Raw genomic sequence first — 72,089 nt, 5'->3', positions numbered from 1 at the left:
CTCTTACGGGCTATTTAGGTTAAGGTTATGATGTGAATCTTTTTATGACTTGAAATTTTTCAGGGACATCAGGGACCATGTCAATGAGTCCCTGTTCAAATTTGGTAATTTTTCGACCATCCGAGAATATTTGGCGAATTTATTACCGAATTGAGACGTTTATTTGGGAAAAATAGCTAAAATACTTCAAAAATTATGAAATTTTTCTGAAAACTCAGATTTGATGTATTTTGATCACATATGAATTTTGGGATCGTTTGGAGAAGTTTAAAGGTGTTTTGTTTATTTGCGTTCGTGTGAATTTTTACAGCCGAATTTGGGCCGAAAAGAATATTGCACGAGCTTTTTACATTCTGGATTTGATATAGTTTGATTTGGGACATGATTTGAGCATTCAGGAATTTTTGTGGAAATTGTTTGGGATAAACGGACGATTTTCAGGCGAATTATAGCTGATAAAATGAATTTTTATAAATTAATAAATCAGTAAATAAATTCCAGAAATATTTTTATAAAATTCTACATATTTTAATTGATAAGTGGTTAAATTTTCAGAATTTAATGATTAACGGTTAATTAATTATGCTAATCTGAATATTAAACAAATTCAGTTTTTATAACTACCGGCAAGTTCGCGACTAGTGAACCTGCGGGAAAATCAAAACACCAAGAGTGATCAAAAATCATATGTTTGGACTAATTAAGTGAAAATGAACTTTTCTATAAGAAACCTGGACAATCCGGGTGGATTGTGCGCGTTTCTTCTCAAATCAAACTGAATAAACGGAAACGGGCCCCATGGCTAATCCGGGACCCCAGTATGTGATCTTTCTTTATAACTTAATCATGTTATTAACCAATACATTTACCCAAGCTTATTTTCCCATAACTGCTTTCTGAACGCGTAAACGAGCAACTTGGCCCAGCTGGGAAAACGGGAGTCTGAGCCAAGTTCGGTTTTAAGTATTAGACATTGAACAACATCACAACCTAAGCCTATTGCCACTTTCAGGGCATTCCAGCTACACCCAGATTAGTTATACAGCCCAGTTTAGTATTGAGATTATAATAATATTAAAATATTAATATTATTATAATATTGATTATAGGAACTACTGATAGCAGACCGAACAAACCACGAGCTGATACAATACTGAATATCTACTAAACCGTGAGTTTCATGACCCCACTTTTAAACTGTTTTACGAACTTTTGGGGTGAAAAGCATGTTTGATTGCATATACATACCTGAAACATGTACTGATATGAATTATCTAAGTGCTAACACACGAAAGTCCCCACGATCACAGTGATTAACTTCGAGCCGGTGGCTTGTGAATAGTACTATTGGTTTGACAAACCCAAACGGAATCGGCCTGGTTGCCGTGTCACATAGCGCCGTTTGCACATGACCATATTTATACAAACAGGCTATGTAGTGTTAGACATAGCTACCGGGGCATGTGGTGGGCGGAAAGGGGCCACAGTGGTTGATTAAGCGTGGGAAATGGAGGCACGCAGCACGAACAGTCCAGGCTTCACTGTAGCTTAGCATAATTACATCACATTCATCATTTACATACATACATACATACATACTTATTTCATGATTACAAGTGTTGACTTGTGAATACTCATTACTACTTTCTTGAAACTCGTGAAACTCACCAACTCTAGTAGTTAACCTGTTTTAAACTGCTTTTCAGGTGTACCTAAATTGGAATGATTTGATGACCTGTTACTTGCCTGAGGTGTGTGGTTGATGCTACGTGAATAGAAGCAAGGGCGATAGTAGTAAGAATGTATAGTTAACGAACTAGTTTTGTTTGTATCGCCTAGACTGTAAAACAATGATAGAACGAAGAAATGTAATATAATGTAAATTAGTTTGTAATGTTTCTTTATAAACAATGTGTTGATACCAGGTGTCTGTTACATTCCCGTTTTACGCTTCCGCAATGTGCTAGTCGGGGTGTGACAGAAGTTGGTATCAGAGCCATTGGTTATAAAGGATTAGGTTATCCCTTAGGGTACCTAAAATATAACCGTAGGCTCGATTAACTCTGGGAAAATAATTAAATAATAAATTAATATTATATACTGATGAATGTCGGGATGAACTTATAGGGCAAGTGAGTTATTGTGGTCCGGAAAATAATAACAGACTTGCTTGTACGAGGGAATTCGAGGAGAAGTCGCGGAATGTGTGGTTAGGTAAAAGTGGCAACATATGTGTATAAAAGGTAATGGGAAAGTATATATATATGTAACCGTCATACGTGTTTATGTGGAACAAGGTGTATGAATACGTGTACGTACGATACTGTTGGTGACGGTACATTTTACTATGAATATTATATTCATTTATATTCAGTATTGATTTAAATAATAATAATAATTAAAATTTTACTAAAACTAATATTATATTATAATATAATTAAGATTAAATTTGGTTTAATTAATTAATCTCCTCGACAATAGTTAGCGATAGCAATAGATATTATTCTTATAACTAACCTTTGTGCAGAGTCATGTCAAGGAACAACGACTACGTACCGGAAGAAGAACCGGTAATATCTGTAGAGGAGGATCCCGAGGAAGAATCAGAGGAGGATCCAGAAGAGGAGGACCCAGAAGAGGAGCCGGAGGAGGAAGAGAAAGAGGTGGAGGAAGAAGTTATTTGTAGAGAGCTACCCAGGAATGTGCCTGATCTATCTGGTTACAGATGCGATAGTTATCCACCCAGGTCACCACGCAGGGATCAAGACGAAGTTAACAGACAGTATCGTTCACCTGCTAGAGTAGCCAGATTACCCACTCCACCTACACACCTGTCGCCGACGACTTCAGCTACTGCACGAGTCCGGCATACTGCTCGTATTCGAGTAACCCCGATTGACCCTACCTCGATTCCATTCAGATCTACCCATGACCGGGGAGTACCTTCACGCCCTAGGGTAGATACTTCATCTTCTCGTTCACTGAGTATACCTTCCCCTCGTCCTGACCTCCCAAACGCAGGAAACAACTCTTGGATGGCTGTCCTGACTGACCGTGTGATAGACCACTCGATAGCCATAGCTAACATTAACCAGGAGAGGAGGGACATGACCCAGTACTTATCGACGTTACATCAGATAGTAGTGAACTTGCAGCAGTCAGATGCCTACCACCACTGTTGTTTGGATAGGGTGACAGTTCGGCTGTGGAACTGTTATTGGGTGATTACGGTGCTGTTATTTATATGTTTGTGGTTAGTCTATCGTCTGTATGGATAGATGCAGAATATTACAATTATGTGTACATGATCTTTTGATACCCCATGTATGTATATAGTAGTATGTTATGTTAATATGGGGCACAATTTTGTACACTATTACAAGCACTGACCCTTATAGGGTTAAGTCTAACAGTCACGTAGTGATAGATTTTGATATATACATGCAAGCACTGGCCTTTATCAGGCTAAGTCTATGTACCTTTTATTATCAATGTACAGAACAATTTGTGAAATGTTAGTATGTTATCTGGTTTACCTGTACAACATTTATTGTGATTACTATTACATAGTGCCATAGACTGGAATTAGTACTAATTGGTTTATATTTGTTTATCATTATAGAATGGCCCCAAAGAAAGCAAACCCTTGACTGAGGCAGAAATAACCGAGATGATTGCTCGGCAAATGCAGGCAGTAATTCTGTTTATTGTAACACAAGTAACTGCCGGCGTAAACGCAAATATGCAAACAAACCAACAACAAAACAATAATGCTCCCTCAACCAACAATGAAACAGTTACAAATAACAATCCCCCACCTAATAAAAATACCCCTACCAATGCAAATAATCCCCCACCGAACCCGAGCAATGAAAATAACAACCCTATTCCCCCTCGAAGGGAATATTCAATCAAAAACTTTATGGCCTGTAAACCGATTGATTTCAAGGGCACTGAAGGGCCAAACGGATTAATCAAGTGGATTGAGAAAACTGAATCTGTTCTCAATATTAGTAACTGTCCACCGGAAAACATAGTCAAGTATGTTGCTTCTACTTTCACTGATCACACATTAATGTGGTGGAACACTACGGTACAGATAAAAGGTCAAGATACGGTGAATCGCATGACATGGGCTGAACTCAAAACACTGATGTTGGAACATTTCTGCCCAAGGAACGAAATTCAAAGATTAGAACACGAACTCTGGAGTTTGGAGATGAAAGGAGCGGATCATTTGGGATACACGAACCGCTTCAATGAATTGGCCCGCTTAGTACCATGGTTAGTGACTCCTGAAAATAAACGAGTTGAACGTTATATTTGGGGTTTAGCCCCGGAAGTGAGGAGTTTGGTGAACTCTGTGGGTCACACGTCGTTCGAGAATGCCGTGACTCAAGCCGGCATTGTGACTTTTGACTTGGTAAGAAGTGAAGGGTTGAGAATGGCCGGGGAATCATCAGGTATGAAACGAACTGACTATGGGACGAGAGCACAAGGAGGACAATCAAGCAAACGTGCACGTCCAACAATCAGAAATTATGCTATAACTGGTTCCGATACGAAGCCAGACAGGTACAAGGGACCCTTGCCAAAGTGTGACAGATGTAATTACCATCATGTGGGAGAGTGCAGATTGCCGATATGCCAGAAAAGTGGTCGAACTGGGCATTATGCCCCTAATTGCAGAGCAGGTGCCGAAATTGTGAGCCGACCAACTCAAACAACTCAACCTCGTCGTCCACCGCCACCGAGGCCTCAGCCAATCCGCCAACAACCTATCCAACAAACTTCTACCACAGTAACCTACCGTGCCTGTTATGAATGTGGCAATACAGATCATATTAGAAGAAACTGCGCCAAGTTGAATCCAAGAGCAGTTACTAAACCAAACCAAGCATCGACTTCAAGTGCGTCTCGGGGACGCGCGTTCGTTATCGGGTCTGGAGAAGCACGACAAGACCCGAACGTAGTAACAGGTACATTTGCTGTTTCTGATCAATATGCTTCTGTGCTATTTGATACTGGTGCTGATAGAAGCTTTGTTTCCACTAGTTTTGTATCCTTAGGTAACATGCCAGTTAGTGAACTAACAAATCCCTATACTATAGAGCTCGCTAACGGTAACTCTATAATTATCAACCAAATAGTCCAAAACTGTTCCATTATTCTTAATGACCACCCATTCCTTATTGACCTACTCCCGGTAGAGTTAGGAAGTTTCGATGTTATTGTCGGCATGGACTGGTTAACCAAGTATAAGGAGGAGATTGTGTGTAACGACAAGACGGTTAAAATTCCCTTTTTCGAATGGTGAGGTGATTGTAGTACAAGGAGAGAAGTCTGGTTCGATATTACCTCTCGTGTCTCATCTCAAAGTGTTGAAATGTTTACGCCAAGGTTGTATGGCATTCTTGGCAAACGTGACTATAAAGAATCCTGATGAGAAACGCATAGAAGAAATTCCCGTTGCACGTGAATACCCCAATGTCTTTCCTGATGATTTACCTGGATTACCACCGAACCGACAGGTTGAATTCCGTATAGACTTAATTCCAGGATCAGCCCCCATTGCTAAGGCACCTTATCGGTTGGCACCCTCTGAAATGCAAGAACTATCCAACCAGTTACAAGAATTGTTAGACAAGGGTTTCATTTGTCCCAGTTATTCTCCTTGGGGAGCACCGGTATTGTTCGTAAAGAAGAAAGATGAAAGTTTTAGAATGTGCATTGATTATCGTGAATTAAACAAAGTTACCATCAAGAACCGATACCCTCTTCCACGAATAGATGACTTGTTTGACCAACTCCAAGGGGCAAACTATTTCTCGAAAATTGACCTTCGATCCGGTTACCACCAAGTTAAAATTCAGGAGGAAGACGTGTCTAAAACGGCATTCCGAACTCGTTATGGTCACTACGAATTCCTAGTTATGCCGTTCGGACTGACTAATGCTCCCGCAGTTTTCATGGACCTTATGAATCGAGTTTGTAAACCGTACCTCGACAAATTCGTTATCGTGTTTATTGATGACATTTTGATATATTCGAAAACCAAGGAGGAACACGAGCAGCATTTACGAACTATCTTGGAACTGTTGAGGCATGAAAAGTTGTATGCCAAGCTGTCAAAGTGTGAATTTTGGCTACAAGAAGTACAATTTCTAAAACACGTGGTTAACCGACCCGGTATCCATGTAGACCCGAGCAAAATTGAAGCCATTAAAAATTGGCAGGCCCCAAAGTCACCGAAAGAAATCCGCCAATTTTTGGGTTTAGCTGGGTATTATCGGCGTTTTATTGCCAACTTTTCAAGCATAGCCCAACCTTTAACCCTTTTGACTCAAAAAGATCGTGCTTACGTTTGGGGAGAAGAACAAGAAGCGACTTTTCAATTGCTGAAACAGAAATTATGCCAAGCCCCGATACTGAGTCTTCCAGAGGGAACTGATGATCTGGTAGTTTATTGTGACGCGTCCCGGAAAGGGTTGGGATGCGTACTAATGCAAAGAAACAAAGTCATAGCATACGCTTCTCGACAATTAAAGGTGCACGAGAAGAATTATACCACCCATGATTTGGAACTGGGCGCGGTTATTTTCGCACTTAAGATCTGGAGGCACTATTTGTATGGCACCAAATGACAGTATACACCGACCACAAAAGCCTACAGCATATTTTTGACCAGAAAGAACTAAACATGAGGCAGAGGAGATTGGTAGAATTGTTATGATTATGACTGTGAGATTCGATACCACCCGGGCAAGGCTAATATAGTGGCAGATGCTTTGAGCAGAAAAGACAGGATCAAACCACTACGGGTCCTAGCACTTGGAATGATCGTCCAAACCAGCCTCACCGAACAAATTCGTGTTGCTCAAAACGAAGCTCTGAAAGGAGATCACTTAGGAGATGAAAACTTGCATGGGATCGAACAAAACTTTGAAGAAAGAACTGACGAAATTCTATACTACAAAAACCGAGTTCGGATTCCCATTTTCAGTAATCTGCGTGACTTGATCATGGACGAAGCCCACAAGTCCAAATACTCCATTCATCCTGGAACAGATAAGATGTACAAGGACTTGAAGGAGTATTACTGGTGGCCCGGTATGAAAAAGGATATAGCCACGTACGTCAGTAAATGTTTAACGTGTGCGAGAGTTAAGGCTGAATATCAAAAACCTTCGGGAATGTTGCACCAACCGGAAATACCACAATGGAAATGGGAACAAATTACCATGGATTTTGTAACACATCTCCCAAAAACCTCCCGAGGAAACGATGCAATATGGGTGATAGTTGACCGATTAACCAAGTCCGCACACTTCTTTCCAATCCGAACCACATTCACAACCGAAAAACTCGCTCGCATCTACATCAATGAAATCGTATCCCGACACGGCGTACCCGTTTCAATCATCTCTGATCGCGATAGCCATTTCACCTCTCGTTTTTGGCAAGCCGTACAAGAAGCTTTGGGAACCCGAATCGATCTAAGTACCGCCTACCATCCCCAAACCGACGGTCAATCCGAGCGAACCATTCAAACCTTAGAAGATTTGCTTAGCGCTTGTGTACTAGACTTTGGTGGAAACTGGGATCAACATCTTCCACTGGTCAAATTTTCGTACAACAATAGCTATCACAATAGCATTCAAGCGGCACCATATGAAGCGTTGTACGGACGGAAATGTAGATCACCCTTGTGTTGGACTGAGGTTGGAGATACCCAAATTACACGATCTGACTTGATTCAAGAAACCACCGACAAAGTCCGTAAAATCACAAACAAATTGAAAATTGCCCGAGATCGACAGAAATGCTACGCTGATGTTCGTAGAAAACCGTTATCCTTTGAAATAGGCGACAGAGTTTTTCTGAAAGTATCCCCGTGGAAAGGCGTCATTCGATTCGGAAAAGCCAGTAAACTAGCTCCGCGATACATTGGACCATATGAAGTCATTTCTAAGATAGGTCCGGTAGCTTATCGACTGAAACTTCCTGTGGAGTTGAGTTCTATTCACGATGGCTTTCATGTTTCGAACCTGAAAAAGTGTCTTACCAATGAAACCGAAATCGTGCCATTAAAAGACTTAAACATAAACGAAAAACTGAATTTCGTTGAAGAACCGGTGGAAATATTAGAGGGAAAAATAAAACAATTAAGACACAACAAAATCTCTCTAGTAAAAGTTCGGTGGAATTCACAGAGGGGACCCGAATTCATGTGGGAGCGGAAATCTGAATTCAAAAAGAAATACCCGCACCTGTTTCCAAACAAAGACAAAAGTTGAATAACCGAATTTCGGGGACGAAATTTTCTAACGGGGGGAGAATGTGACATTTGAGCCAAAACAAGGTACACCTCAGTACGTAATTACCGATTAAGCAAATAAACGCCTTTTGCGTAACAAACGAACGATTAACCGAACGGGTCGGGTTATGACCCAGATATCTCGGGGGGCCATTTATAAGTGATATACGATCAATACATGCTAAAATATTAGAAATATGGTCTTAGTTTGATAGCAAACAAGTTAAACGAAAACATGCTCGTTTGACCGCCCACTATAGATTTAAACGTGAAAGATAGTTACAAACCAAGCATTGTATCATCCGTTAAGCCGAAAAAGACTTACCAAACACTTATTTGAAATGTTTTAAGCGATCCGTGAAAATATTTTTGATTTTTACAAACGTATAGTATGTTTTTATAATTTTACACAAAACTAGCCGAAAAACACTCGTTTCGCGTTGTTTAACGCACCCGATAAGTTTTTCGCGCCAAAAACCGAACCTGAACTAAATTTGGACCGGGCTTTTCGTGTTTGGGCTTGAGAAATCAGAAACTTGGGCCAAAATGGGCCCAAAGTGGGCCCATGATGGTCCGATCGCAGCAGCAGCCCCCCCTCCCCCTTTTTATTCTTTCACATTTAAACTAGATACAAGATATTTTCATTATTATTTCTTGAAAATTCTGGACATAAACTTCTTCTCCAGCCAAAAACTCAAGAAACCCTAAGGTAAACAACTTAAATAAGCTACTTTTACACTTGTTTAAACTTGTTTAATACCATAAAAACATGTCTTGGTTACTAAAAATCATTCCTAACCGTGTAAAAATCCTAAAAATGGTCCATAAACATGTTTTGATCATACACATGGTAAGGAACCTGTTTTGATAGTTTTTTTTTGCCATAAACACGGATTAAAGGGTTGAAACGACGTTTTTACGGTTCAAAAGTTCGTTTTTGTACACTAGCCGAAACCCTAACTTAAGGGCTGTTATTGTGACATTTGAGCCAAAACGAGGTACACCTCAGCTCGTATTTACCGTTTAAGTAAATAAACGCCTTTTGCGTAACAAACGAACGATTAACCGAACGGGTCGGGCTATGACCCAGATATCTTGGGGGGCCATTTATAAGTGATATACGATCTATATAAGCTAAAATATTAGAAATATGGCCTTAGTTTGATAGCAAACAAGTTAAACGAAAACATGCTCATTTAACCACCCGCTATAGATTTAAACGCGAAAGATAGTTACAAACCAAGTATTGTATCATCCGTTAAGCCGAAAAAGACTTACCAAACACTTATTTGAAATGTTTTAAGCGATCCGTGAAAATATTTTTGATTTTTACAAACATATAGTATGTTTTTATAATTTTACACAAAACTAGCCGAAAAACACTCGTTTTCACGTTGTTTAACGCACCCGATAAGTTTTTCGCGCCAAAAAAAACCGAACCTAACCTAAATTTGGACCGGGCTTTTCGTATTTGGGCTTGAGAAATCAGAAACTTGGGCCAAAATAGGCCCAAAGAGGGCCCATGATGGTCCGATCGCAGCCGCCACCCCCCCCCCCCCCCCCGTTTATTCTTTCACATTTAAACTAGGTTCAAGCCATTTTTAACATCATTTCTTGGAAAACTCTGGACACCACTTCTGTTTCAGCCAGAAAACTTCCAAAACCCTAAGGTAAGAGCTTAAATAAGTAGCTTTTGAACTTGTTTAAACTTGCTTAATACCATAAAAACATGTCTTGGTTACTAAAAATCATTCCTAACTGTGTAAAAATCCTAAAAATGGTCCATAAACATTTTTTGATCATACACATGGTAAGGAACCTGTTTTGATAATTTTTTTGGCCATAAACACGGATTAAAGGGTTGAAACGACGTTTTTACGGTTCAAAAGTTCGTTTTTGTGCACTAGCCGAAACCCTAACTTAAGGGCTGTTATGTTGATGAAATATTGCTTAGTTTGTGATATAGGACTTGTACCTAGCTTTCTTAGAAGCACAAGAACCTGAAAACTTGATTAAAAGGTCGGAAACGAGCCAAACCCGCTAAGGTAATGCCAAAACACTCGCTTACGGGCTATTTAAGTTAAGGTTGTGATATGCATATTGTTAGGACTTGAAATTTTTCAGGGACATCAGGGATCATGTCAGTGAGTCCCTGTTTAAATTTGGTAATTTTTCGACCATCCGAGAATATTTGGCGAATTTATTACCGAATTGGGACGTTTATTTGGGAAAAATAGCTAAAATACTTCAAAAATTATGAACTTTTTCTGGGAACTCATATTTCATATATTTTGATCACATATGAAATTTGGGATCATTTGGAGAAGTTTAATGGTGTTTTATTTATTTTCGTTCGTGTGAATTTTTACAGCCGAATTTGGGCTGAAAATAATATCGCACGAGCTTTTTACATTCTGGAATTGATACAGGTTTTTTTGGGACATGATTTGAGTATTCAGGAATTTTTGTGGAATTTTTGGAAATTGTTTGGGGTAAACAGACGATTTTCAGGAGAAATATAGCTGATAAAATGAATTTTCATAAATTAATAAATCAGTAAATAAATTCCAGAAATATTTTTATAAAAATCTACATATTTTAATTGATAAGTGGTTAAATTTACATAATTTAATAATTAACGGTTAATTAATTATACTAATCTGAATATTAAACAAATTCTGTTTTTATAAAAACCGGCAAGTCCGCGACTAGTGAATCTGCGGGAATATCAAAACACCAAGAGTGATCAAAAATCATATTTTTGGACTAATTAAGTAAAAACGAACTTTTCTATGAGAAACCTGGACAATCCGGGTGGATTGTGCGCGTTTCTTCTCAAATCAAACTGAATAAACGGAAACGGGCCCCGTGGCTAATCCGGGACCCCAATATGTGATCTTTCTTTATAACTTAATCATTTTGTTAACCAATACATTTACCCAAGCTTATTTTCCCATAACTGTTTTCTGAATGCGTAAACAAGCAACTTGGCCCAGCTGGGCAAACGGGAGTCTGAGCCAAGTTCGATTTTAAGTATTAGACATTGAACAACATCACAACCTAAGCCCATTGCCACTTTCTGGGCGTTCCAGCTACACCCAGATTAGTTATACAGCCCAGTTTATTATTGAGATTATAATAATATTAAAATATTAATATTATTATAATATTGATTATAGGAACTACTGATAGCGGACTGAACAAACCACGAGTTGATACAGTACGGAATATCTACAAAACCGTGAGTTTCATGACCCCCACTTTTAAACTGTTTTACAAACTTTTGGGGTGAAAGGCATGTTTGATTACGTATACATACCTGAAAACATGTACTGATGTGAATTATCTAAGTGCTAACACACGAAAGTCCCCACAATCACAGTGATTAACTTCGAGCCAGTGGCTTGTGAATAGTACTATTGGTTTGACAAACCCAAACGGAATCGGCCTGGTTGCCGTGTCACATAGCGCCGTTTGCACATGAACATATTTAAACAAACAGGCTATGTAGTGTTAGAAATAGCTACCGGGGCATGTTGTGGGCGGAAGGGGAGCCACAATGGTTAATTGAGCGTGGGAAATGGAGGCACGCAGCACGAACAGTCCAGGCTTCACTGTAGCTTAGCATAATTACATCACATACATCATTTACAAACATACATACTTGTTTGATGATTACAAGTGTTGACTTGTGAATACTCATTAATGATTTCTTGAAACTCGTGAAACTCACCAACTCTAGTAGTTGACCCGTCTTAAACTGCTTTTCAGGTGTACCTAAATTGGAATGATTTGGTGACCTGTTACTTGCCTGAAGTGTGTGGTTGATGCTACGTGAATAGAAGCAATGGCGATAGTAGTAAGAGTGTATAGTTAACGAACTAGTTTTGTTTGTATCGCCTAAACTGTTAAACAATGATAGTATAAAGAAATGTAATATATTGTAAATTAGTTTGTAATGTTTCTTTATAAACAATGTGTTGATATCAGAGGTGTCTGTTACATTCCCGTTTTACGCTTCCGCATTGTGCTAGTCGTGGTGTGACAGTTATGTTGATGAAATATTGCTTGGTTTGTGATATAGGACTTGTACCTAGCTTTCTTAGAAGCACAAGAACCTGAAAACTTGATTAAAAGGTCGGAAACGAGCCAAACCCGCTAAGGTAATGCCGAAACACTCGCTTACGGGCTATTTAGGATAAGGTTGTGATGTGCATATTTTTAGGACTTGAAATTTTGCAGGGACATCAGGGACCATGTCAATGAGTCCCTGTTCAAATTTGGTAATTTTTCGACCATCCGAGAATATTTGGCGAATTTATTACCGAATTGGGATGTTTATTTGGGAAAAATAGCTAAAATACTTCAAAAATTATGAAATTTTTCTGGAAACTCAGATTTGATGTATTTTGATCACATATTAATTTTGGGATCGTTTGGAGAAGTTTAAAGGTGTTTTGTTTTTTGCGTTCGTGTGAATTTTTACAGCCGAATTTGGGCCGAAAAGAATATTGCACAAGCTTTTTACATTCTGTATTTGATATAGGTTGATTTGGGACATGATTTGAGCATTCAGGAATTTTGTGGAATTTTTGGAAATTGTTTGGGGTAAACGGACGAATTTCAGGCGAATTATGGCTGATAAAATGAATTTTTATAAATTAATTAATCAGTAAATAAATTCCAGAAATATTTTTATAAAAATCTACATATTTTAATTGATAAGTGGTTAAATTTTCAGAATTTAATGATTAACGGTTAATTAATTATGCTAATCTGAATATTAAACAAATTCAGTTTTTATAACAATCGGCAAGTTCGCGACTAGTGAACCTGCGGGAAAATCAAAACACCAAGAGTGATCAAAAATCATATGTTTGGACTAATTAATTGAAAATGAAATTTTCTATGAGAAACCTGGACAATCCGGGTGGATTGTGCGCGTTTCTTCTCAAATCAAACTGAATAAACGGAAACGGGCCCCATGTCTAATCCGGAACCCCAGTATGTGATCTTTCTTTATAACTTAATCATGTTATTAACCAATACATTTACCCAAGCTTATTTTCCCATAACTGCTTTCTGAACGCGTAAACGAGCAACTTGGCCCAGCTTGGAAAACGGGAGTCTGAGCCAAGTTCGGTTTTAAGTATTAGACATTGAACAACATCACAATCTAAGTCTATTGCCACCTTCTGGGCATTCCAGCTACACCCAGATTAGTTATACAGCCCAGTTTAGTATTGAGATTATAATAATATTAAAATATTAATATTTTTATAATATTGATTATAGGAACTACTGATAGCAGACCGAACAAACCACGAGCTGATACAGTACTGAATATCTACTAAACCGTGAGTTTCATGACCCCACTTTTATACTGTTTTACGAACTTTTGGGGTGAAAAGCATGTTTGATTGCATATACATACCTGAAACATGTACTGATGTGAATTATCTAAGTGCTAACACACGAAAGTCCCCACGATCACAGTGATTAACTTCGAGCCGGTGGCTTGTGAATAGTACTATTGGTTTGACAAACCCAAACGGAATCGGCCTGGTTGCCGTGTCACATAGCGCCGTTTGCACATGACCTTATTTATACAAACAGGCTATGTAGTGTTAGACATAGCTACCGGGGCATGTGGTGGGCGGAAAGGGGCCACAGTGGTTGATTGAGCGTGGGAAATGGAGGCACGCAGCACGAACAGTCCAGGCTTCACTGTAGCTTAGCATAATTACATCACATACATCATTTACATACATACATACTTATTTCATGATTACAAGTGTTGACTTGTGAATACTCATTACTACTTTCTTGAAACTCGTGAAACTCACCAACTCTAGTAGTTGACCCGTTTTAAACTGCTTTTCAGGTGTACCTAAATTGGAATGATTTGGTGACCTGTTACTTGCCTGAGGTGTGTGGTTGATGCTACATGAATAGAAGCAAGGGCGATAGTAGTAAGAATGTATAGTTAACGAACTAGTTTTGTTTGTATCGCCTAGACTGTAAAACAATGATAGAACGAAGAAATGTAATATAATGTAAATTAGTTTGTAATGTTTCTTTATAAACAATGTGTTGATACCAGAGGTGTCTGTTACATTCCCGTTTTACGCTTCCGCAATGTGCTAGTCGGGGTGTGACAGTATTTATCATGAAAAATAATATTTGTAACCGTATTAGTATTGGGAGGCGAAATAATATTTGCGGTCGTATTAGTGTTTGGCATTTAATTTGTATTCATTGTCATATTAATGCCGGCAACGAATCGCGCTGCGATTGTCAGAGTTACTATCTGCAGTTGCCGAGCAATCATTTCGGCCACAACTGCCTCAAATCACGTGTTTGCTTTCTTCGGGGCCATTCTATAATGATAAACAACTAAACTTCACATAATAGTAATTTCTCTATAACTCGTTGTGCAGGGAACCACATTGGCTAACAGTCAGGTAATTAAAATAGCAGACATGTATTACACATACCAAATCATGCATCCATATACTCAGGATAGCACATAAATTTAGCCTAACAAGGCCATTGTTTGAATATATAAATTGTCATCCCGTGACAAGTAATTTTAACCCGGTAAGGGTCAATGTTTGTATTATTAGATCCAGATCGCCCCCCCCCCCCCCCCACATCAGCATAGCACACTACCAAATGCTTGCAGGGAGTATCGAAACTATACACAATAGTGTCATACTATCCTCATCTACCCGGGCACATAGTATAATAATCACGAATAGTTCACAACTTGTACAACAATTATTCAGATGTAATCCCACCATTGGGTAACTGTTTATCATGTCTCTCCCGTAAGTAAACATTTGTTCGTTATGAGTTTAAATAGTATGTTATAGTCGTGAGACATTTGTATACTCTACTTGACCTTTGGGTGTTATTAAGTATAATTACAGAATATTCTTTCATTGGGTCATTCAGTATATGCAAGATGCTGGGTCTACTAAAAGTGATAATTTATTAATTGGAAGTAAGTATGTTATTTACTAGCCAAGACACATCATCGGTCTGCAAGCGTGCGGGTTCCCCTTTATGATAAACTGATTGGAGTGGAAACAATATGGGAGTGGTTAGGGATACTCATACATAGATGATTTGATGGATTTATTAGTTAAGGAGGGTTCATCAAGGTCGGTGATGCTGGTGATGTATAGAGGAATTATTATTTTCATAGTTAATGTATGGTATATGTAGGTGATCATGGATTATTATATTATTAAAAATTTAATAAGATAGCGGTTATATTTATGATTTGATAAACCATTCTGTTTCCTAAGTATTTTTTTAGGAGTAATGTTTATTTTTAAACAATGGAAGTGGAGAGATTGCTAGGAAACAGTTCAATTTACTGCTAAAAACTGGTATAGGAGATAAAGATTAGGCCCGAATCGAGAAGTGTCGTGTTTCCTTGAGATGGACGTACGTATATCATACCTTCCACGGTTCCTTTTTGGGCCTTGCATTTACGCTCGGTCTGTGAATCAATCATACAATAAGGTTTAGTTTGGACTCGCTAGAACGTCCTCGCATTCTCGTTTACAGGCAACACTAGTTCTTTACCCGATATGAGGATACCGATTTCGACACCTTTCGGATCCACGATTTGATATAAAAATAATATTTTTCAATAGTAGGAATCAAAGTAGAGAATATTATTACTTAAGGCCAAATAAAATATTTTATTTGTTATGGTCAGGTACAATATTAATTATGGTAAAATATAATATTATTTTTAATAAAATACAGTTTTAAATTAATATTGATTATAATCGAATATAATATTCGTAACACGGAGACTTAGTATTATCGACAGTACAGTAGGTACACGTATTCGTACACCTTGTTTCAGTTAAACACGTATGCGTGTTATATATATACGTATACATACTCAGCATTACCTTTTGTACACATAAGTTGCCATTTTTACCTACCCGTGCGTTCCGCGACTTCTCCCTGAATTCCCTCGTACAAGCAAGTCTGTTATTATGTTATGGACCACAATAACCCAATTGCCCTACAAGTTCATCCCGGAATCCATCAGTATATAATATTAAATTATTATTTATTTTCCCAGAGATAATCGAGCCTACGGTTATATTTTAGGTATACTAAGGAACAACCTAATCCTTTATAATCAATGGCTCTGATACCAACTTCTGTCACACCCCGTTGAGCGATTTGCGGAAGCGTAAAACGGAAATGTAACAGACACCTCTGGTATCAACCACATTGTTTATAAGGAACAATACAAACCACTTTACAATATTTTACATCGATCTAACTTTGTTTACAACTAGGTGATATAAACTAAATCCAGTCCGTCAAGCGACTTTACTTCTTACTAGCACACTTGCATCAATTCACCCAGCATTGATTGCAAGTCAAACACGTAGCACATTGATTTTCTAGCCCAAGTCTAGTATACCTGAAAAACATGTTAAAACGGGTCAACTACAAATAGTTGGTGAGTATCACGAGTTTCAAGAAATCAGTTGTGCGTACAACAATCACAATTGTAAATACGCAAGTATGTATGTATGTACGTTCACAAGTATGTTTGTTTGTATGTTTAAAATGTAATTATGCTAAGCTACAGTGAAGCCTTGACTGTATGTGTTGCGTGCATCCATTTCCCACGCTTAATCAACCATTGTGGCTCCCCTTCCGCCCACAACATGCCCCGGAAGCTATGTCTAACACTACATAGCCTGTTTGTATAAATATGGTCATGTGAAAACGGCGCTATGTAACACGGCAACCAGGCCGATTCCATTTGGGTTTATCAAACCAATAGTACTATTCACAAGCCACCGGCTGGAAATTAATCATTGTGTTAGTGGTGACTTTCGTGTGTTAGCACTTGGATAATTCCCATCATCAAACAGTTCAGAGTATATCTAGATATGCATCAACATGTTTTTCACCCCAAAAGTTCATAAAAACAGTTTAAAATAGGGTCATGAAACTCACTGTTTTGTAGGCACTCAGTGCGAGGTCAGCTCGGGGTTCGTTTCCCTTGCTATCACTTAGTCCCTATAATTATATTATAATAATATTAATATTTTAATATTATTATAATCTCAATACTAAATCGGGCTGTATAGCTAGTCTGTATATAGTTGTTACATCCAGAAAGTGTCCGTAGGCTTAGATTATAATGTTGTTCAATGTCTAATACTTAAAACCGAACTTCGCTCAGTTTTCCCGTTTTCCCAGTTTGGCCAAGTTGTTCGTTTATGCGTTCAGAAAACAGTTATGGGGAAGTAAGCTTGGGTAAATGTGTTGGTCGATAAAATGATTAACTTATAAGAAAGATCACACATTGGGGTTCCTGATTCACTACGGGGCCCGTTTCCGTTCATTTAGTTTGATTTGAGGAGAAACGCGCACAATCTATCCAGATTGTCCAGGTTTCTCATAAAAAGGTTCGTTTTTACATAATTAATCCAAAAATATGATTTTTGATCATTCTTGGTGTTCTGATATTCCCGCAGGTTCGTTAATCACTAACTTGCCGGTTATTATCAGAATTGAATTTGTTTAATTTTCAAATTAGCATAATTAATTAACCATTAATCATTAAATTATGAACATTTAGCCACTTATCAAATAAAACATGTAGATTTTAATAAAAATATTTCTGGAATTATTTATTGGTTTATTAATTTATAAAAATTCATTTTACCTGCTATATTTAGCCCAAAATTCATCCGTTTATACCAAACGATTTCCAAAAATTCCACCAAATATCCTGGATGCTCAAGTTATATCCTAAAACCATCTGTATCAATTCCAGAATGTAACAACCTTGTTCAATATTCTTTTCGGGCCAAAAACGACTATATAAACCTCATATGAACGCAAATTTATAAAGCCTACTTAGACTTTTCCAAATGCTCCCAAATTTGATATGTGATCAAAATATATCAAATCTGAGTTCCCCAAAAAATTTCATAATTTTAAAGCATTTTAACTATTTTTCCCAAATAAACGTCCCAATTCGGTAATAAATTTGCCAAATATTCTCAGATGGTCGAAAAATTACCGAATTTGAAAAGGGACTCAACGATATGGTCCTTGATATCCCTGAAAAATTTCATGACCTAAAAATATGCACATCATCACAATCGAATCCTAAACAGCTCATAATCGAGTGATTCGATGTTACCTTAGCGGTTTTGGTTCGTTTTCACCCTTCTAATCAAGTTTTTGGGTTCTTGTGCTTCTATTCAAGCTAGATACAGGTCCTATATCACAAAACAAGCAAGTTTCATCAATACAACAGCCCATTAACTTAGGGTTTCGGCTAGGTTATAAAAACGAACTTTTGAACCGTAAAAACGCCGTTTAAACCCTCTAATCCGTGTTTATGGCCAAAAAAAACTATCAAACCAGGTTCCTAACCATGTGTATGATCAAAAAATGTTTATGGACCATTTTTAGGATTTTTACATGGTTAGGAATGATTTTAGGCGTTTAAATCATGTTTATATGGTATTAAACATAATTAAAACTAATTAAAAATGATGAAATTAGCATGATTTACCTATGGTTTTCTTAGGGGTTTACGAAGAAGTCAGCTAGGAGTTTCCACATCTTGTAAAGTGCGTGTATAAAATATGTAAAGTGTTTGATTTTGAATGTAAACTAACAATAAAATAAAGTGGCGGCCGGGATTGTTTTTAGGTCACCCCTTGGGCCTTATTTAGCCCAAACTTTGGATTTCCTGGCCCAAACGCAAAAGCCCAAGTCCAAATTTATTTTGGGTTTGGTTTTTGGCGCGAAAAATATATCGGGTGCGACAAACAGTGCGAAAACGAGTGTTTTTCGGTTATTTTTGTGTAAATTTATAAAAACATAGTATACGTTTGTAAAATTCGAAAATATTTTCATGGATTGCTTAAAACATTTCAAATAAGTGTTTGGTAAGTCTTTTTCGGCTTAACGGATGAAACAATGCTTGGTTTGTAACAATCTTTCGCGTTTAAATCTATAGCGGGTAGTTAAACGAGCATGTTTTCGTTTAACTTGTTTGCTATCGAACTAAAGCCATAAAACTAATATATTAGCTTATATTAAACGTATATCACTTATAGATGGCCCCCCGATATATCTGGGTCATAACCAGACCCGTTTGGTTATCCGTTCGTTCGTTACGCAATAAGCGGATAAACGCTTATTCGATTTGTAAATACTGAGGTGTATCCGGTTTTGTCACGAATGTCACAGTCCCTGTCCAAATTTGGTAATTTTTCGACCACCGAGAATATTTAGCGAATTTATTACCGTTTATGGGCGTTTATTTGGGAAAAATACTTAAATTACTTGAAAAATTATGAACTTTTGTGGGTAACTCATATTTGATATACTATGATCACATATGAAATTTGGGGTAATTTGGAAAACCCTAGCCATGTTTTGTGGATTCACATTTATTCGGGTTTTTGTAGTTGTATTCGGTTCAAAAAGGTAATTTGGCAAAGTTGTTAAATTCTGGAAATTTTACAAGTTCTTTTGGGAAGTATTTTGATCACTCAGTAATTTTATTGGATTTTTCGGAAGTCATTTGGTATAAACGGAAGATTTTCGAGCTAAATACAACATATAAAATGAATTCTTATAAATTAATAAAATAGTAAATAAGTACAGAAATATTTTTATTAAATTCTACATATTTTATTTGATAAGTTATTAATTTTAATAATTTAATGATAAACGGATCATTAATTGTGCTAATTTGAACATTAAACAAATTCAATTCTGATAAAAACCGACGAGTTCGTGATTAACGAACATGTTGCAATATCAAAACATCACGAGTATCAAAAATTACATGTTTGGGTTAATTAATTAAAACCTAAATTTTTGTGAGAAATTCGGACTATTCGGATAGATTGTGCGCGCTTTTCTCTAAACCAAACTGAATAAACGGAAATGAGCTCCGTAGCAAATCCAGACCCCTGAATTGTGATCTTTCTTTATAACTTAATCATTTTATCAACCAACACATTTACCCAAGTTTACATACTCATACCTATTTCCTAAATGCATAAGCGATCAACTTGGCTCAACTGGTGAAACGGGGAAACTGAGCCAAGTTTGGTTTTAAATATTAGACATTGAACAACATCACTATCCAAGCCTATTGACACTTTCTGGACGTGACAGCTATGCCCAGACTAGCCATACAACCCAGTTTAGTATGAGGATCATAATAATATTAAAATATTATTATTATTATAATATTGATTATAGGGAGTAAGTGATAGCAAGGGAAACGAACCCCGAGCTAACATTGCACTGAGTACCTACTAAACAGTGAGTTTCATGACCCCTCTTTTCAAACTGTTTACGAACTTTTGGGGTGAAAAGCATGTTTATATACATTTATCTATCTGAAAACGGTACAGTATAAGAATTATCTAAACATTCATATACGAAAAGTCCCAACAAACATAATGATTGATTACGTGCTGATAACTAGTGAATAGTATTGTTTATTGATAAATTAAATGAAGATACTATGAATGCCAAAACGTAATTAAATTACACATGACAACATGTTTATACAAACACGCTATGTAATGTTAAACATAACAAGTTGGAGAAATAACGTGGTCTGGGGTATAACATGGTCTGTAATGGGCATGGGAATAAAGTGGTTTGTGAAGGCCATGGGGATAGCGGGTCTATAATGGCCATGGGGAAAACGTGGTCTATAATGGCCATGGAGATAACGTGGTCTGTGATGGACATGAGAACAACGTGGTCAGTGGAGGCCACGAGGTTATTGTGGGCGGAAGGGGTCCACAATAGTAACAAACTAAAGTTGAGTATGGCCAGCCAAGTTCTGCTACAACTAAACAAACTAACTTGATTATGACATGAATGCCAATAAAATACTGTGATTGTATATATTGTGGGCGGAAAGGGGACACAGTGGTCGATGGTATGTGGAAATACTATATATGTATTTATATATTTATCTATATACATACTATGTGGGTAGGCGTAGGAAATACTATAGCGTAGGAAATACTATATGCACATAAATACACTGTGTAATGGTTGATTTTATGTGGAACCATTGTGGGCGGAAGGGGGGCCACAGTGGTTGATTTTACATGGAAAATGGAGGCACGTAGTACGAACGAACAGTCACGATTTTATCGTAGTTTCAAACTTATATCATAAACATACACACATACATACATATGTACATACAAACATACAGATGTACATATATATAAACGTAAATACATTTTTACATACACGCGTACATACAAACTATGACTATGTGGTACGCAGAACTGATTTCGTTAGAACTTATGAAACTCACCAACTATTCATAGTTGACTTGTTTTTAACATGTTTTTCAGGTATTCAGAAAAGTGAAGTAGATTGATTATGTGCTACGTCTTTCGATGGTGATCGAGGTCGTGTAAACTGATGCAAGTATGAAGTGAAGTAGTTAACGGTCTAGTTTTGATTGTATCACCTGGTTTGTAAAAGATATTAGAGCAATGTAATATGTTGTAAATTAGTTAGTAATGTTTCTTTATGAACAATGCATTTGATACCAGTTGTGTCAGTTACATTACCGTGTTACGATTCCGCAAATCGCTTAACAGGGTGTGACAGAACCGGACCGGCCTCCCTTATTCTTATCCGGAGCGCGCGCGACGGAGGGGGAAATATGCCCATCGCACGGCGCTATGGGCGTCAGATTCCGGAACTTTCACGTTTTTTTACCTGTTTTGGGCCCAGAATGCATATGTAAACACCTCTAAACTTAACCCTAATCATACCCTGCAAACCAGAGCCGAATTTGGAGTTTCCCGGAGTTTAGGATTGCAATATTTGGCGGGTTTGAAAGCAAGGAATCAGCCGGTGAAGTGCTCCTCAATCGAAGACGAAAACTACGGGTTTTATCACATTTAATCTTCCGTTTTTATTTACTTTCGCCATGAATTCCTTTAAGATTATTTTGTTTGATTTTATAATGCTTGGCTAGACATTATAGACTGCCTAGGCATAAGATGAACCTTTGTTAGATATTCGATTTTGATTTGGTATTTATTTTATCGTTATAGTTTTATGAACTAATAAAAGGTTTAATTATATTAAATCGATACATATGTGTGCTTAGGGTTGTTTGATTGATTGTTATTATTCCATAGTTGCCTTGGCTATTGTTTGTCATACAATAGGTAGCTATTAGATCATCTACTTTGTGTTTTTGACTATTTTATGATTGATATGCATTAAGATCATAGGAATAATAATTATTAATCAAATAAACCTAAGTGTGCTGCTAACCTAAATAGCTGTAAGGTGCTAGGTTATTGGTAGGTCTTTGTTGATCAGGATTGCTAGATTTAGTTCTTCATACCGTCTAGGTTTGATTGATTAACTTTGTCTATCGAGTCAATTCAATATATTAGACTCCTTTGATTTCCGCGCTGTAAGGTAGAATTTCGTATAAAGGAACTAGTCCATAATTAATTAGGTGACCGTAAGGAAACTTGATTTTTAAAACTGGTGTGCATTAAAATTTATTAGAAACCTATAGGTGTCTTCTTGAGAAGGGTCAGGGGTCCTATTCGGGTTTTATTTTAAGCGTCTATTTTACGATCCCAATTCCATAAGTAAATATTTTCCCGGTTAATTGATAACTGAAACTTAGTGGATTCTAGCCTAGGTAGTTTCTCATTATCGTTTGATTAAAATTAACATAACTTGTCTTTCATTTAATTTACTCGTTTCTATTAATTAGTTTTTAATAATAATTTAAATTTAGTATTTTAATAAAACCACCCTCAAAACAAATATAAATAAATAAGTCGTGTCAGTATTAGTTGTGTCTATTTAGCTAGTTTTCGTAATTAAAAGAGTCTCGTGGGTTCGATATCCGGACTTAGTTAGCTGTACTAGAGTAGACCGGTTCATTCGCCGGTTAGTAGTTTTAGTTAAGAGTCTAGAATTTATTACTTAGTGTCTAGATTAGTGTTTATTTAGTTAATAAATTAATAACTACTCTTAGCACATCAAGTTTTTGGTGCCGTTGCCGGGGACTCTTGGCAATTGCGTTTTTAGCTTTGGTTAGACTTACTTACTTTATACGTGCTATTTGTATTTTATTTTGTTTTTTAGCCGTAGAAGTTAGGTTAATATAGTTTAGTTTAATTGTTAGTTTTATTTAGGAGTCTTTTAGTAGGAGTCTACTTCGTTTTATTTTGTTTTGAATCGTAAGAGTCTCTTAGAATGTTTCAAGAAGCTTATCAAGAAAACCTAATGTAACCACAAGTTTTATCGTAATCAACTAATCAGTAAGCATGTTAAACGATTTCTATGTGAATAAAAGGAGGATTGCATACACAAAACATAAACACGAAAGATTACCAAACTTTTAAGTTTCATAACAGTTGAAAACGTTGCCCTTAGAAAAAAGCATATGGATATGTACACTACTGTATACTGCCTAGGAGCGTTCTCCAACCAATTTAATCAGCACATGCAAAAGTTTGAAAATTTATATGTATACATTTTCGGAAGACTGTGCAGTTAGTGTTGTACCTTGCGTTGTGTTGCTTGCACGTTGGTTCACCGTCGTTATGCTTGCTAAGCGTCTCCTCTGTATTTAGCCTACACTTTGAATGTTTCTCTCTTTTACTTTCTCTCTATATTGGCTTTTGTATTATACAACCGATCTCTTTTTTCTCACCACTCCGACTACACCTTCTTCAAGGTCACTTGGCTCTGGTGACGACCTACCGCGGTCTTCCGTTGGCATCGAATTATGCTGTTGCCGGGTTCAATTTCGAAACCCTAGGCGACGGAGTCGTATAGTGGATAGAGAAAGAGAGAGGCAAACGCCCTGCTGTTGCCAACGGCTTGTAAGAAACCGTTAGTGTATTTAGAAAAATATAAGACAAATTTCACTAGATTATAACAATACAAATGAATAAGAAATCACAGCTATCTAGAAAGCGATTAAATTTACTATACTTGTTACAATTGAAAAAATTAGAAATACAAAGAAACGGGTAGAAGGTCTATGGCGACGGCAGGCAGTGACGGTTCACCACTGACTTTGCATGTTTAGTTTCTCTCTCTATACGCTGTTGTCGGCGGTTTTCTAGCCGTCTATGGTGGCGGCGTACAGCAACTGCATCCCGTTTGGATGATAAAGACTATGATGATTACGTATCTGAGTATCTGAGCCTATTTGTGATTCTATTTCCTAACTAGCTTTGATTATTGGTAGAGATTTAGGGGTTTGAAAAGGATTTACGGTTTTGGTTGTTTGAGGTTCTTCTGATGGTTGAAGGTGAGTTATATTTTGTTGTTGTACGTAGTTTTGCTGTTGTTTAGTGGCTACATATGGTTACCATTGGATTGTCTGCCAGTCCATATTCGTCTTGGTTGGATGCCTTTAGTAAGTTATACCTTATGCAGTGTTGGTTTGTTGCATTGTGGTTTTTGTCTTCTGAGGGCATATTTTTACTATTTTGTGCCATTTATTAGTTTAGAGTTTACCTAGGTTTTGTTTTTTGGTTTGAGCATATTGTTACAGTAATATGATGTTTGAATTTAGTATTTACTTTCAATGTGTTGAAAATTTTGGATGAATAAAGCAGATATGGATTTTATGTGCTTAAAACATCTTTAATATATATCTAAAAGATGTAGGATTAACATATTAAAATCGAATTACATTCTCTTATAGTATAGTAACAAGTATTTATAACTATATTGCATAAACTATGTTTCTAAGTCTTACTCTCATATGACAGGAAATCAAAAATGTAAGTAACGAAAGCTGATGTGGTGGGTAATGCCACAAATCTTTCCACTCAAAATTGATCAAATATTGACTCAGTTTGCAACAAAGCAGATACCATCTAAAGGAAAGCTTGAGTTATATAAATTTGTGCTTCAATTTGCATTAGATACCATCTCAATGACGGGTTGGATAATGGGTCATTTTGTTATGGGACAGGTTGTATTTCGTTATTGTAGTTCTTCAATTTGCATTAGACTGACGTTCTTTGATCATGGGATGCTATTGAAATCCAATATTGTTTATTTCCTTTGGATTTCAAAACTGTATACAAATCATTTAACTTATGTATCTATTTTGTTTTGTGATTGTAGGCATATATCACCGTTGAAAGCACTGGATTATAGAAAAGAGTAATGGTAACCACTGAACGCTAAGCACACGGTCCAGGCCAACAATATGGTCACTTTCAAGATGTTTGTGGTTTTGACATATCAGTTTGGTTATTGACAAACACGATGTTAGAAAGCAGGTCGGTTGTTGTATTCTACTTCTTGATAAATTTAGTCTTATGGACAAGTTTATATTAACATGTGAGCTTCAGATGTTGCAGCTTTTTTTGTATTGTTTAAACACATTGCAGCTTTTTTTAAATGTTGCTTCCAAAGTCAGGTCCACACTTTTTTCATTCTTTATATTAAGCAAACTCATTTCTCTCTGTTTATTATTTTTTTTTTTCGAGTAATTTCCTTTTTCTTTTTAATAAACAAATTTACAAAGGTTAAACGCGCCACAACAAGCATGGGTACTACAACTAGCGTTTTACTAAAATTACATCCCTGACAGTCCAGCATCTAAAGCAAACAATACTAGCTTTTAACACACTCTTTAGTCTTTAGAATGAACGACCTGCACAATCCAAACTCAATTGCAAATAAAAACCACTTGAAAACTACCAACTCAAATGGTAAATATCGTATGTCGAATGCACATCAATGCCCAAAATCCAAATTCAGAGCAAAATTTCTAACAAACAAGTTTGCATCCCAATACACAAAACAAAACCTTAAAAAACATGGAAAAAAGAGCCACACCACATACTAAAGTTCCAAAATGTTTTAGTTGAAACCGAACACAGAATCTACAATGCAGCCTTTTGTTTCTTTGGCACACGGTAAGCTCCAACAACGCAGGCATGATCTCGCTCAAAGGGCTCAAGAGTCACCTGTTCCATGGGTTTAAACTGCTCAGCTTGAAGCTTTTTAACTTCTGAAGCAAACACAGCCTCGGCAGGAACAGTAGAATCTATGCAGTTTGCCTGCCAAGTTGGAAAAAAAACAATAAGGTTCCAACTTATTATTACATGAAAGATCAGAAAAAATAATAAATAATAAGCAAACAAACAAACCTTGATGGATATAACAAAATAGCCTCCTGTTTTCAAGAAATAAGATGCATTGAGTGCTAAAATCCTAGCCTGCATAAAGCAACCAAATTGAATTTCAATTTTAGGAGCAATACACAGATACAAACAAAATATTCAAACATAATTTACCGAATGAGATTCAAACAGAAAATAAAAACATTAAGTAGCATCAGAAACTCGATTTGTGCATCATCCATGACATCTTGAAGGGGAATCCGAGTTAAATCATCATGTACTTGAAATGATTAAAAGATTAAATTCACAACAATGACTAAATTCAAAGACTAAATTCAAAACAACTTGAGAAAAATGGAAAACGAAAAAAGTAAACCCAAAAAAAAACTTTGAACTAATTAGAAGTAAAAATTAAAAAGAAGCATCATCCATGATGTCCTGAAGGGGAATCCGAGTAGATCATCATATGCAATGTAATCAAACAAAAAGAAAACATAAAACATGTTGCAAAAAAAGGTGACAATAAGAATGTTGTGTAATAATTATTGCTACAAACGTCTCAAAAAAACACAAAGAACAAAAAAGTTCAAAATAAACAAAACAAGTATATGAATTAAAAAAATCATTTAAGACAACCAAAAACAAAAACAAAAATGAACGTGAAGAGTACTGAAACATGGTGTTGCCAAAATTTTAAAAACTTAGCAATTTAATAAATCAATCCCTAGAAAACTAAATGCAAAAAATTTAAAATAAAGATATTATAAAAGTGCAAATTTAACCTGATCAGGTTGAGCAACATCAGAAAAGATAACATCAACCATGCCAACAAGCATCCTGTACTTGGCAGGATGTCTAGCATCCTCAATAATTGGAATAACATTTGTTCTCTTCTTAGCCATGTTAACCAAATCTCTACCACTCCTGTGAGAAAACTCAACAGCATACACAACACCAGTCTAACATAAATATTAAACAAACAAGAACATATTAATTACTCTCATGATATATTATCAATCCCAATAAAGTAAACGGTAAAAACCAAAACCACTTACTGGTCCAACAAGATCAGACACATGAGAAACAGTGGTTCCAGATGCAGCCCCTAAGTATAGCACCTTTGATCCAGGTTTCTAAACAGAAAAATAAATATAAACATAAAAAAACCCATAAAGACACAATTTTTAAAAGATTTAGTGTTATGATGAGAAAATGTGAACCTACCATCCATATATTGTCAACTCCACCAAGAACAGCAGCAGCCAGCTTTGATCTAAATGGATTCCACACTCTGTATTCAACCTTTGTTCCATCTTCATTCTAAACAAAACAGATTGACCACAATTTCAACTTTAGTAAAGTAAAATCATACAAAATAAATGTTCAAAAATAATAATGATCATAATAATAATCTAATCTAACTATTATATTAAAGCAACACATAGTTTTCACATGGCTTTTATTTAAGCTATCCACATGGCATTCCACCTCAACAATTTCTAAAATTATAATTTAGACATAATAAGCTATTTAATTTTAATCTATCTATTTGTACTATTAAAACAAAATCATTTTTCCATAAGGCATGTTACTACGAATCCAAAAGATAATAATATGTTGTATTAAACATATTTTTAGACATATAAATATTTTTTAATATGTTTTGAGACGGCAAGGTATGTTATTAAGTATATCATTAAATTTAAAATTTTTGATGCATTTTTTAACCACCCGTGTATTGCACGGGCTATAGCCTAGTAATAATAATGATAATACATTCTGAACACAACATATTAACCACAATTCATCTCTATAATTGCAAAGAAAACAAAACAAAATAGTCAAGTAATAATACCTGAACAGAGATTCTCTTCTCATTATACACAGCTTCTCCAGGCACCATATTCTTAGTGCAAAGAGCATCTTCTTTACCCTTAGCAATAAACACACCTTCATGTCTATGTGGCTCAACAACAACCTTACTTCCACCCTTCATTCCACCGCCTCTACCACCACGGCCACCACCACCACGCCCTCTGCCGCCGCCTCTACCACCACTTCTTCCACCACCACCGCCACGTCCGCCTCTGCCACCGCTGAAACCTCCTCTACCCCTGCCTCCATCGCCGCGGCCACCACTACGCCCGCCGCTGAAACCGCCGCCGCCACGTCCGCCTCTGATTGGAGCCCTCATATTTGGATTTGGAGAAAGGTGGTGGTTCTAGGGTTTGTGAGCGACGAATTGGGGGTTTTTATAAGGTTAGGGTTTAGGGTTTTTGTCATTGAATTTCTTTTTATTTTTTATTTATTTTTTTTTCATGTTTTTGCTAGCTGGGCTAAGCCCAAAGATAAGAGTGTACGACCCAAAATCAAAATACATAGGTTTAAGCCCAACTAAATCATAAAATTAATTTAAAGGGTTTGTTTGTTTCTTTTCGTTTTAAAGAAAAAGAAAATTGATTGCCAAACTTTAATAGTATTAGACTATTAGATATGTTTAACCATGTTTAGTTTAACTAGTGTTTTTACCAGGCCAGTGGTATAGTCAGTCCTAAACGTTGATGATGCAGATTTGGAATGCAACCAAATGGCTCAATAACTTAATGATTTCATTTAAACGTTTCGAACCAAATGATTCGGTTGATAAGCTTAAAGCTCGCAATTTTTTTTATTAAAAAACAATCAACTAACTAAGCAAAAAACCTAACAAGCCTATTTATAAATAAAAATAAACATTTGTGTCGGATTGACTTAACGAAACGGATGCTCCAGCATCATATTTTCCCTATTGAAAAGAAAACGCGTCTTTGAATTTTGTTTTCAAATTCAAAATTACACTAAATATCACTATTTTTCTTTTTTAATTTCAATTAAATAATATTTTTTTTATATCAATATCACTATTTTTTTTATCTTCTTTACTCACAACCACTCTAAAAAAGTATTAAAGAATTATAGAGATGAACGGCAGCTTTTCAAATATACAGAAATATCACTATATTTTTTTTTCTTTTTTACTCACAACACCTTAAATTAATTCTTCCATTATAAAAACACTCCATATAAATTATTTAATAAATTGTGAATACTCTAATGTACTAACTACTCTAATTTACTGACTACTATTATGTATTGGATACATGTGGATAACAAGTTGGTGGATAACTACTACGATATTTTCCTCGATTAAGTGACAAAAATTCACACACATGGTGGGTGGTTTAGAAACAAAAAAAAAGGGAAAAAAGGGAATACAATAATAATTTAAATGGCGTGATTGTTTATTAATTAAAGTTTATCAAAACTGAATTATCGTAATTGCAAAATGAAATCACCAACCACTTTAGGCATGTGGTATGCCGGTGTAGGCTTTTGTGATGTAGGGCCATGCCCCATACCCATCCATAATCCAATCCCACCCACACCCGATGGTTTGGTTTGTGAAATATCCCCTATGGTCCTTCAATTCTTTGTCCCCACATTAAATATATTAAAACCACCGTATATATTTTGATTTATATAACTAGTGTTTGATAAACAAATAAATTTAAATAGAGAATTATAATCGTGCTATAGCTATACAATCTTAAACCTTAAAGATACATAATGATATACAGTGATTCGAGATGATCAATCTCCTAATATACCCGTAGAGTTGGTTAGGCTTCAAGAACAAGAGAAGAAAAGAAACCGAACTGAAACAATTTTCTTATTCAAAACTCAATAAACGTTCAAAAGTATTTAAAGACAGATAAAAAGATAAATGATAAACCTAAATAAACAATTAAAATTCAAACTAACAAGATAAAAGTAAAACTCTTAAGAATTTCATCTTTATCAACATTTAATTGTTAAATCTTGGATCGTATTAATTCACGACCCCTTGAAGACGTCATTGTCCTCAAAGACGGAATGACTTTGCCACGGCGGTCGCCACTCGTGTCTCGTCGCAGAATATGCAATCAGCGTTTGCAGCGAAGTTTGGTGTCGTGGATGGAATAAATGTTGAAGTTCTTGGCACGGGAACCGTGTAAGAAGCCATAGTGGAGAACATGCTTAGAAACTTTTGAAACCACATGTTGGGCAGCAAGTGTTTTGCAGATGCAACAAAAGTTGTAGGTGATGGTGGCGATGCGCTCGTTTTTGCTATGGCGACCGACTTCACAACCATTGGTAGCGGTTTCCTGGTCGCTTTCAGTCGTTGGGATGGGAAGAAAGCGAACTGGTATTGGTGTGAATTTTGGGGCTGCTTCGGTCTCAAAAACGATTGTAGACGGTGGTGGGGTTGGCGAGATTAGGGGGGTAGGGGCTAGTTTTGTGTCGGTTATCGCCGAGGAGGTGCCGAAAATTTTGGTGAGGGAAGCGATAAGGTTAGCGGTGATTTGATTCATGGTGGCGATCACTGAGTCAATGTAAAACTTGGCTATGATGGCTTGTTGGGCAGTGTTTGATTCTTGCTGGATCAATAGCCAATCGATTTTATTGACCAGGGCCATGATCAAGTCTCCAGGCGACGAAGGAGGCATGAGGATGATGAATAAAAGCACAAAATTGATATAGACCGATTCGAGATGGTCAATCTCCCGATATACCCGTAGAGTGGGTTAGGCCCTAAGAATATGAGAAGAAAATGAGTAATCGAATTGGAATAATTTTCTTAAGAATTTTCTTGTTCAAAACTCAATACGTTCAAAAGTATTGAAAGAAAGATAAAAAGGATAAATGATAAACCTAAATAAACAATTAAATTTCAAACTAAGAAGAAAAAACTAAAACTCTTAAGAATTTCATCTTTATCATTAATATATAATTGATAAATCTTGGATCGTATCCCATAATACAAAAAAGTCATCATTAAAAAATTTAAGTTGGAGCCTTAGTTTCCCGTCCTTGATCACAATTGACCTTCAGGTTCATGTGCCATTCTTGAATATCCATGCGTACACTTGTTATCAAAAGCTAATAAGCAAATTTATACAAAATAAGCCATTACGCAATGTTCATTAAAAGAACTGCGAAAATCTCCAAATATAACGTATAATACGGTTGGCGTGTCATATGATAGTTTGATCTTCACTCTACGTATATCTTTGGCATAGCCATCGTACACCATTGTATAAATCATGTTGGCCAACGTATAACACGTCAGTGGGCGTATTATATGCCCCTATAGGTCTCCTTATGTAACATCCTACGCAAATCTTACATCGGTCGTAAATCTGAGAGATTCTTGGTTCATAAGTAAATACTCCAACTCTTAAATCACCAATAAATACCAGAACTTTAGCAAAAACTTGAATAGAACATACCTAGAGAATACCATATATGCAACATCCCAGTATGAAGCTAAACCCGATTCACATTTAAATAAATATTTAATAAAAGAGCCAATAATACCATGCATAAAAAAATTGCTAAGATATTAGGGAACGGTCTATTTGATTTTACATAACAAATAGTTATAAAAACTTATAACTTCAAATACAACAAAGACTCACTATTTCAAAGCCATAGATTCCATCATTTAGTAGCACTGCAAGATTACCATATTTAGCAGCATCAATCATCACATTAATATCATTTGGGCACTCAACAAACGGCAGTTGCCTTAGCTTGCCTAATGTGAAACAACAAAAGTTGTGTCTCAAACTTCATGAAGATTGTAAAGAAAAACTAAATGCACTAAACTTCTAGCACGGATATACCTGATATAATAGTGATTAGGCCTTTCCAACCTAGCATGCGTATGTTACAGTTCAAGATAATCATACTCTAAAAATCAATATTTCTAAACCTATTGAACAATACTACATATGAAAATAAGAGGTAAATATTGAACTATAATCAACTGATCATGAACGAAGTTTGATGAGAGCCCGTGGAGGGCCATGCACAACTATAACATAAGGAGCAAGTTAACTGTGGTATGGTCTATGGTCAGGATGTGTAGGTGACGGTGTTCTTTCTTAGTAGCACGCGACTGTAGCTACTTAGCTTTAGTTGTTGAATTAATAGCAAATGTCTGCAATTCGTATCACAAACTGTCACTCTTCTTAATCTCCATAACATTAATATTTAACTACAACTACAATCACATTCAATTCAATGTAATACAAGTTACATTTAAATTTATATATATATATATATATATATATATATTTGCTAACATTAGAGCTAAATTTCAACGGAATCAATAACAATTTCTACAAGCAATGAAACAATTAATAAACTAATGAACCTTTCCAAAACCTTAGGATTTTGCTTCTTCTCTTTAGTTAGCGCTTCTTCTTATCAGTAGTGGATTTTTTTTTTTTTGCGGTGGGGACGGATTGATGAGACCGGCGAGATTTCTAAGATTGCTCCATGCTGTTGTAGCTGACAACACGGTGGTTGGGCACCGATGAGATTTAGCTAAGTAGCTTGTTAGAGGGTTTATTATAAATTTGGAATGGTGAAGAAGAACCGTCTCGCGCGTGTAAGCAGAGATTAAAGAAGGCAAATAGCAATCAATTTTTACAAGAATGGCAATGGAGACGACCTAGGGTTTCTAATCGGTGAGGGCTCATGAATGGGTTAAGTAGAGACCTAGGGTTTCTAATGGTGAATGAAAACAAAACGGGTTAATATCTAGGTCGGGTAATTGCCATGCGGAATTCGAGAAAGAAAACATATATTGAAAACGGGTTAAAAGTTATGAGAACAGCTAAGAGAGCGACAAGTGACATATAGTGGTATTCTTTTATTAGAGTAGATAGATGTCTGAAAGAAAAATATCAGCAATCCTTTCATCTAGTCCTTTCATCCAATTCGATAGAATAAAAATGGATGCTGAAGACAATATAAATGTTACCATAACTAATCACGTTAAAGTAATCTAAGTGTTGAATATAAACTACAATTCTGGTATATACATATCTCCACCACACTCCATAACTCTCAAATTGGTTTTTCATCAATTCATTTAATTAACCTAATTGCTTAAAAAAATAATTACACAAAAATAATGACACGACGAACTCACCTCTACTTATAATATTACTAGCTTTTATCCCTCCGTGTATTACGGGGGCTGTTTTACATTTTTCGTTTATAATATTTATATAGTTTTTTGGATCTTAATTTTATTTATCGTAAGGAAGTTAATAAGAGTTTGATGATGAAAGTGTTTTACAAATAAATGAGATATTATAACCCATTTAAAAGCTATCTAGGTTTGATGAGACTCATGACCCACTTAATTTTTTTACTATAAAATTATTCTTTAGTTATAAATAATATCTTTTTTAATCAGATATTAATTTTTAGCATATCTCTATTTTATAAGATTTTCATATCAAATATTTGATGAGATTAATTTTTAATATAATGAGATGTTATAACCCGTTTAATGGCTATCTAGGTTTGGTGAGACTCATATCCGTGAATTTGGATCAAATCCATGAGAAGCCTCCATTTATAAATAAAACAAATCCGGTGGTTTGAGAGAGGGGGGGAGGGGCGGGGGCAACCTGAAAGCTTTTAAATGTTCCGTATATATATATATATATATATATATATATATATATATATATATATATATATATATATAAGACTAGGTTAGGTACTCATTTACTAAACGGGTTGAACCACTTAAATTCTGTAAGTGATAATTTAATAAATAAAAGAAAGATAAATAAGTTAAGTATTACATTAGATAGGTACGAAGTTAAATTACAACTATAATTTACAAACTTAAAAATAAATCATAAATCTCTAAATATTTCTTTCGAAATAACGTTAGATGATACACCAAAAATATAACAACTCGGTTTTTCCACGTACAACTGTATATCTATTACCCGACCCGTTTTAGGTTCGAGAAACTTTAACAATGAAAAGTATCGCGTTTATCGAGCAATGATTATACAATTTATATTTGTTTATTATATTTATTTAATATATATTTAACTTTGGGAAATGTACACTTTTAACCCAAAACTTAACTTTAATCCTTTATTGTTTCCACCACAAATCTCTAAGAACTAGAATGTAATTTTTACATATTCTCTTTATAACCCATTTAACCAGATCCGTGATCCATACCCGTAAACCCGTAATCGTGATCTGTTTAGCTTTCTTGAGCCACAATTGTCGATCTAAACTAGGAATTGAATCAAATTTGTGATCATTCATACCATAATCAGCCTAACCAACTCAATTAATTAAGGAACAAGATCAAACCAAACGTGTATTGAGATATTGTATAAACCGCCTTGACCTAAATCAATTATATAACTTAGGCTTAATCATAATTCAATTCCTCGCATCTGCACCCCTCTCACACCAGCGCCTACTGAAGCCCACTGGTTAATTGGATTATCATCGTCTGGTGATACCTCGTTCGTCATCGTTCTTGGCCGGCGCTGTGGATGCAATTAAACCCGTGTTTAAACATCGAATTAGGTAACAATTTATATATATGAGTTCGTCTTGATGTCCTGTACAATAACCCTAACATTAATTTATCAAACAATTAACGGGTTGATCGATTGATGATCTAGGGTTCTTGGTTGTAATCTGGTTGTGTTTATAATAAATCTGTTCAAGCAAATAACCAACAAAACCCCCTAGCCCAGTTTCCTGGGGTGTATGCGTTAAGACTCGTGTGGCTGGTGGGTGCGGGTTCGAACCCCACCCAACTCGATTTTTGTTATATTTTGTATATAAATCATTTAGTTATTTTATTAATTATTTAAACTATATTACTAATATTTAAATACACTATTTATTCAATATTTATACAACACCAACGTTTAAACTATATGTGTTCCGAATCCTCGTTAAAAACCGTATATAATTATATGTATGAATAAGTGTTACGTATAAGAATAATTGATTTTAATAAGGTTTTAATCTAAAATTATATATTTATTATAATCTTGTTAAATACCGTATTAAAAGTATAAGTGTTTATAAAAGATCAAACTTTATATGAATATTATTATTTATTAAGTATTCTTTATTATTTACAATATGTATTTAGAAAGAAATCTCTTTTAATGGTGAAAATATATATAAATACCTTAATTGTATTTTGTTTTAAAATAAATTATTTAAAACAAACCTTTCTATATAATCTATTGAAAATTATGAATATTTAGTTATTGAAAGTATTCTGTTTATAAATATAAAATTATTAACAATATGCTATTTATAAATAAAATTGATAATAAGTCTAAGTAATACTTAATTTTCGCAAGAATACACTCGATCATCAATTCTCAAGTCTCTATTTAGTTTTAGATTCGTTGTTGGATTCATATTTATTCTCGTAATTATTGTAATTAGGATTTTTGTCGGTAATTCCCGAAGAACGTGATTATCGCTTCCTTGTCGTGTTCATTCCCGTTTGGCTTATTTGAGCAGGTGAGTTTATCATTCCCCTATTTTACCACTTTTTCTAAACGTTTTGGGGAGATATGCGTACGTATCCGTATTTCATACTATATATGTAGCATCCGTATTACGAGATTACTAAATAAAAGAAAATTATTGTTTCGTGTATGTCGCTCGTTTAAATGGGTGCGTGTTTATATTTGATAAGGATTAGGATTGGTGAAGGAAGTGGGTGGTGGGGTCCATAGCTCTCTATATAAGGCCATCCCCCCATCCCTTCACCATTTCTTCCCATAACACACACACACTCCCTAGAACACACACATACTCTCTCTCAAGACCCGAATCCAATTCCGGGCTAAAAGTAAGGAAGATCTTGGTGATCAAATGTCTTCAAACAACAAGAATCACGTCCAGATTCTCGAGTTGTCCAGATCCGAACCAAACCCGAAGCCAAAGGTGAGTTTTAGCCAACAAGGTTAAGTTTTGTGGTTGAGCTCGACATGCAAATCAATATCTTAGTAGATCGGGTTGTAGGATGTAAGAAAAACAAAAACTTGGTGAGTCTTAGCCTCACGAGTATGAAATAGGACAAAAAGGTGATGTTCGGACCTCATAAAACACGGGTATACAAAGTTGGTATGACCCAAAACCCATAAAAAGGGTAAAACCGAGTCCTAAGGAGGAAATAAGGAGAAAAATGGCTTTAAAATGGTAAAAGCGAATAAAAAGGTAATTTCGCATCGCACAGCCATGCGAAGCGAAAAAGGTTGTTTCGCATCGCATGACCATAAAAAGTTCCATGCGAAGCGAAAAAGCATGCGAAGTGAAATTCCCATGCGAAATTTCATGAAACTAATTTTTTGATGCGTTTTTGTTAAAGGACCGTTAATAAAAATTTTCCGAGCTCAACCCCAGCCAAGGGCTCTGCCCCTTGGACCCTGCTAGGGGCTGCCGCCCCTAGACCCTGCTACCAGGGGCGCTCCCCCCAGACCCCCCGTTAGTTGAGGGTTCGTAAACTTAAATGTAGGAAGTAGTGGTAATAGATAATTGACACGTGTAATGTATTATACAGTTAGCCGTACACAACTAACAAGGGCGTTATCATTAACGGCGAGAGAAACCGACTCCAGGTGAATTTCTAGCCCCATTTCTGTGTTATGTTTTGGGGCTGTGTGCATACTCAATGTGATTAGTTAATACACTTACCTTAAGTGGTAAGTGTATGCCGTATGAATGTTTATAAATATACTTAATTAGTGTAGAAAGAGTTAAACGTATATGTGAAGAGGTATATGAGAACAGATATAGCTAATGAAAGAAAGGTATGTACGATATGTGTAGTGTATGAATGGTATGTATGATATGTAGAGCTGAAGAATAAAGGGTTGCCTACCCTAATAATATAGGCGAAGAGTAAAGGGTTGCCTATCCTAATAATATAGACGAAGAATTAAGAGTTGCCTACCCTAATAATATAGGCGAAGAATAAAGGGTTGCCTACCCTAATAATATAGGCGAATAATGAAAGGTTGCATACCCTAATAATATATGCGAAGGTTATAGAGCGAAAGGCTCTTTAAAAACGTATGAAGGTTATGTATGTATAAAATAATGAAGGTAAGTAAAAGTAGGAATGTATGGAAGTAAGAATGTAAAGAATGAGAATGAAATGTATGTACCTGCTTAACTAGAACTCACTCAGCGTAGCTGACTTTTAGTATGCACGCAGGCAAATAGGTTGAGGCAGCTAGCTTGAGGAGGGACACATGGCATGAGCTAAAGAGACGGGTATCTATGAAGAAGCGTCATGACTGTTTTATGTTATGTCTATGAATGGATAATTTGTATGTTAAGACAAGATTCGATGTTTTGTAATGTAATGCATGAAGTTTTTAATTATTCCGCGAAAGTTTTAATTAACTCTGATTTTAGAACTGTGGTTATGAGTAAATCTAACGCCAAGGTAGGGTTTCCGGGATCGGGGCCTTACAATATATATATATACAGGGTAATGTTAAAATGAAAACCCACTTGAGTTGTGAAAACTCGTGAAAACCCTATGTAACATCATTTTTTTTTGTTACATGTAATATATGTTGTAACATTTAATACAAAACATCGAAACATAAAAAAAAATGTTTTGCTATTTTTTAACATTTTTTACTAATTTTTATATATGTTTTCAAGAGAGAGAAAAAGTTATATTTATATTTACATTTTTATTCACTTTAATTGTGAACCACAAGATTTAAACATTAATTAAAAACATGTGGTTGAGAATGGGTTTCTAGAGTTTTCACAACTCAAGTGGGTTTTTATTTTATACTTAGCCTATATATATATATATATATATATATATATATATATATATATATATATATATATATATATATTCAAACAAATGCATATATGTTATTGTGAGTGATTTAATCAAACATACGTGCTACTTGCTTACTTGTGTTACCATTCAATCATTCGTATATTGGGATTACTATTCATTCATTCATGTAGCGGGTGTTCCTGCTGGCAACCAACGCCCGATTCGCTTGGCAACGGTCTACATACTTGTTTATGGTTTGATTATATTTACCGCATTTAACATGTTATGCTTATTTATATTATTGTGTCAAAACTGGTGATATTCTCACTCAACTTTATGTTGATCAAACTCCATTTTATACTCATATGCAGGTTGCTTTACTGAAGATTGAAGTTTGGACATGTAGACAAGACCTTAGGATATAATTAAGTTAACCTTTATTTAAGCTTATATTTGTATATTTAAATTGCTTATTGTATTTGGATATTGTGTGTATAATTGAAATAAAATAATTAATTAGATATTGTCACATTTATATTATGATAGTATCTTCGAGCTGTGAGCAATCGGATCACACCCCGACATTTCCGCCTTAGGTTGGAGTGTGACAAAAAATATGGTAATAACTAAAGTAAAATAGTATTATGAGAACATAAACGATACAGTCGGAACAATACGAACTTGTCATCAATAGAAAAAAGCTTTTGATCAGTCGAAGAATGTGCAGTAAAAGAGAATCAATAAGGTTTTGATTGTCAATATATGGATAGAAAGAAAGAGATTACGGTTATAGAGGAAAAGAAAGCAGATCGGGTTTGATTAAAGATCCATGTATTTTTTATAATGAACTCACTGAGTAAGTTTTATGAAATAAAATGTTTCATATATCCGTAAATGTTTTCTTACATATATAAAAAAGATAAAATTTATGTTAGACAAGTTAAATAATGAAAATGTTTAGTTTACAAATATGTATTATAAACAAACCTATTTTTTTTAAATACGTTTTGTAAAAGTAGTTATGGAAATTATTGGGTTGAGTTATGCTACAAAAGCCAACAAAAATGAGAAGTATGATAAAGCCATAATTGATTGACATGTGTCAAGTGGGGACCAAATGTAAAAGGGTATAAAAGTAATAGTACAAATTTTCTCTCTCCACCTGCAAGTCACATGTCAATTCTCCCATCATTTTAAAATGTCTATTACTTTTTCAAATGATATTAGTTATAACAACAAGCATTTTTTATCTTTAATATAAGTATGACTTTGTTATATAAAAATTAAAAAAAATTACGTCCTTGTGTCATTGTGTCTTTTCGTCATTGTGTCATTGCGTCATTGTGTCTTTCTGTTTGTTATTGTGTCTTTTCGTCATTGTGTCTTTCAAATCATCATTGTGTTTTTGTAAATGCTATTAATGCGGTTGTGTAATAATAACACGTAAATATAATGATAAAACAACAACAAAATTATCTAATACATAAACACAATGATGAATTCATATTACACAATTACATGAAACGTAATACACAATGATGAATACATATAACACAATGACCTGAAATGTAAAACACAATGGTGAATACATATAACACAATGACCTGAAACGTAAAACACAATGGAAACTAAATATTACACAATGACATGAACATAATACACAATAACTAAAACACAATGATAAGTAGAAAGACAAATGATGAGCACAAAGACACAATGACAAACAAAAAGACACAATGACGTAATCTTTGTTTTAATTGTTATCTTTAATATAAGTATCAATTGATAACACAATGACCAAAATCTATAACACATTGTATAGAAAAACCCAATTAAAAATCATAATGAACAACCATTAACACAATATAAAAAACCCACTAAATTTTTATTTTTATATGACAATATGATACTCATATTAAAGATAAAAAACGTTTGTTATTATGGTGAAATTTTTTTAAAAAAACAATATTGCATAAAAAAGTTATGGACGTTTTAAAATGATTGAGGAATTGACATGTGCCTTGCATGTGGAAAGAGAAAGTCAACAAAAATGGGTTATTACCTTTATGCCCTTCTCATCAATTTATTTTCTTAAATTTATCTCCACCATTCAAATCTAAGATCAACGGATTAGATTTCTTCTCACCCTTCTTATTTTTATTGTCCTCTGTATTTTAACTTTACCCCTTTAAATAATATGTATAATTAATGTGTAATTAATAAGAGAGAGGGGGACGGAAAGAAATAATAAAAGGGTCGTTCTATTGGGACACACCCTTGTCTATTTAGACACCCCTTAATATGCCCATATTGCCAAATATGAAGCATATTACCGTACCTACACTGAATTATATGCAAAATGGATGGGTCCCACAAGTCAAATCTCCAACAATATGCTCCATATTGATCAATAGGATATTAGGCTTTCCCTATTTCCCATTTGGAGACATAAGCATATTCCCTCCTGCCTACTCATAATCACATGCATATCGCAAGTCAAATCTCCCACAAAATGCTCCATATTGGCCAATATGCAGCATATCAGGCTTTCCCCATTTCCCATTTGAAAACAAAAGTGTATTCCATGTTACCTACTAATAGTCACATGCATAATACAAGTGTGTATTCCCTATTACCTACTCATAGTCACATGCATAATACAAGTCAAGTCTGTCTTTTCTGTCAATATGTTCCATATTGGCTACTATGGAGCATATTTGGTATTTATATAACACCATCCATCACCTGCGAGAAACATTCATTCTCATTTCAAAACCTTTTTTTTTCACATGCAACAACACTCATTGTCAAAATTTTCACAATGTCGTGGTGGAACGCCAACTATTTTTTCGGCGAAAAGTTTAACGAGTTGGTTGTTCCAGAGTCTTACGATCGGTCAGACATTCCTGATTCTTACGAGAACCGCTGCAGCCAGCCTTAAATGAGGAGGTCGCCATTGGTTTTCATTCACAAGACAAGAGACCCATGTTGCCCGACCTAAACCAAGCAAAATATTTATCTCTAAATTTACAATTGTCTTTAATTTATTTTCACCTTATAACCGTAAACATATTTCAGGAGCCTCTCCATCACGGTGAATCTTCGTACGAACAACAGGGTTACGCAAGCTACAAATACGGGGGTGAACCTTCGTATGCACAACACGACTGCTCAAGAGACGAATATGGTATTGAACTTTCATACGGATAGGAAAAGTACAGAGATTACACCTACGGTAGTGAACCTTCGTACATACAGAAAAACTATTCGGACCAGGCATAAGATGAACAAATCAAGAAGGAGTTAGTGGATGACGAGTAAGGCCCTTACTCGATAGTTTCGTTCGAAACTGACCAGGTATGACAGCTACTTAGTTACGCTCATTTCCATAAATCTAAGTCTAAATGTGCCTTTTTTAGGAATTTAAATCCCTCGAAAATTTAAAGGATTGGGTAAAAAATAGGGGAACTGATAACAGTTACGTCATTGTGACTAGAAGATCGAAGAAAAAAGAATAAAATGGCACGTGTGTATGGATGCAACAACAACATACTCGCGGTCGTCCATCATTGAAGATGCAACAACAAAGGAGAGATGATGCTGCGCAAAACAGCTCATATGAAGCTTCGGTTCTACTGTTTGAACAAAGAAAGTAAGACTTCCTCGGCACTGCTCGTATATACCATTAAAGGACTCTCAAACACCGAGTTCCGTCATAAAGCCCGTAATGCGACGTAGTCGCTCGAAAACTTCCAGAAAAGGAGAGCCACATGATAACCCCAAGTTTCCCTTGATCCAGGGGAATACATCAATAGCTGTCATCAGGCGTTATAAGGATCAAATTCCAAAATTGTTTCACCCGTATAAAGGATGTTAAGCCAGATGGTCATTGTGGGTTTCGCTCTGTAGTTGTGGCATAGACATGGTACAAAACCAACATCTTTCTATTCGGCAACAACTTTACTAAAGTTGGTGGAACACCAACAAATTTGGATGCAAATTTTTAATAGGGAAAAGGAGGGACAATATGAGGAAATGTTTAACATGATACAGTTTAAAGGGGTGGGTGCAGCACCCCGTAAGAATTGGATGGAGATGCCTTAAGCGGGACTGCTCATTGCCAAAAATTTGGTGTGATTGTTCATTGGTTCAGCATAAATGGCAGTGAGACTATATTCCCCCTATTACATGGTCCTAACGAAGTCCAAATAACTCATCGTGTGGTGCCGCTTGTACATGTCAACAACAACCATTTCATTTATATAAAATTAAACGGGGAGTATCGATGCCTATACCAAACCCACTTTGGATGGATAACCGAAGCGACGCCGCAGCAGGTTGGTACGATGAATACAAGGACCAAATAAAGTTATTTAGGCAGATAATGAATCCTTTTCCAGACCTCAATGCCGAGTATGTTGGGTAACAGGTCCATATAAGGCTGATATGTAGCACCCTCTTCTAATAATAAAATTGATAAAAAAAAACATATATGGTTCATATTGGTCAATATGACACATATCAGGTCTCCATATAAAGATCATATGCATCATATCGGCTCTTCCATATCGTTATAATAAGATAGAAATTTAAAAAAACAAACTATATATGGTACATATTGGCCAATATGATACATATCATGTCTCCATATAAGGATCATATGCATCATATCAACTCTTCCATATCGTTAAAATAAGATAGCAATTAAAAAAAACAAACTATATATAGTACATATTGGCTAATATGATACATATCATGTCTCCATATAAGGATCATATGCATCATATCAGCTCTTCCATATCGTTAAAATAAGATAGAAATTTAAAAAAAATAAAATAAAAAACTGTATGGATCATATTGGGCAATATGTGGCATATCAGGTCTCCATATAAGGGTCTTATGTATCCTATTATCTCTTCCCTTTCATCTTTCCTATTACCCAAACACACACCCAAAACACAAACGAACCGACCCGGCTACCTGACGGCTTTTCCGGCCGATTTGAGACTATTTCGCCACCGATCAAGCCGAAGAGGTTTGATAAGAAATCAATCATGAGCATGTGTTGTACCCGCATGTTTAATGGGGCCCTTCGATTTAGCTATAGAACCACAAGAATTTTGTTTATGTGCCATTGCCGGTGGTTATCCCGGTATATCATGAGGTGCTTTTGAGTGAAGGCGAGGCTCATGTTGACGATCCGATCGATCATGATCTACCACCGCCACCTCAGCCACAGTTGCAGCCGCAATTGTAGCCGCAACAGCCTTAGTATCCTCAAAACGTCTATTTGGATTTGCTCCAGCTGCACAGGTGCTCGCTCAGGGCTATAGTCGCCGGATCGACCGCATTGAAGACTTGCTGGAGTGGACGGTTGAGACGTTAAAGGATTTGAGGCAGGCCCACGGATTGCAGGAGCGACCACTACATTACCACGACAGTATCTGGCGGCTGGGCAGGATCTGCAAGCCACTCAGGATCCGCCCGCCGCTCAGGATCCGCCCCGCCGCTCAGGATCCACATGCCGCTCAAGATCCGCATGCCACTCAGGATTCGCCAACTGTTCAAGATTCGCCGGCTGTTCAGGATCTACAACCATAGCTTAGGTTGTTGATTATGTTTAATTTCAAGTATCAGTTGTAACTTTGTTATGTATGTACAAACTGATTATCTATTTATGCAAATTTCAGTTGTTCATGTCTTTAATATATGTTAAAAATGTTCTGAATATTTAGTTAGGTACATATAACTTAAGAACTTAGGTTCGATTAATTCTATTTTTTAGTATAAAAATTAAACATTAATCATTCAAATAAAATCTACTTTTTATAAACAAATAAAATAACTTAAAAAAGTTCATAGTTTTTTACTACAATATGAATGATATGTACCATATAATACTTCTCACCATATAAGGAACTTCAACATTGGCAAAAAAATTATCATACTGTAGTTCATATGGTTCATATCGACCATATGGTGCATATACTTGTCACCATATAAGCAACTTCAACATTAGTCAAAAATTTTCACTGTAGTTCATATGGTCCATATCAACCAATATGGTGTATATACTTGTCAGCATACAAACAGCTTCAACATTGTCAACAAATTTTCATACTGTAGTTCATATGGTCCATATTGACCAATATGGTGAATATTGACGAAGCCGTCAAACTGAAACTGACAATGACCAGCTTTTTGTCTGTTTGGTGGACCAATATACCTCATATTGATCAATATGGGCATAATAGAGATGTCTAAATAGAAAAATGGGATGTCCTAAAAGACGGAAATGTATAAGAGAATAACACCTGATAAAATAAAACCTTTATTTATTCTACCGTGTAGATTTAAGATTAAGATATTATAGTTAAAATTAAATTAATGATTGTAATATGATGAGCATCCTTTAATAATAATAATAATAAATCTTAACCTTACGTGCGACATAATTACAAAATCACAGCTAGACAGAGAGAGAACATATAGTTGTAGAGAGAGTGTGTGAGAGAGATAGGCGAGTCGTGTGCATCTCCCTTTTTTGTCATACCCTTTTTATTTAAATCATCATCACCATTTTTAATTGTATTCCGTTCCTTCTTTATTATTATTATTATTATTATTATTATTATTATTATTATTATTATTATGTATCTGATGTGATTGATGTTCTTCCATTACTGTCTCCCATTTCCTTCCGATAATGAACCTTCAATTTTCCGTTCATTCGCACATGGATAATAACAATAACAATATCACTTCCATTAATAACAGCGTTGAAACGGTAAACGCTGCCGCAACTGCGATTGTTTCTGCAGAAACTCGCGTTCAACCCACCTCTGTTCAGGTTCGTTCATCAACTCATTCGTCTCTCAGATTCGTTTTTTTTCTTTTTCTTTACATTTTGTTTTAATAGTTAACGATTTACGCCTTGATCAACTTGTGTAAGATTCCTACCTATCTGTTTTGTAATCGTAGTGACGACTGGATGTGAATTTAAGGCTGTTGAATCCAAATCAAAGGTTTATTGATTTTTTGTGAATTTATTATTGATATGGACCACTCATCTGGAATAATTTTTGCTTGATATTTTTAGTCTAGGTGCTATTTTTAGAAGTTAAATGATACGAATTTTTTCACTTCCACTTTTCATTCCGTGTTTATGTCTAGGCTATGGTTGGTGTTGTAGACTCGCTAGGCATTAGTCGAGCGGTGGGCGGGGACTAGCACTTTTATATAGATTTTTTTTTTTCAGTTTTGATCAACTCGGCGAGGAGATTATAGTAGTTGTCCGTCGCTAGTCGGACGGTGAAGTAGAGACTAGCGATTAATCGGATCGGACTTTAATGTATATTTTTCAGTTTTATGTGCATACACACGTTTTATATGTAATTTTCAATTTTATATATATGCACACACATTTTGGCCGAAAATTGGCTGAAATCTTGCTGGAAACCGCTGATTTTGGCCGGAAGCATGCTGGAAACCGAACGCAGATTAAGTCCGATTAATCTTGATTTTTGTCGACTTGACCATTAACCAATTAATTGGCCAATTATCCCAAAATTAATCGGTGGGGTGGGGCTAGCGATTAATCAGCGCCTAGTCAGGATTTTACGACCATGCTAATAATCACCTTGCATGTATAGTTTGTAATGTATGCAAATTGCTAATCAGAGATCTGTGTTTTGTTCTCAGAAGAGAAGATGGGGCGGATGTTGGAGTCTATACTCGTGTTTCGGAACATACAAACACAGCAAACAAATCAGTCACGTGTTGTTGGCGCCTGAGTCTGCACCGCCTGGACCAACACCATTATCTGTCACTCAAAACAATAACTCAACCGCGATAGTATTCCCGTTCATTGCTCCACCATCATCCCCTGCATCATTTCTCCAATCGGATCCACCTTCTGCATCTTATTCACCAGTTGGTTTACTCTCATTCAAATCATGCCCTCAAAATCCCAATTCACAAGTTCCAACTTCAATTTTCACTATTGGTCCCTATGCTTATGAGACTCACTTAGTTTCACCCCCTGTGTTTTCAACTTACACTACTGAACCATCAACTGCCTCTTTTACTCCACCTCCTGAATCAGTACAGATGACCACACCTTCTTCACCCGAAGTCCCCTTTGCGCAGCTGCTGACTTCGTCGCTTGCACGCGCTAGGCGACACAGTATGGGTTCACACCAAAAGTATGACTTCCAGTCATATAGTCCAGGTGGCGGTGTAATGTCACCGGGCTCCACAATTCCTAATTCGGGAACATCGTCTCCATTTCCCGATAAACAACATCGTGTGCTAAAGTTACGTGTCGGTGATGATAATAAGTTCATCGGCTACGAGTACTTCTCGACCCGGGGTTCGAGATTCGGGTCTGAATCTGGAACCCCGAATGGGGTCTCGGGTTCTGCGACCCCGTACGGGTACGGGCTGGGTTCACGAGTCGGGTCTGGATCGTTAACGCCAAATGTTGTGGGAGAAATGTATTTGATGGAGAGTCAAATATCTGAGGTGGCGTCACTTGCCAACTCAGCGACGAGTTCACCGAAGCGGGAAACGTTAGTTGACCACCGGGTCTCGTTTGAGTTGACCAATTTAGATGTTATAAGTGGTGTTGTGAACAATCTAGAAGCTTCTTTTATAAAATCATCAGGGCGTAAAATGGTTTCAAACATCTGTGAGGATTGTGCCAACAAGAAAACTTCGGGTGAAATACTTGACAAGTCAAAGGAGAGAGAATGTCAGTGTAAACGAGCATCGGTTAGTAAGGATTTTAATTTTGATAGCGCAAATGGTGTGGAGTTGGGGTCTCAAAACAACTGGACCTTTTTTCCTGCGTTGCAGTCATCAGTTAAACCGAGCTGAGGTTGGCTACTGCATGGTTGGTTAAGTTGGTTCACACTGGTTTGAACCAAGGACCAACGGATGGTGCCAACTCTTTGTTGTATGTAATCTATATATGCGTATGTGTTTAGATTAGTACCGAGTTAGTCTATCTTTTACATGTATTATGAATTTTAAAATAGAAAGATTTAAATCTGTTAATGGTGATAGAGAGATAGACCAAAATTTTTTGAGATATTTCATCTAAAACCATATGATGATGCAAAAGTGCAAAACAGTTGGCACTAGCTATTTATGGAGTCCTCCTTTGCTGTTTGTTAGCATGGTTACTAGATGTGGCAAAACAGGTTGGTTGCGAGATTTGAAATAATGGATTGAAACGGGTCATTTGGTCAAAACAGGTCAGGTTAGGACGACCCGTTAATCGACAGCTTTACATGCAAATGCTTGATGTTACAGGCTTGCAGCCTCTTATTTTGACATTTGAGGTCAAATAATCTGTCCACGAATACTTTTAAATTCTTTGTTTTGGTTTGTACTTAAAAACTGTTTGATTTTAACTACATATTAAGGTGTTTATTTGACACCTAATGATATAGTCATTAAGCTAATTACTTATGCATTCCAAAATTGTGAGGTAGAATTGATAATTGATTGTGTTATTATAATATAATAATTTTAAAATTCCTTGCTTTCCTAATGTAATTTTTGACAGAAGTATTCAAATTTGGATTAAACTTTATGATAATTATATTACTGTATATGCTGTATAAAAACAATATTTTGGTTCTAAGCTTTGGCCGGTAGTGGTTTTGAGTTTTGACTATATTTATATTATTATATACCATGATCCTTTTGTTTAAAAAACTTACACGTCTCTCTATAGAAGTACATCCAATACACCTCACTGGCTCACTTCAAAAGTGAAAATTGCTGATTGTGGCCAAAATTGTGACAATCCTCGATTTCGGGTCAAATTGTATTTGTTTTTATGTTGTAAACCGACCCGATTTATATCCCGAACATTTCAAATATATAAAATATTGGATTTTATGTTACTAAAACATTCCCGCTTGTCTATTTTGAAAAACCCCTTTTACGGATTCGAAAACGGACTTAAAACGCTCAAGATACATCAAAAACGAACTTCCGGACGCGAACCGACGTGCTGACCAGCAGCAGATCAGCAGCAGACCAGCAGCCCATTTTTTTATTTTTTTATTTTTTTGTTGTTTTGTGACTTGTCTTGACCCCTCTTGCATGCAAACCTTGATATCACACCTCATACTTGACCCTTTCAACCCACTCTATATATACACCCCTATCCCCTTCATTAATCCTTGCTCATTCATCTCTTTCTCTTCCAATTCTCAAGCATTCAAAGGTGTTCTTCATATTTTTTTTGGCAGTTTGACTTTCCAAAGTCAAACTGACCATAGTCTTACATTATAATCAACTTGTTAACACTTATTTATACTTGAAGATTGTTATACAACATATATATAATAGCACCCTTTGTACCTTCGGTGGGCATTTCTCCGGTCTCGGTCGGTTAAGTGTCCGGCCCATAAGACAAAGCTACATGGAGGACTCGTAGTAGTCCTTGATTATATATATTTTCCGCATCTAACTATCAAACTAGTTATACTTGTTTAACTTCTGCTCATCTTAGTTTTATTTTACATTTTGAGTTCCATGGTTATGGGTTTGTAGAGACTAGCCTTGGTTATTCCGTAAATAGCTCCAAACCGGAAGCCGAACTCTTGTTTACTAGTTTGTTTAAATAGTTGTATAAACATGTTTTATGTAAGATTTGAGTTTCTAAAATCATTTTTATTAGTTCCATGGTTATGGGTTTGTAGAATCTAACCTCGGTCTTATCCCGAAACAAGATCCGAACCGGAAACCGAACTTTCGTTTAAAGACTTTGTTGTTGACTTTTTGTATGTAAAACTTTGGTATTATTATTTATAAATTATTTTACAAGTTCTATGATGTTTGGACATGTGGTAACCGTTCTTGGCCTTATTCCAAGATAAAAAAACCGAACCAAACCGAACTAAACCAAGTTTACTCGCTTAAGACACACAAGTGTGTTTTTAACCATTAAAGCTTATATATTTCTTTAAAAATACTTTATAAACTGATTTTAATTATTTTCACAAAGTACTCGAAATGTTGAATCCAACTTGATCCTATAACAAAGTTTGGACCGACTAAACCGAACACTCGATTAACGGACGTTGTTAGTTATAAAACAACAGAACTACATTCTTGGTTAAGTCTCTTTAAGATTTATTGAGTTATCTCATAAATTTATTATTTTGGGAAAGTTGACTTTGGGTTTGGTCAAATCACCAAGACCCGAACCGACCACCCGAACACTCGTTAAAACCCGTTTTAGTATCTATATTATAAAGGGACTTGTTTTCTTGCATTTTTACCCATCTTATTACTTAACATAGGTTGAGTAAAATTAAGGGCTAGATACTTTAACCCGGTTTCGAGCAAACTTACATTTTTAAAGGATTATTATTATAATTTCTTAAATATTTACATTTTAAACCTTAAACTTTAAATTGTTTATATTTCTTATCATTTATTTTCATTTAAAGACTTCCAAGACAACTTTTCTAATACAAGACTTCTTCTCCTTTAGGCTTCGTTCGTTAAACTCATCGTTCCGGTTAATCTCCAAATCATCAAATCTTTCAAGTTTATTACTTGAATGTGAGTACTTTCATCCCCCGTTTTCACTCTTTTATATTTTGGGGGTGACATTGCAAACTTATTCAAATCCAAATGATTTATACTTGAGTCTTAAACCACAAACTTTATTGTATACTTCACTTAAATAAATGCTCGATTTGGTGATTATATGCTTATATGCTTAAGTGCTAATGTGTTTACCGCTTTTGGATGGTTGATTCATAAATCCGAGTATATCTGGCATCCCCTTATAGAAAGGTGTCGTTAATGTATTCTTATTAACGATTTCATACAAAATCCGAGTATATTTGGCATCCCCTTATAGAAAGGTGTCGTTAATGTATTCTTATTAACGATTTCATTTATCTAAATTGTTGCTGTTATTTATTGTTTTGTATACAAGTTGTGGAATTTCATATTGTATATCTATTGTTCAAAAACTATGAAATTGCTCACCAACCTTTGTGTTGACAAAATCTATTTATGCAATATTACAGGTTTGACTTTAGGTTGACTCGAGAACTTGAAGAAAAAAAAACGTTATCGAGACTATTAGGATATTAGCAAAACGAACAATATATTATTTACTATGATTTGAATTCGGTTATTGTATGAACAAGTTATGTGATTATTTGTGTTTTTATGAATTTAAATGAGTTGGTTAAATAATGTCACTTAATAGTGTCGTGTGCGATGAACAATCGGTTGCGCCCCGACGTTTCCGTCATGGTCGGGGTGTGACAAAAATAATGAGATTTTGTCCTTGGTTGCTTAACTTTTACAGGGAAGTGAAACGAAACATGAATTATATTTACACATGCTATCATTTGGCTTACTTGGTTTCTTCTTGAATTATTTGGAGTTTTTAAGAGAGTGCGGTGTACTAACATCAAGGGTTTTGCGTGAGATGATGTGACGGCAGAATGGTGAAAATGGAACACCAAGTATTGCAACATTGATCTTTTCATACTGAAGAAACGTGGATCGGCTCACTGGTAGACGATCAACTTTCTCGGGTATGAGTATGCTATTTCACCGATGGTTCTCCGGAGTATGAATTCTTCCACCTACAAAACGAGCAGCACCGTGAACTTACCCCTCAGAAAGGGACAGAGGGGTCCTCTTTGGGGTAACCCTCCGGTGTGAGAATAAGAGATTGTAGGAGAAGATAATAATAATCTGAGAGTGAGTAAGGAATTGGAATGTATTTTCTTGCTTACCTCCCCTTGTGGAGGTGATGTGGTATTTATAGTGTTAGGGTTTCCAATGATTGGGCTCAGATCCCATTAGGGCCTTTTTGGCCTCCTCCTGTTGCTTTGCGCCACGTGTCCTTAGGACACCTGGTGCTTTTTCATTGATTATTCTCTGACCCAGGTATTTCACCTGACCCATGTGCAATCACGTGGTAGCACATGGGTTTTACTGAGTTGTCCACCTTTCATTGGCAGCTGTCAACATCAGCATATTCTTATTCCTTAAAGGATACCTTCTGGAAGGTTGTCTGACGAGCACAATCAAGGTTGTCCTTATCCTGATTTGGATAAGGACGAGGTTGATTATGTGCACGTGTGATATGCGCCTATCCTGAGGATGCGCGAGGTCTTCTCTTTATTCTCACGCGCAAATGTTTCATGCGCAGATGTGATATGCGCCAGCATATGTAATATGCGCCACGCGTAGATGCGCCACGCGCAGATGTGATATGCGTGAGCATGTGATATGCGCCACGCGCAGATACGCCACGCGCAGATGTGATATGCGTGAGCATATATGGTGCGTGAGCATGTGATACGCGTGAGCATATGTGATGCGTGAGCATATGTGATGCGTGAGCATATGTGATATGCGTGAGCATATGTGATATGCGCCATGCGCATAGGTTTTGGCTTTGTGCCTTCATGATATCTTGATTTCAAGCCTCTTGTCTGTATCTTGTGGGTTGACCCGCCCCGCTCGATGTTAAGGCGGGTACATACCTCTTCAATCCCCCCCAGTCTAATGTGTGTCTTGTCTCGCGCGAGCGAGATAAGATAGATATTAGACTTAATTGTTTTCTCTTTTAATATGTTGTCTTTTCCTTTTTTATTTCTCATCGTTGCGCGAAATTCTATCCTTTTGGTTGAAATGAATCGTCTATGTGGTTGGTTGGTACTGACATGCGTCAGAGATGGAGACGTGTCAGACTTTTCGTGTGCTCGAGGTGCTACAGTTGCCTTTCATGTCCCCTCACACAGTGTCAGGTACACGTGTCGCGCTCGTGTTGGCCTGCACCTGCGAGTGGGGGCGCGTGAACTCTGATCAGTACCTGTTTCGTTCCCTTTCATGTCCCCTCACAGTGTCAGGGACACGTGTCGCGCTCGCGTTGGCCTGCACCTGCGAGTGGGGGCGCGTGAACTCTGATCAGTACCTGTTTCTCTCTCTCCTGGGCGTATAAAAGCAAGCCTTTTGAGTTATTATTCTTCATCTTCCTTGTTATTTCAGAGCTTTTTCCTTCCTTCCATTTTTATTCCGATTAAGTGCCTGTCTTTTGCTTCCAGACTTCCGTTCTTGAAGTAACATCTGTTTGATTTATAGTTGTATGTCTGATAACCCAGACACCACAATCTCCCCCAGCAAACGCCGTGTAAAGTCATTAGTCATGTCTACTTTGAAGAAAACCGGCAAGGGGAAACGGGCTGCCGAGGCCTCGTCGGAGGAGGTGGGGAAGGTCAAGACAGTGAAGAGGTGGGATGAGATTCCCTGTAAATTGAGACAGTATGATTTTGACAGTCTCATCGCCTCTCAGGGTTTTCTCCCTGAGTACGGCTGTATGCTCCCGGCGGCCGGGCAAACGGCGGCGGATCCGCCCACTGGCTATATCTCCTTATATTGCCATTTTTTCACTCACTGCAACCTTCGTCTTCCGATGACAAGATTTGTGGGTGCGCTGCTTCAATTTCATGGGATTCACATATCCCAAGTCCATCCCTTTGGACTTGTGCGCATGACTCATTTTGAGTTCATGTGCAAATCTCAGCGCGAGGAGCCCACCCCTCGGCGCTTTCAATATTTTTATAAACCAAAAATCCAAGATTCTTGGTTCTCATTCGTTCCTCGCAGTCAGAAGGTCAAGTGCTGCACTGTTTCCTTCAAGAGCCTTCATGACTGGTCTGAGAAATTTTTTTATATTAAGGCTGGTGTGATTCCCATTCGCATGACCATGCGCGCGATCACTTCTGCGCCCGCGGATGGGAATGTTCTTAAGAACCCAACTGGCGCATGGGTTAATAAGTTGACTGCTGAACCATCCCCCGCCAAGAATATTTGCGAGGAGGCGCTGGTGGGGGTTGGTATGAGCAGGAGGTGGGCCGACAGCGCGACTGAGCCTGTTATCCAAGTTGACGGCTTATGTGAGTTATTAGCTCATTGCATTATTTCTGCGCGAATATAATTCGTTTTGCTGATATCCTTTTGTCTTGTTTTATGCAGTAAGCAAGGAGTACGTTCACGCCGCCTATGATGAGCATATGGAGGGTGGCTCTGTCGCGCTGGGCGCTGGGGAAGTTGGCTTCCCTGATCGCTTCGATGACATGTTCATCCCTGTTGATTTGGGATTTTGCTTTGACAGCGATGCGCCTGGTAGGCCTTTGTACTTATACTTATGCCTTTTGAATACCAAATTTGATTAACATTTCTGTTGCACGTAATGTAGATGCGCTCGAGAACTATGAGCTGGAGCTCGCGGAAGAAGAGGTGGAGGAGGAAGCTGAGGTGCCCCAACTCAAGCGTAAAGCTAAAGGGAAAACTGGCGCAGGGGCCAGTAAAAAACAGAAGAAAAATGATGCCCCTGTTGCTCAGGATCCTCCTACTCAAGCGAAGGGACTTGAGAAAACCCAGGAGTTTACCTCCAAGTTTTCCTTGTCTTCTTTGCCTCAAGGTGTGGGCAGACCTCCTGTCCACACGAGGTATGGTGCCGCCACCTCCTCCCTTCGCGCGGCGGAAAAGGGAAGCGGCGCTGCGCCTGCTGTTTCCTCTTCTCCAACAGGTATACTTTGTTTATATTTTGAGCGTGATTTCGATAGAGTTATTAATGAATCTTTGCTCACTCAAATGTTTGTAGAGCCGGTGACCTTGGTGGATCAACCTCAGGCGCAACAAGGTACCGAGGCTGCGCAGAAGGTTGCTTCGAAGTCCCCTGTTTTACCCTCAAAAAGGGGGAAAATGGACTTCATGGCGATGTTTAACTCGCGAACGGCGGTGCGCCAAGGTATATATTGCGCTTTTATTTTCTGACTTTTTTCTTTTTAGATCAAGTCTTGAATCATTTCTCTTTATTGGTTTTTTCATAGGCATTATAGCTGGCACACAAGCTGCTGGCGGCACTGCTGGCGCCGGCGCCAGCGCCGTTGGTTCTGCTCCTGCTCCTGCAAGCACTGAATCTCCCCTCATTGGGATTACTAAGGAGCAGGAGGCTGTTTTACGCGCTGATCTCGCGGCGTCGAGACCTCCCTCACCTCCTCCTACGCGCAGCCCTCCTCGCGAGACTGGTTTTGATTTTTCCAGGTCGCAGGAGAAAAGGCCTGTTACAGAGGAAGATGAGGAGGCCCATTTTGAAGACTCCGATGGCGGCCGCGCAAGCCCTGTAGCGCCACGAGATTTCGTGGCGCAGTCTTCTCATGGGGCTGGCACTGACTTTTCTGCTTGCTCCCCGAAGGTATAAGTTCGTTTTGCTCCGCTGTGCGGACTTCCATATTAGTGTTTAGATGACTAGAACGTTGCTTTGTGTTTGCAGGAAGCCGATCACATATACCGCCCGAGATGGAATATTACTGAGGATAGCTCATTTCAGTCCATGGGGGTGTGTGAAAACTTCTGGGCTCACTCCGTGCCTCCAGCTGAAAGGAGGTTTCAGGAGGAGTGCGCCCGCGTGGACTTGCTCAACGACCATCTTTTCGCTGGGTCAGCGTTCTTTGCTGCCTCCCAAGAGCTTCGCTATGATTATGTAAAGGTGCGTGATGCTCTTGCGGAGGCCAAGCAAGAGGCTAAGGTATCTGCTTGGAATCTTTCTGACGATCGAGAGAGAGCTGAGAAACTCCAAGCAGAACTCAGCGAGAACGGAGCAAGTGCCAACGCTGCCTTCGTGAAGCGCGGGCATGAGCTGCAGGCTGCGCGGGAGAAGCTGCAGGCAGCAGAGGCGGACGCGGCCAAGTATGCGCAGCGAGTGCGCGACTTGGAGCTGGATGCAGAGGCGTGTGACCAAGCGCTTGTGCAGTCTATCACTGACAAATCTTCATTAGAGAGTGAGGTTGCGCGCCTGAAGAAGGAGCTTGGGACCGCGCAGGCAGAGAAGGATGAAGCCCTGGCGACGGCAGCGTCTAGCCAAGAAGCGCTCGATGCTGCGCGAGCGGAAAGGAAAGAGGCCTTGGCGGCAGCAGCGTCCGACAGAGAAGAGCTGAAACAGACCAAGGAAACTGTTACAGAGTTGTTAAACTCTCAGATTCCTGCTCTTGAGACGTCTGTTTCTTCCCTCGCGCAGGATCGCCAATGGCTAGTCTCACAGGGTATGACTCGTTGCGCTTATGCGATGAAATACTCAGACGAGTTTCAGACCCTTGTGATGGATTGCAACGCTGCCTCGCGCTTGGTGGGTCGAGCTGAAGGGTTTAAGGATGGCTGTGAATATAGCATGCTGAAGAAGAACCCATCCGACTACCCTTATCAGCTCGACGTTGTCTGCGCGGACATGGCCGAGGTGGGGGAGAAGTATTTGAATACTCCCATTTCCATCCTTGAGCAGGTATTTTAACCTTAATGAGTTTAACTTGACTTATTTTCCTAGTCTTTTTGTACTCACACTTTTCCTTATGCTTTGCAGATAGCCTTGCTTGCTGATCAGCCCGATCTCGGCGCTCTAAAGAAATTACTTGACGAGTGTGAAGGGGCTGGTGGCGGCGATGATGGCGCGGGCAATGCTGCCTCTGCTAGCGGCTCTGGCGTGGCCAAAGGACCCGCTCCTGACACTATTGTGATAGAAGACGACTCCATTCAAGACGAACAGCTTGACTATGGCAAGTTTGGAGATGACGATGAGTGGGCTGCGCCAGATGCTGAGGGAGGTAATGATGAGGGCGATGAAGAGGCTGACGTCGACATAGAGACTTGAGAAGCCCTTCATGTTTTTTTTTATTTGCAGTTTGTATCTCATCATTTTGTAAATTTGTAACCTTCTATGTTTTGGAATGAAATTTTGTTTTTCCCTTATTCGCATCTTGCGCATTCCCCATTCATCTCTTTATATTGCATGTTTGCTTGTTGAATATAAGATATGCTTGCACGTTGAAATAAGAACAAGGTTGTAAGGAAATTATTTTACTTAATCCTTGTCATATTTTAAGTGATTTTGCAATATCTTGACTATGTTGACACGTGCCTTGGCGTTTCATTATTCCTCTTTTGCGCGACGTTATCACGCATTTATTATAGGGAATTATGAGGTTTTTTTTTTGCCTTTACGTGTCAGTATGTGTTACTCTGATATCCATTACAATTCCATGCGCGACCTCGACCTGAGACCTTAACAACTATGTTTTGGCATGTGCTTTGCCTTAGTTGTGCTTAGGTATTTTTATGGTCTAGCTGCGCAGTATGTAGGATGGATCTTGTGAGTGATTTGAGCTAAGGCTCGTATTATTGGGCTAAAGCCCTGAGCTAAGGCTCATATTATTGGGCTAAGGGCCTGACGTTTTAGAGTTAAAACTCGTTAACGCGTTTGAGCTTGAAGCTCGCGCATGTATGTTTTACTTCGCTTTATTTTTGTTTTGATGTCAATACAATGTTGTCATATTGCTCAAAATTAATAAAGGGAAGTGTGAAACATGTATGCAAAAGGTAATAGAACACACATCAAGAGAAGATAGCGCGTATCATTATTCATAATGGCTTAAAAAGCCTTGATTACAAACTTGACAATTTTTACATGAAACATTTTCTAAGCTGTGCTGCGTTCCATGCGCGCGGGATCTTCTTTCCATTCAAATCTTTTAAAGTGTATGCGCATTTTCCCAATTCTTCCGAGACTTGATAAGGTCCTTCCCAATTGGGGGACATCTTTCCCGGGGGTATCGCGCGGCTAGCTTCATTGTTTCGAAGGACAAAATCATTCTTCTTAAAGTGGCATTCTTTCACGCGCTGATTGTAATACTTTTCTAGTTTTTTCTTGTATTTGGCTTCACTGATGATAGCCGCTTCTCTGCGCCCTTCAAGTAAGTTGAGATCCAACCTTCTTTCGCGCTCGTTATCAATCTTACTCATCATGAGCACTCTATGGGATGGGCATCCAATTTCTGCTGGAATCATAGCCTCCGTTCCATAGGTTAGGCTGAACGGGGATTCGCCATTGCTGGTTTTGCTTAATGTCCTGTGCGCCCACAGGACATTAGGTAGCTCCTCAACCCATGAATGGGATTCTCCCTCCAACCTTTTCTTCAACCCATTTAGCAAGCTTTGGTTCGCGCGCTCCACTTGGCCATTCCCCTGAGGGTGGTATACTGAAGTGAAGATTTGGTTGATGCGCAATTCCTTGAGCCAACTGGATATCTTCCTGTCGGTGAATTGTTTGCCATTGTCACTCACAATTTCCATGGGCAGGCCAAAACGGCATATGATTTGGCTCCAAATATATTGCTTCATCGCCTCGGCTGTGATTTTTGCTAGTGGCTTGGCTTCAACCCATTTTGTGAAATAGTCTACTGCCACTACCAAAAATTTTACTCGCCCTTGCGCTTACGGTAGGGGACCCACAATATCGATTGCCCATTTGTGGAAAGGCCATGCGGAGGTCACCGGAATCAAGTTGTTCTTTGGCCGCATGGTGTTTGGCGCATAGCTCTGACACGCTTTGCATTTTTGGATCTCTTTTAACGCGTCCAAGTACATGCCTGGCCAATAGTAACCTGCGCTCATTGCCTTGGCAACCACCATGCGCGGGCCAGCATGTATTCCACAGATTCCTTCGTGTATCTCTCTGATCACATAGCTTGCTTCCTCAGCATCTAGGCATTTCATGAGCGGTCCAAGATAAGAGCGTCGATATAACGTACCATCAAGCAGTTTGTAGTTCTGCGACTTGTGTCTTATCTTCCTCGCCTGTGCGCGATCGTCCGGTATCTTTCCCTCCTTCAAGAATTCCATTAATGGAGTTATCCATGATGAAGGTGTTGTATGAATTACAAGGACAGACTTCGCTCCCACCGACGGGTTGCTCATTACTTCCACCCTGCCATCCTTGCCAAAGTGATCGAAGCTGGTTGATGCCATCTTACTCAGCGCGTCAGCAGACTTGTTTTCACTGCGCGGAATATGTATGATTCTGAAGAAGTCAAATTGCTCGATGAGTTTTCTCGCCTGCTCTAGATATAGAGGCATGGTGTTCTCCTTGGCATCATAAAGGCCATTGACCTGTGCTGCTACCAAGTATGAATCAACATGGGCCTCTAGCTTTTTAACTCCGAACTTGTGCGCGATGCGCAGACCAGCCAGCAGGGCTTCATACTCAGCTTCATTGTTGGTGCTCTTGAAATCCAACCTGATTGCGTAAGTATACTCATGACTTTCTGGATCCACCAGCTTGAGGCCTGCGCCGGACCCTTCATTGTTTGAAGCTCCATCAGCGAATAATCTCCAAACATTTTCTTCATTATTGGCTCGCGGAGGGTCTACCTCGCGCTGAGCCTCTTCAATTTTTCCTTCAGGGATTTCTGCGATGAAATCAGCTATGACTTGTCCCTTTATTGCTGGACGGGGCTTATAGGCGATCGTGTGCTCTCCTAATTCCAGCGCCCATTTTGTCAGCCTTCCTGAGAGCGCGGGACGCCGCAAGACTTGCTGGATGTTGTAACCAGTCAGAACTTCAATAGGATGACCATTGAAATATCTATGAAGCTTGCGCGACGCGTGTGTTAGTGACAAAACTAACATTTCCATGATGGAGTAGCGCGTCTCAGGATCTGTCAGCACCCGACTCACATAATAGATTGGTGTTTGGATTCCCTTGCGATCCACCAACAACACTGCGCCGATGGCGCGCTCTCCTGCTGACAGGTACAATGTTAGAGTTTCGCCAGGAAGTGGAGCTGTGAGCGCAGGCAGATTTATCAGACATTTTTTTATCTCACTGAAAGCTTGCTCGGCCTCAGGCGTCCACTTGAATTGGCTTTTCTTTAGGCAATTTCTCAATGTGTTAACGAATGGGGTAGATTTGCTTGCATGGTTCGCTAGGAACCTGTTGATTGATACCAATCTACCATTCAACTTTTGAACTTCTTTCATGGTGGATGGTGAGGGCATGTCAAGGATAGCCTCCACCTTCTCTGGGTTCACCTTGAAACCATCCTTGGTGACCATTACACCGAGAAATTTCCCTTCTTCTACGCCAAATGTGCATTTGCTCGGGTTGAGCTTCATGTTTACTTCCTTTAGACGCCAAAGAGTTTCTTCGATGTCTTTGAGCATTTGTTTTCCCTCCTTGCTTTTGATCACCAAATCATCCATGTAGACTTCTAGGTTTCTTCCAATTTGCTCGTTGAAAACCGCGTCCATGAGTCTTTGGTAGGTGGCTCCCGCATTCTTCAAACCAAAGGGCATTTTTGTGTAACAAAAAACACCCTTGTCGGTTCTGAAAGCAGTCTTGTCCTCGTCTTGTGGTGCCATTTGAATTTGGTGATAGCCCTTATAGGCATCCAGAAAACATTTGAGCTTAAATGGCGCCACGGAGTCCACCTTCGCGTCAATGTTTGGGAGGGGGTAACAATCTTTTGGACATGCTTTGTTGAGGTCTTTGAAGTCAATGCACATCCTCCATGACCCGTTGCTCTTCTTTACCATCACAGGATTGGCTACCTGTAAGGCCCCGTAACCGGTAACCCTACTTTCGTGTTGGATTTACTCATAAACACAGTTCTAAATATCAGAGTTAATTAAAAACTTTACGCGGAATATAAAACTTTCATAAAACATTACATATCAATTCATACTCATGTCTTAAAACATTCCTCTTGTCTTTCAAAATCAAAACATAACTTATAAAACATATCGGATCTTCAGATGCCAGGCCTTAGTCTTCTGCCATGTGTCCTCCACTCAAGCCAGCTGTCTCATCCTACTCACCTGCGTGCATACTAAAAGTCAGCTACGCTGAGTGAGTTCTAGTTAATCATACAATACCGTACAATACCTTGTTACATACATACGTACTTAACCTCATAACTTTCTTTCATTCACACACAAGTACTCATACCTTCATTCTTACTTACATACTTTCTTTCTTACTTACATACTTTCTTTACATTCATAATCATACGTTTTAAAGAGCCTTTCGCCCTATAACCTCACAGATATTATAAGGGTCTGGTCCCTAACATCACAGATATTATAAGGGTCTGGTCCCTAACATCACAGATATTATAAGGGTCTGGTCCCTAACATCACAGATATTATAAGGGTCTGGTCCCTAACATCACAGATATTATTAGGGTCTGGTCCCTTGTTTTCGAATATTAGTAGGGTTCGATTCCCTCTTCGTTACCATACAACCATACATCATACCTCGAGTATTATTAGGGATCGGTACCCTTTTCGTAACCATACAACCATACAACCGTTATTTCCTTCTTTTATTAACTTTATTACGTTCATACACATAAACATACATATCATACTTGCCATATTTATAACGTTACAACCTGACAGTACGTGCAATATCCGAAGATCGTTCACGTACCATCAAGCAATCATTCATACATATCATACTTACCATATTTATAACGTTACAACCTGACAGTACGTGCAATATCCGAAGATCGTTCACGTACCATCAAGCAATCATTCATACATATCACATATATCACATATGGCATACACTTATCACTTAGGATAAATGTATTAACAACACATCAAGTATGCACACAGCCCCGAAAACATAACAAGGAATGGGGCTAGAAACTCACCTGGATCCTGTTACGCTCGCCGTTGATCGTAATTCCTTTCTTTAACTGGGCTCGGCTAACTGTATAATATTTACACATATCAATTAACTACTGCTACTCGTTTGTATTTCTATCTATATATGACCCACAACGAACGGGGGTCCGGGGGCAGCGCCCCTGGCAGCGGGGTTCTAGGGGCGGCAGCCCCTAGCGGGGTCCAAGGGGCAGAGCCCCTGGCTGGGGTTAAGCTGTTTCCAAGGGGAAAAATTTTATTTTCGATAACTGCCTTAACACATTTTCCATTAGGTTTTTAATTTATTTTATAGACGAACTTCGCTTCAGGCGAAGTTAAACCTTAGGCGAACTTGGAAACAGCTTGGTTCTGGCTTGATTCGATCGAATAGGAACACGTTCGATCGAATACAACACGTTCGATCGAATAGGAACACGTTCGATCAAACAGGAACACGTTCGATCGAATAGGAACACGTTCGATCGAATACAACACTCATTCGATCGAATACAAAACTCATTCGATCGAATGAGTTGGAGACCATTCGGTTGCTTCCCTATTCGGTCGACTGGACTTGTTCGATCTACGCATTCGATCGAATAGACTGATTCGATCGACTGGTTCGATCGAATGAGTCTGATTCGACTCCTTCAAGCTGGGCGACGGAGAAACCCACGGGTTTTCCAGATTTTCCAGATTTTTGACCCAAAATCGAAGTTTTTGACATGGAAATGCTCGGGATTGAAAGGGCTATCGATTCCTAGTACTTTTAAACACAAAAGCTTGCATTTTGACACCAAAACAAGGCGGTTTTTGACCCGAAAACTCAAGTTACGAAAATGGGAGTTTTTGCTCGATTTGAGGTCGAAAATGGTTATGAAAACGGATGATTTTCGAGAGGGACTTACCAAAAACGATTAGGAACAAGATTGTGGACTCGGATTTGTGATTTGAGAACTTTCTCTCTCTAGCTTCTCTCTCTAGAAATGAGAGTGTTTGGGTGGGTGTAAGTGAAGGAAGATGGTGAAAATGGTGGAAGTGTCAAGAACTTTCGTTTATATACTACGGGTTTGGTTAGGCTCGGGTTGGCTTCCTACGGGTCGAGACAGGCCGAGTTCATAAAATAACTAAGCCCGAGACCCGTTCCTTACTCGACATTAAATAACTAAAACGTGAAATTACTAAACATAACTTTCTTTTATTTATTAATATAAAAATTTTAGGATGTTACACTACCCATGTCTGGTATCGTATTGGGCGGATGGTGTTTGCGCGCAGTAGATCCTCTACTTGCTCATTCATGGCCTTTGCCTTCTCATCCCCCATTATTCTCTTCTTTTGAGCAATTGGCTCTACGGACTTGAACGTGTTGAGAGAATGTTGCGCCAAGTCTCGCGGAACCCCAGTCATATCGGAATGTTGCCACGCGAAGACCGACATATACGTTGTGAGTAATCTTTTCATTCTCAACCTTGTGTCGTCTGATATCGTAGCTCCAATTGTGATTGTTTGCTCTGGGAATTTTGGGTTGAGAATCCATTCCTCTGGCGCGTTGTTTGCCATTGGAAGTTTCATTCTCCCTTCCCGCGGAATACTTGTCACTGCGCACAAATGATCTCGGTATACAAATGTTACACCTGTTGGTGTTGGGAACCCCAACGCGCCGTGCGCTGGCGACGGTATGGCGTTGAATTGGGCAATCGTTCCTCTACCCAAGATCATATTGTGGCATGAAGTGGTGGGCAAGACCAAGAAGTTGACAATTTCAGCTCGCTTGTGTTTTGTCATCCCCCATAGTTAGTTCAAATTGTATCTGACCTAAGGGGTGAATGATTTCATTTGAAACACCCGAGATTGGTGCATTCACAATTTCGAGCCTTGCTTGGTCTGCTGGATCCAACTTCCTGAAACATTGCTCATACATGATGTCTGATTCACTGCCAGTGTCCACCAGGACTTTTGACACTTCATAATGAGCAATGTGTGTAGTGATGACTAGAGGACTGCTGATAGAAGGGCCTCCCCTGATTCTTGGGAAGATTACTTGTTGCTCGCGCCAATCTCCTTGGACTTGCGCGCTTCTCTTTCTCGATCTTTGCCCTTGCCTTCCTCCCTCGGCTACACAGATTCTTTTGAACTTTTTGCTGGCTGAGACTCCATCTGGTTGTTCATTCTCTGGTCTTGGGTTTTTCACCAGGTGAGCCAACTTGCCTGATTTCACATCTCTTTCAATCGCATCCTTCAAATAGTGGCATGCATCGGTGTTGTGCTATGTGGACTTGTGAAACTCACAATACTTGCCACTGTTTGGTGGTCCCTTATAGTGTAGTGGATTGGGGCTTTTAAACTGGACATTCTCTGTGCTTAACACTTGTGAAGGCGTTTTAGTGAGGGGAGTCCATATTCTTGGTAGAGGTCTGTTAGGCTCTCTGCCGCCTTCCTCTTGTCACCCTCTCCGCGATTACGACTGTCTTTTTGGGGCTGGGGTGAGCTTGGTTGCGCCTGCTTTTCTGCGGGAGAAAAACTGGTTTGTTGCAACCTGGACCATACAGAGTTTTGTTTGCCCCTCATTTCGTTGTTGCGTGGTGCTTCTGCTTGGTGCCCTCTTTCTCTTGCTCTATCTTGGGCAATTTGTTTTTCATTTCGCGCGAAGACTCGCGATGCTTCCATTAGCTTGGCCCAAGTGGTTGGCATGCCATCTCTGCTCACGAGAGCTCTGCGGAGTTGATCACTGCGCGCACCTTGTATAAAGGCCAAGCGCAAGAGTTGCTCAGTGATACCTCCAATTGCAAGAGATTCCTGATTGAAACGAGTTATGTAGTCTTCAATCGTTTCATCATTCCTGCGCACGCAGTGCATGATGTCATCAGGGTCGCGCGTGTGTCTGCGCTGTTGTACGAAGTGAGCTTGGAACTTCTCCAATAGCTCTTCGAACCCATCGATTTGCCCAGTCGGCAAGCTTTCGAACCAGACACGCGCCGCGCCCGTGAGGCAGCGAGCAAACATGTGACACCATGTTGGCATCGTCCAGCTTTCTAGGTTTCCAGTGTTATAAAAACCTTGTAAGAAATCGTCTGGATCTGTTGTGCCCTCGTACTTGCCCAACCCACTTGGCATCTTGGTTTTGTGTTGAATGGGAGCCTTCGCGATGCGCTCAGTGAATTTTGAATGCTTCACCAAGATGGCTGGCCTGTACGGTGTGGTTACGTCCACTTGCCCTCTCGCTGGTGGGTTGTACGGTGTGTACAGATCCAGATCGGCTTTGGCTCCAGGCCCATGTTCATGTGCGCGCGGAGCTGTGAGCCTCCTGCATGAGTATCTCGCGTCTTCCTCATGCTGTGCACTTCTTTATCACTAAAATCAGCGTGTTCAGTGTGAACAGAGTGACCATCTTCCGGCGCACGCGCCCTTTTTGTTGTTCCTTGAATGGTTTTCTTATCAAACGCGAGCCTTTGTGTTAGGTCGGCTAACTTTTTGTGTTTAACCAGCTCATTGTATTTGTCCATTAAACGCCGTTGTTCTTTTATGAGCCATTCTTTAGGGTCATTTGTTTCATCTTCTGGACCCATTGGTCCTTTTTGTTTCGCGCCGGTCAAATTTTGGAACGTGAGATCGTCTGGAGGAGTTTCAGTCTGGCTATGAGGAGTTGTGATGAAGGGATGGTTACTGGTGGTGCGCGCAGAATCACGCGGCACCCTCGGAAACTGCTGTCCCTCATTAACATCCTCACGCTCAATATCCTTCAAAACTTGATCGCTGTTTCGAACACCAGAAACCATGGTGAAGTTTTTCAGAGAGAACTGATGAGATTTTGTTGCCGTTGTAACAGGTGATGGCGCCAATGAAGAAACGTGGATCGGCTCACTGGTAGACGATCAACTTTCCTCGGGTATGAGTATGCTATTTCACCGATGGTTCTCCGGAGTATGAATTCTTCCACCTACAAAACGAGCAGCACCGTGAACTTACCCCTCAGAAAGGGACAGAGGGGTCCTCTTTGGGGTAACCCTCCGGTGTGAGAATAAGGTATTGTAGGAGAAGATAATAATAATCTGAGAGTGAGTAAGGAATTGGAATGTATTTTCTTGCTTACCTCCCCTTGTGGAGGTGGTGTGGTATTTATAGTGTTAGGGTTTCCAATGATTGGGCTCAGATCCCATTAGGGCCTTTTTGGTCTCCTCCTGTTGCTTTGCGCCACGTGTCCTTAGGACACCTGGTGCTTTTTCATTGATTATTCTCTGACCCAGGTATTTCACTTGACCCATGTGCAATCACGTGGTAGCACATGGGTTTTACTGAGTTGTCCACCTTTCATTGGCAGCTGTCAACATCAGCATATTCTTATTCCTTAAAGGATACCTTCTGGAAGGTTGTCTGACGAGCACAATCAAGGTTGTCCTTATCCTGATTTGGATAAGGACGAGGTTGATTATGTGCACGTGTGATATGCGCCTATCCTGAGGATGCGCGAGGTCTTCTCTTTATTCTCACGCGCAGATGTTTCATGCGCAGATGTGATATGCGCCAGCATATGTAATATGCGCCACGCGCAGATGCGCCACGCGCAGATGTGATATGCGTGAGCATGTGATATGCGCCACGCGCAGATGTGATATGCGTGAGCATATATGGTGCGTGAGCATGTGATACGCGTGAGCATATGTGATGTGTGAGCATATGTGATATGCGTGAGCATATGTGATATGCGCCATGCGCATAGGTTTTGGCTTTGTGCCTTCATGATATCTTGATTTCAAGCCTCTTGTCTGTATCTTGTGGGTTGACCCGCCCCGCTCGATGTTAAGGCGGGTACATACCTCTTCACATACAACCTAAGAGGGTGTCATAAAATATTAAGCATTTGCTTTTAAATAAATTATTTATAAGATGATTTAAAGACTATAAATTTATAAGCATGCGAATGCACCTTAACACAGTTAACTCGTTTGGCCTCATCCATTATTATTTGCTTTTATATATTTCACATAATTTGATTGTTAGTTACAACATAAATGGACAAGTTTATATGTAACTTACAACATAGATTACACATATGTTGACCGTTATCAACATATTACAACTTAACGTTACAACTATCTTAGTTCGTCTTTTGAGGTCAAAACAAACAAGCAATTGACCCGGATCCTCTAATATAAACTAAACAATACTTTAACTTGCATTAAACATAAGAATCTCACATATCTTGATAGACTCTTTTAGCCATGAGAACCTCTCACTGGGATCAATCGATATCCCGCTAACCAATGGGACCAAGTAAACCGCAACTTACACTAGACGTGTGGCCTTCTAGAGGTGTAAATCTTGATAATCTTAACAAGGACGGGGATGGTTTTCCCTGATCAAATTCGCAGTGAAATGCCACAACTTTTCAGCTAGTTGTGCATCATTAGCTTGTGAGCTTGTTGCTTTTAGATTGCAGTTTGCAAAATACTTTCCACTGATTCCTTTAACTTGTGGATGCAATGCTACATAACATGTAGTCGCTGCCCCCTACAAACAACTTCTATTTCAAGTACAAGCAATGGCATGATCGATAACATAACTTGTAAACTTTTAGGCCAAACAAATTCAAATTTCTAAAACAACTAACTTCTTAGAACACGAATCATCACCTGATGCACGTTTTTAAGCACGACCTTACCAAATATGTTAGCAAGCCCTACATCAATGATGGGTCACGTGACTTTACTGGTAACAAGTTCTCATGATAAAAAAAAGGACATGAATATTCACCGCTAAAAAAGGTATGATGGCGAAATATATTGGTGGGAATTGCTCCTGGATGAACTGAGTTTGCAGTTATCTCTACTCCATCATCCTATTTGTGACATCGTCATCTTTATCATTATTTTTACAATTATCAAATTAGAATATTGAATATGATCAATAGGCTACATCAAACTCCATTAATGAAAAGTACCTTTAAGCGCCTTGCAAGCTCATTAGCATGAAGAACATTTGCCAATTTTGACTGACCATATGCAGATAATGCATTGTATCTAGAAATATTCAGACAGCTTAAAGTTAAAAAAGTTTGTGTCAAATGCTTTGAAAGTCTAATTTTTTAATTGCATACAACCTCCTAAATCGATAGTTACGGCAATTAATCGTGTGGTTTGTAATCATAATTAATGCACTAATTATTTATAAAGGTCAAGATTGTATTCTACCTAGACTGACTGTTAATTTGGTCAAACCGAATCCCTTCAGGATAAGAAAACTGGTGCCTGCGTGATGAGACATTCACAATCCTGCCTTCTTTACAACTTTCGTGAGCGGTTTTTTTCATGGTCTCTAGTAAAAGATTTGACAAATGAAAATGACCTAAGAAAAAGATTCAACAATGATCTTAAACAAAGCAAAACAATAATAAAAGGAAATATTATTCAATGCGTATGTTATTTGAACGGATCATACCCACATGATTAGTCGCAAATTGCAGCTCAATGTTATCTTTCGAAAGCATAAACGGGGTCGCCAATATTCCTGCATTATTGCTACAAACACGAAAATATACAACATGTTAAAACATTTTCTTTTATTAATAAAAAAAATTAAAACACTGAGATTTGATCCTACATAAGGAGATTGAGTGGAAGACCCGAGGATTTGTAATCTGATGCAAAACTATTAATCGACGCAATCGGACTGACATCAAGCTCCATGGCGTCGATTTTGGCAGTCGGGTTTTGTTTCAGGATTGCTTCTTTTACCGCTTTTCCAGCTGACAAATTTCTGATGGCCATAACGACATGGACTCCGCGAAGTGCAAGAACGCGTGCAGTTTCGGTTCCAATGCCACTGGAGGCTCCTGAGATGGCAGTAATATGTTAATGTTACCAACACAGAGTCGAGTTGGAACTTTTATCAAACAGTTGGTGGGCATAATAAGTTCATATTTAGTTACCTGTAACAATGGCGGTGAGACCGGATGCATCGATACCACGGGTGACTTCCTCTGCTGTTGAGAATCTTGAGAACCCAGATGGCCCTACGAAGCCAAACATTCTTTGAATGAACCGGAACAACTGTTTTCTTACGGCTATTATCCTATCCAGGGAGTGCTTGTGAAAATGAATTGTTTTATGAATAAAAAATTAATTAATATATATATTAAATTACTATTCATTTTACTATTCAATATTTTATTAATTATAATATTAAATCACTAGCCAAATTTCATAAATAAAAAATTATAGAATTGATGGTTTTTATTTTTTTATTTTATTTTTTTGTTTAAACTAATTAAAATATTTAACAAACTATATTTTTAAACATTAAACTTGGGCGAGTGCGACTCTACATGTTTTATTTGTCGGTTATATAATTTTCTTAAACTCTGCCTTCGTATTTTTTATAGTCCGTCTTTACAATGACCGAAACTTTTTTCATGATTTAAAAATATCTTATTCGCGTTTCAACGTTTGATACCTCGCCTTTAAAATATTTTTTTGGCTTACTAATTATGTTTAATAATCTGTGTTGGTACCGCTGATACTAACTGAATTTTTGTTGGTTCGCAGCTCTAGCGTGCCGGTTTTTTTGGTTCTACATATGATATAATTTGTTGTATTGCCATTAACGGATTTATTTCTTTCGTTTAGTTTCGGTGTCGTAACTTGATACGACTTCGCGTCAACTTGCAACGAGTTTATAGTTTATATAATTTGTTGAATTTTGACATTGACGGATTTTTTACTTATGTGTTTTTGTTCGCGTTAACAGTCCCGTCGCGAAGCGCGGGCCCTAAATCCTAGTTTTAATTTAAAATATACTAAAACAGTTAGACTTTCAAAAAAGGAGGGGTTTCATTTTATTAAAGAAATAAAATTTTTAAAAACTCTTATAAAACATAAAACAAATTAAAGTTTATAAAAATATCAAAGTAATGAAGGTTTCCAAAAATATTTTAGCTTTTAGAGTAAACTAGTAATTTGACCCGCGCGTGTTACTATGCATCGAGAACATTAACGCATGTACATGCAGTTTTCTGCATAATTCGAAGTTGACAATACGGGTTTCTGCTTGATTCAACGTTGTTCGCATCACTTGCAAACACAACGTATTTCTGGTAGATCATTTTTGTACATTTACAAAGAATATTTACTACAATGTAGATGAAGTTATCATACTCTGGTTATAAAGCTCAACAGACAAAGGCAATTATATACAAATAATACCCGAATTTATCAAATACCAAACATAAGACACTATTTTAAATCCAAACCTATGCAATTGAAATAAATACGAAAACGGGTAAAACAATAGCCAGCATGAACCACCCACATCATATGGCATGCATGAATAATGGAGAAAAAAATATATATTTGATTCACAACATTTAGTCCATATAAAAAAGCTTCATCCTCTGTCATTGAGCCCTCGAGATTTGTAGCCTCCCTCTCTGCCTGCAAGAAAATTATAAAACTGAATACATAAGAGATTGTAATGGACTTAATTTCTAATCAACGTGCATCAAATTCTTCAAATTTTTTCCATTTTCTCTTTAAAGAATCTTCAGCTTCACGTCACTCTTCATATAACATGTTTAAATGTTGAACTTCTTATAGTATTGATGTCAAGCTTGCCTTTAATCCAGGTGCCTCTATCTCCTTTGGCAAAACTTCCAACTCAACGTAAACGATATAAAATAACGTTAGAAGGTCAAAGTCAAACTTGATTGGCTTTGAATCATACAGTATTACCTCTAGCTGTTTAAGAGTACTCATAGTCTGTGAGGTCCTATCAAGACCAAGAGGGTGTAACAGGTCAAAGTCAACACTTTCATACAACCGCTTTACAAGGCTTTGACGTGTGGTTAGATCCTCTGCGGCGTTGTTGAGTTCATTTTTAGTAAGAACAAACTGTTGAACATGTGCTTTATGCAATGAAAAACTAAACAAAACTTACTAATATTGTAATATCTTTCATCATCAAAAACACAAATAGTAAATAATAAAATGCATGCCTTTCAAAAAGTCTTGCTTTTCCCACCATCATAAAGTCGCACATTTGCACCGGTGAGTTTGCAATCAGGACAACAATAATCAAAAGCCATCCTACATATCCCACATATTTCATCATGAGCATCCCATCTCCATTAGGATGGTGAAGAAACACAGATCAAGCTGGATAGTTCGATCGGTTATTTCCCCAGATGTGAGTATTCTGAAGGGTTATGAGAGCAGATCCAAGCTAGAGCCTGCAAAACAGAACACCGTTGAGTCTCGTTACGGGAAGGACAGGGTGGGGGTCTTCCCGTAACCACCCTCCGGTGTGAGAATCAGTACTGTATCTTAATCGGAATTAATGCGAGTACCCGTATATAGCGTAAGGCTTGAGAGAGTGAGTGAATACCTTGAAGAGATGATCTTCGTATTTATAGCCGAAGGTGGAGAGAAAGTGATTGGTGGAGTTGTCACTATCGAGTTATTCCTTCTCTGCCTAAAAGGACACGTGTCCGGCCTTTATTGGGTGTGACAGCCTGGACCCGTTTATGGTATAGCCATTATCTGTACACGTCGTGGGATGGCCATTACGTGTCCAGGTGTCTTCTTTCCATTGGTCGATGTTGCTATCAGGAGGTTTTGAGGGAATCTTCTAGAAGTAGTTTGTTACAACTCTTCCATATCACGTGGGGATCATACGTATGATGAGTCCCTTGAGTTATTTGTGGATTCCTTCTGCGGATGCTCGCGTGACCATCCGCGGGTTATGATGGAGTTCCACGAAGTGTCTTGGATTGTGGATGGCTTTACCAACCCACTTGTTCCTTGCGCGGATGTCTTTTGGCGATCCGCGGGTTGGTTGATGGATCCGTGGGTGGCAGATGTCTTTGGCGATCCACGGGTCGGATAGGGATCCGTGGGTAGCTTTGCTACCCTCCCTCTATAAGTCCCCCCAGTCCATTGTTGCTTCCGTGAGTCGATGTCGCGGGTGGAATTATGGACTTTTGTCTTTTGTCACGAGTTGCAACTACTAGTCCTTAGGATTCCTGTTGCTTTTGAACAGGGGTACTGTTTAGGCGTCTGCGATGTGACGTCTCCTGTCTGAGTCGTGTCAGGAGTGGTGCTCGAGGTTGCTGCACGAGATTTTAGGCGGCATGTTTAAAATCATTTTGTTTTGACAGTTCCCGCCTAACGTGTCACCGCTTGGTTGGTTGCCTGCTGGGGCTGAACTGTCTCCCTCTCTCTTCGCATTAATTGCGATGTGTATATATAGGGGAGGCCGTTTCACTTTTCGATTTACTTGCAAAAAAAATTTCTCTGAGCCTATCCATCTTCTCTCTGCATCTTCTTCAGAGTTTACTGTTACTCCGATAAGTCATGGCTGGTGGTAAGAAGGGGGGTTGGGCTAAAGAAGCCAAGAAAGATTCATTGAAGGGGCTGGTGGAGAACAGATGTATCAATTGGAAGGTTGCTGACTTCCAAGATATTTTCAACCTTTATGGGTTGGCACCGGAGTGGGGGCCGGAGCTTCCTTCTCCTGGTTCCACGGCCGTCGGCTGCCGGCCGGAAAGATTGCTTTGTACGGTGAGTCTTTCACCACAGGCAATTTCCGGTTGCCTATCACCAAGTTTTTTGGTGATTTCTTGGTTGCATCGGAGATCCCTATTTCCTAGTTGCATCCGTTTGGGATCATGAGGCTTCGACACTTCGAGTTTTGTTGCAGGGCCCTGGAGATAGAGCCTAGGGTGGATCGCTTTCTTGCGATCTACAAAATTCAAACCCGCGGCAGCTGGTTTAGCTTCGCCGTCCAGGGGAAGGCGATTGGGACTGAGCCCCTGAGGAGTGCTCATGAATGGAAGAACAAGTTTTTGTGGGTCAATGCGGATGTGATTCCGCTGGCCATGACCCGCCGCTCGCTGACCACCAAGTTCTCCCTTCCAGCTGCCAATTCGAAAGGTCAGGAGTGGTTCCAGAAACTGACGCGGACTCCTACTCCGATGGGTGTGGTCCCTGAGTCCGCGTTGATTCAAGTGGGGATGAGCCGCCTGTGGCCGTATCCGGCGGAGCGACCATATTTCTCCCGGGACGACGGACGTAAGTTCTCTTACTGTATGTATCCCTTGATGCTGTTCTTTATATTCTTTGTGCACTCGTTTTATTTGTTCCTATTACAGGGGATGGTTTTTTGTTTGAGGTTCTTATTCCCACCGTCGTGGGAAATATGTTTAGGATGCTCTTGGAGATGTATCAAGAGCCTATTCTTGATCATTTCAAGGGTAACTTCCTTTTTTCCACGCGCGGTCGCACGGAGCCAGTGGTCAACGAGTCCGCGGTGGCTCAAGGTGTGTACATTCTGAACCCTAGAC

General features: G+C 38.3%; 3 protein-coding genes, 1 non-coding gene and 1 pseudogene across 5 annotated transcripts; 1 reads left to right on the top strand and 4 right to left on the bottom strand.

The window, feature by feature from the left end:
- Positions 1–26,277: 26,277 nt before the first annotated feature.
- Positions 26,278–28,711, bottom strand: LOC143553083 (rRNA 2'-O-methyltransferase fibrillarin 1-like). The gene is made up of 6 exons (XM_077043146.1): positions 28,373–28,711; positions 27,742–27,837; positions 27,573–27,650; positions 27,300–27,476; positions 26,545–26,613; positions 26,278–26,454 (listed from the first exon to the last, which is right to left on the bottom strand). The coding sequence occupies exons 1-6, from the start codon at positions 28,709–28,711 to the stop codon at positions 26,278–26,280; spliced, it is 936 nt and encodes a 311-aa protein (XP_076899261.1).
- LOC143553088 (small nucleolar RNA snoR60) lies at positions 26,728–26,800 on the bottom strand. The gene has a single exon (XR_013138769.1). It is a non-coding gene; the product is annotated as a small nucleolar RNA snoR60 (small nucleolar RNA).
- Positions 26,938–26,989, bottom strand: LOC143553089 (small nucleolar RNA snoR60; annotated as a pseudogene).
- A 16,240-nt stretch (positions 28,712–44,951) lies between the features above and the next one.
- On the top strand, positions 44,952–47,092 carry LOC143553086 (uncharacterized). The gene is made up of 2 exons (XM_077043149.1): positions 44,952–45,065; positions 45,917–47,092. Exons 1-2 carry the CDS (start codon positions 44,952–44,954, stop codon positions 47,090–47,092), a joined length of 1,290 nt encoding a protein of 429 aa, XP_076899264.1.
- Positions 47,093–66,016: 18,924 nt separating this feature from the next.
- On the bottom strand, positions 66,017–67,782 carry LOC143553082 (short-chain dehydrogenase TIC 32, chloroplastic-like). Of its 2 annotated transcripts, none has more exons than XM_077043144.1 (8): positions 67,683–67,782; positions 67,355–67,586; positions 67,193–67,272; positions 66,946–67,099; positions 66,696–66,774; positions 66,465–66,593; positions 66,388–66,411; positions 66,017–66,265 (listed from the first exon to the last, which is right to left on the bottom strand). In XM_077043144.1, exons 1-8 carry the CDS (start codon positions 67,780–67,782, stop codon positions 66,086–66,088), a joined length of 978 nt encoding a protein of 325 aa, XP_076899259.1. In that variant the 3' UTR covers positions 66,017–66,085. The 2 variants fall into 2 exon arrangements, with proteins under 2 accessions (XP_076899259.1, XP_076899258.1); XM_077043143.1 differs by having other exon boundaries at positions 66,388–66,434; positions 66,509–66,593.
- Positions 67,783–72,089: the final 4,307 nt, after the last annotated feature.

Source organism: Bidens hawaiensis, unplaced genomic scaffold (genome assembly GCF_021521415.1).
Source record: "Bidens hawaiensis isolate Kalapana, Puna unplaced genomic scaffold, B.hawaiensis_p1.1 tig00017141_1, whole genome shotgun sequence".
Lineage (NCBI taxonomy): Eukaryota > Viridiplantae > Streptophyta > Magnoliopsida > Asterales > Asteraceae > Bidens > Bidens hawaiensis.
Note: the sequence above shows the minus strand (reverse complement) of the source record. Positions and strands in the feature narration are given on the sequence as shown.

Coding starts and splice junctions, on each gene's coding strand:
- LOC143553082 (XM_077043144.1), bottom strand. CDS start 67,782: ATGTTTGGCTTCGTAGGGCCATCTGGGTTCTCAAGATTCTCAACAGCA. Junction 67,100..67,192: donor ATTTGCGACTAATCATGTGG/GTATGATCCGTT, acceptor TCTTTTTCTTAG/GTCATTTTCATTTGTCAAAT. Junction 66,412..66,464: donor ATCATGAGAACTTGTTACCA/GTAAAGTCACGT, acceptor ATATTTGGTAAG/GTCGTGCTTAAAAACGTGCA.
- LOC143553083 (XM_077043146.1), bottom strand. CDS start 28,711: ATGAGGGCTCCAATCAGAGGCGGACGTGGCGGCGGCGGTTTCAGCGGC. Junction 27,477..27,572: donor TGTCTGATCTTGTTGGACCA/GTAAGTGGTTTT, acceptor TATTTATGTTAG/ACTGGTGTTGTGTATGCTGT. Junction 26,455..26,544: donor ATTTTGTTATATCCATCAAG/GTTTGTTTGTTT, acceptor CCAACTTGGCAG/GCAAACTGCATAGATTCTAC.
- LOC143553086 (XM_077043149.1), top strand. CDS start 44,952: ATGGATAATAACAATAACAATATCACTTCCATTAATAACAGCGTTGAA. Junction 45,066..45,916: donor TTCAACCCACCTCTGTTCAG/GTTCGTTCATCA, acceptor TTTTGTTCTCAG/AAGAGAAGATGGGGCGGATG.